This window comes from Phyllostomus discolor, chromosome 6 (genome assembly GCF_004126475.2).
Source record: "Phyllostomus discolor isolate MPI-MPIP mPhyDis1 chromosome 6, mPhyDis1.pri.v3, whole genome shotgun sequence".
Classification (NCBI taxonomy): domain Eukaryota; kingdom Metazoa; phylum Chordata; class Mammalia; order Chiroptera; family Phyllostomidae; genus Phyllostomus; species Phyllostomus discolor.
The window spans coordinates 49226807-49287754 of record NC_040908.2 but is presented as its reverse complement, the minus strand read 5'-3'; the positions used below and the strand labels follow the sequence as shown (position 1 = coordinate 49287754).

Sequence of the window (60948 nt, the reverse complement as noted above, 5' to 3'; positions counted from 1 at the left end):
AGTCAAGAGGAGGGCTCAGAAGAGCCTGGCTAGTTTGGTGAAGGAGAAAATCTTAGTGTTTTGCTTCCTAGGGATACTGCTTTTGAACAACACTCTTGAATAAATGTTTGTTACATTATCTCATTATTACCCTTGGAATATGAGGTGATATTTTTTCCCTATTATTTTTTAAAAACCTTTTTGAGTTTCTTGGCAGTAATTACTTTAAAAGGGCAAGAGTGTGGAATTAAGATGGTCTTTGATCCACCTGCCACTGCTTCCACTTTGCAACTCTTTTACGCTGTCCCTTTACTGTGTCCTTTCAGTAAACTCTCTCCCAAGGTTTCAGTAGCAGAAATGAAAATTTCCAAATATGACATTTGTGGTAAAGTGATTTACATGGTCAATTCTAAAAGAACAACAGAAAATTTATTGAGGACCTAGGAGCTTAATGCACTGAGCTGTTGTGGGCATAATGTAATTTGGAAATAGGAAAGTAAAAGACACATATAGTTTAGTTCTTTCTTTGTAATTTCTAGATGTAATGGAAAAGGGGGGTTAGTCATCCCTGGCCAGTATGGCTCAGCTGGTTGGAGCATCATCCTGTAACTGAAAGGTTACAGTTCCAATTCCCAGTCAGGGCACATACCTAGGTTGTTTGGCATATGACCCCCAGTTCGGGTGTCTCTGTTTCGCTCTTCCTCTCTCCCTTCCTCTCCCTTTAAAAGCAATGAAAAAAAAATGTCCTTGGGTGAGGATAAAATAAAAAGGCTTAATCTTCATATTTTTATGTTCTTAAATAGGAGTGTTTATTTCTTGTACAATTTGCATCTTATTCAATTAACACTCCTACTCCCTCTTTTTTACCCTGTTCCTCTGGCCGCCTTGCCTTTCCTTAAGTACACAAAGCATCTTTTTGCCTGGAAAGCTCTTTCTCCAGATATTTGCCTGGTCGACTCCCCTCACTTCCTCCAAGCTTTGTTCAAATGCCATCCTACTCAAGGAGGCCTACCCTAACCATCATATTTAAAATTGCAACCTAGCTCTGGCTGGTGTGGCTCAATTGGTTGAAGAGTGTCCCATAACCAAAAGATTGCAGGTTTAATTCCCAGGAAGGACACATACCTAGGTTATGGGCATATATGGGAAGCAACCAGTCGATGCTACTCCTTCCCATTGATGTTTCTCTTCTTACCTCTCTACATTTTTTTCTCTCTCTAAAAGCAATCCTCTGCTGAGGATAAAAATAAAATGAAATAAAATAAAATTGCAATCCATGCCCATTCCTCATACCCTGCTCTATATGTTACATAATTTACTTATTTATTCTAATTATTATGTGTCCTTTTACTACAATGTCAGCTTCATTAGAATAAATATATTTTTAAAGACTTTATTTATTTATTTTTAGAGAGGGAAGGGAGGGAGATAGAGAGAGAGAAAGAAACATCAATGTGCGGTTGCTGGGGGTTATGGCCTGCAACCCAGGCATGTACCCTGGCTGGGAATCGAACCTGGGACACTTTGGTTCCCAGCCCATGCTCAATCCACTGACCTACGCCAGCCAGGGCTTAGAATAAATATTTTTTGAAATCTGTTTTGTTCACTGATTTTTCTCATTCATGTAGAACATTGCCTGCCACTTAGAAGGAACTCAATTAATATTTGTCTAATGAATGAATGCTTTTTGCACTGAATTTTTTACTTCCTTTCTCCAAGTTTAACCTGCTTTCTTCTTTTTGTTCTGTATAATTTATGTTTCCTAGAATCTGGATACAATTAACTGTAACAATATGGTGCTTAACACTATTGAAGCCTCATTTTAGGTTCTTTAAACCACCTCAGTGTTTGTAAACATGAATTCACATTCCAATAAAACTGGAAAACTAAAATTTGACATGCCAACAAATTTACCCAGTATTGATGTAATTACAAAATTTTATATGTAACATGTGGACTTTATCAGAATTTGGCCTTTATAAACTAGCTTACACATAAACAAAGTTGCTTCTCTGTCCTAACCTATTCAGTGTTACACAACAGACCCCCTCTCATAGCTTTTACTGTGTAAACAGATTCCTCTCCTTAGGTGACAAAGACCCACCAAATTCTCCCCCAGGAAAAAACGTTAACAGAATTATCCAATTCTAAAGTATCAGCAGATATAACACCAGAAATGGGTTACTTTTACCTACATGATATAACAGAAAGTTACAGTGTTCAAGGTTGTGGGTCAGGTCACTGGTCAGGGCACATACAAGAGTCAACAAATGAATGGATAAGTAAGTGGAAAGACAAATCGATGTTTCTCTTTCTTCCTTCCTCTCTCTTTCTAAAATCAGTAAATTAAAAAAAAAACACATTAAACTTTGTTTTAATGGGTCTCAAAATTCTGTGACAGATTTTTGGTCAAGCTGTTTCCATTAAAAAGTACTGATTTTAAAAACTAATAACTTAAAAGCTGCCACACACACACACACAGAAATGAATGGTCTGCGAAATATTCTCCTTTCCTTATGAAGTTTTTATGATGCACTGTAATAATTACCCAGTCTTTTACTATTGAGACAAACAATTCTGACGAACGGTTCTCACCCACTAAGACTGTGGCAGCCTGTATTGGGGATAATATTCATTTAGCCTTTTGAGCTTTCTGGACAGACTTGGTGACTTTGCCAGCTCCAGCTGCCTTCTTTTCCACTGCTTTGATGAAATCCACAGTAACTGTCTCACATCATGAACAGCAAAACAGCAATATGCACAGGCTTGCCAGGAACCATATCAATGATGGCAGCATCACCAGATTTCAAAAACTTTGAGTCATCTTCCAGCTTTTTCCCAGAATGATGATCAACCTTCTCCTTCAGCTCAGCAAATTCAGAAGCAGTATGAGCTGTGTGATAATCCAGCACAGGTGCACGTCCAGCACTGATTTGGCCTGGATGGATCAGGAGAATCACCTGAGCTGTGAAGACTGCTGCTTCCATTGGTGGATAATTTTTGCTGTCAGTAGCCACACTGCCACGACAAGTACCTTTGTCAGACATGTTCGTGACACTGAAGCCACACTGTCCCTAGGAAGAGCTTCACTCTAAGCTTTGTGGTGCATTTCAGTAGACTTTATTTCAGTTGTAACACTGACTACAGCAAAGTTCACCACCATGTCTGGCTTGAGAACACCAGTCTCCCCTTGGCCCACAGGGACAGTATTAATACCACTAATTTTGTAGACATCCTGGAGGGGTAGACACAGGGGCTTGTCAGTTGGACAAGCTGGTGGTATGATGCAATCCACAGTGTCAAGTGATGGGGGTCCACTGGCATTGTCATCTTTATCGGTGACTTTCCATCTCTTGGCTCCAGCATGTTGTTACCATTCAAACCATAAATTGGCACAGATGCTGCTGTAGTCAGGCTGGTAGCCAATTTTCTTAATGTGGGTGCTGACTTCTTTAACAATTCCCTCGTATCTCTTCTGTTTGTAGGGCAGTTCAGTGGGATCCATTTTGTTAACACCAATAATTAATGTTTCACATCCAGTGTGGAAGCCAGAAGGGCATGCTCATGGGTCTGCCCATTCTTGGAGATCCATGCTTCAAATGTACTAACACTAGCAGCAACACTATCAGGACAGCACAGTCAGCCTGAGATGTGCTCGTAATCATGTTTTTGATAGTCTCTATGTCCTGAGGCATCAATGATGGTCACATGATAATCGCTGGTCTCAAATTTCCACAGAGAGATATCAATGGTGATACCACTGAGCTCATGTTTAGTTTTCAGTTTATCCAAGACCCAAGCATACTTGAAGGAGCCCTTCTCCATCTCGGCAGCCTCCTCAATTTTTTTTGATGATTCTTTTGTCAATCCTACCCCATTTGTAGATCAGATGGCCAGTAGTGGTAGATTTGCCAGAATCTATGTGCCCAGTGGTGACAATGTTGATATGAATCTTTTCCTTTCCCATTTTGGCTTTGATTTAGTGGTGGTTTTCACCACACCTGTGTTCTGGTGGCAAACCTGTTGCAAAAAGGTGTCAACATTTCTTTTATCCAACTTATTGTCCTTCCACCTATACTATTCTTCATGTTCATATACTAATTTTTTAGAAAAGATTTTATTTATCTTTAGAGAGAGGTGAAGGGAAAGAGAAAGAGAGGGAGAGAAACATCAATGTGCAAGAGATACATCTATTGGTTGCCTCTCACACACCCTCAACTGGGGACATGGCCCACAACCCAGGCATGTGCCCTGACTGGGAATCAAACTGGCAACCTTTTGCTTCACAGGCTGACACTTAATCCACTGAGCCAAACCAGCGAGGGCATATACTGATGTTTTAAAAAGATGTTATTTATTTATTTTTAGAGAGAGGGGAAAGGAGGAAAAAAAGAGAGGGAGAGAAACATCAATGGGTTGCCTTTTGCACAGGCCCTGAGTGGGGATGGAACCTGCAACCCAGGCATGTGTCCTGACCTGGTGTCCAACCCGGAACCTATCACTTTGCGGTAAAATGCCCAACCAACTGAGCCCCACGGGTGAGGGCCATATACTAATTTTTATTTTCTTTTTGGCTGGGTGGGTAGGGTATTTTAATTCTGGAAATGGGATCATATAATACCCATCCCTCAGCCACCCATTTTCTCACCTGACAGTACTAGGACAATAGTTGCAGGTCCTACATTCTCCTTAATGCTTGCATAATGTTCCACCATATGTACGGGTACATTACTTTCTCCACTCCCTTCACCTTGGACCAGCCCATTCTAGGTCGCCCTCATTTTTCCTTTCACATAGCGTCGTGTACCCATTCATCTCGTACCCAACAATTCCCAGAACATAGTGATCACTCAATAAGTATTTGGAGCTCCACTGGCGGAGCTCTACTGTTTTAGAGATTAGCTGGATGCATTCTTTGAGAGGGTGTGATTAAAGGGACATAACAGGATCCTAGTGAAGAAATAAGGGGTTTCATCCGAACAGTTGGGAAAGAAGAGAGCTGGATGAGCTTCCTTTGGTGCTTTTGGTGTCTTTCCGAAGCAGAGTAAGTTTGGAGGGGGCAGGCAGGGCTGGCGAATCAAGTGCGTCCAAGTTCTGCGCTTCTGGAGGGATGCGTGGACCTAAGGGGACCTAGGGTGCCTAGGGAGTTGGCAAGGGGCGGACCTAGGCGGCGCTGCGAGTTGGCGAGGCTGGCTCGGGGCTAGACCGGTAGGGGGCGGGGCGGGCGGAACACGCAGTCGTGCAGTAGCGGGCGTGCTCAGCAGTCAGGCACTCCAAGTCTCCCGAGTGCTGCGTTCTAGGAGCTATGAGCCGCGCAGTCGGGGAGCGAGTCTCTTCGCTTCTGGTCCTGTGGCTGCTGCTGGGCAGCTGGGTGTGCCCCGGGAGCACTGAACTGCGGGCCCCTCCGGATAAGATCGGTAGGTGACAGTGGAGAGGCGCGGAGGGAGGTGCTGGAGCGCGCCCTGCTCCTGGCGGCTGCTACGTTGGGCACCAGGCCCTGCAGCTCCGACGCGGGACTGGCTGCGCCGGCCGAACCCTCGGCGCAGGTTTCGATCTTCCCGGTTTGCGTCTCAGTGTGGCTTTCGGTGCCCCAGGGACCGTGCCTTCCTGGGCGTGGAGACGTGCCCACTTGAGGAATGGGCCGCGGATGGGAGACCCAAGAGGGCGGCTTCCAAGCGTCCCTGCAGCCCCTGTCTAGGAAGGCTGGTGGTAGGGGGAGACCGAGCCCCCTCTCGCAGCCTTCCTTGGGTGCATCTTTGGGAGGGCAGTCTTCTGGTTTGTCCTGAAGCGACGGGTCGCTTACACCCTGCAGATGATAGACGCACGCACGCGGGATCAGCACATCGAGCAGATGAAAACAAGCTGACCCCATTTGTTTCCCGTGATAGGGTGGAACCCACCTTCCCCTCTCCGCTTTGCTGCGGTTGGCCTGCCCTCAGAGGCCCCTGGCTTGCAGATTGCCTGCCTAAGATTACTACACAGCTGAAATAATCCACTCTCATCTAGTTTCAGTCTTTTTTAATTTCCTTACTTTTTTTTTGTTTTGTTTTGTTTTGTTTTGTTTCTTATTCCCTTTAAAACTGTTCTTTGGGATCATTAACCTGTCTACATTAATGAAACAACAAATCTAGGCAAAAATGGCGGCCACTTCATTTAAAATGCTGCTGGAAAGACTCACCTCCTCTGTTCCCAGGAGTTGGGCACAAAGGTTGTGCAGGCTCATTGATGCCTCCACAAAGAACTGTGAGAATCTTTGGGCATCTGGCAAAAACCAAAACAACTAATTAATGTCAATTTGTAAGTTAATTTACTGCCACTTTTGTCTGGGGGCAATGTTTATGTCCAGATTCACAGTTCTGTCTTCACAGTTACTGTCACTGGCCTACCCCATGGAAGCTTCCCTGAATTGTGGATAATAGCCTTAAGTAACATATGCAGTTGCTTAATGGGTTTTCAAAAACAATAAAACCCACAAAGCTGGTAAGAGGGAAAGAAACTGTTCTTTTCTTACCCCCTCCATAGCGATAATTGGAGCTGGAATTGGTGGCACTTCGGCAGCCTACTATCTGCGGCAGAAATTTGGGAAAGATGTGAAGATTGACGTTTATGAAAGAGGAGAGGTGGGGGGCCGTCTGGCCACCCTGACTGTACAGGGGCAAGAATATGAAGCAGGAGGTTCTGTCATCCATCCTTTAAATCTGCACATGAAGCGTTTTGTCAAGGACCTGGGTATGTAATTTGGTCTTAGAGCTATGCAGCTTTCTGTGTGACCATCCATAAATATTTTTACCATATAGGAACTGAAACTTTTCCACTGTGTTAATTGTCTTTTAAAGACAAGTTGGTAAAACTGGTTTCCTTACTTTCCTTTTAGAAGTTGGTACTGCCTTAGTTAGGAGGCACTCTCCTGTAATGGGACACCAGTTATCAGTATCTTCAGTTATCTGGAATTACAGCCATGGGGTTGGGGCGGGATGGGGATGGTTGCTGTTGTCAGTTCTTCAACCTGTGGGTTTCTGTTGAACCAAAGAATGGTTTGAGTTAGCAGAAACCTAGTGTGCTCATTTTTTAGTTGGGGGAATGAGGCCCAGAGGCTTGAAATATTTGGCTTAAAGTTACACAACTATGGGTACAGCATTTGTTTAGAAGCTGGGACATCTGACTACTTCCCTACCAGCAGAGGAGCTGGGTAGCTTGTGAGGGAAATCTGGCAGGCCTGTGCAGGCCCTTTTCTCAAAGAATATTGGGTAATATAGGCCTCCTTCCAGTTATCTGAAATATCCAGTTATGTAAAACACTATTTGCATAGGAGTAGGTGCCTCCTTTCCCTTAGCTGCCTTCCATATTTCCTGTGGATGCTTCCTGAGCCTCTGTTTTCTCCATGAGGGCAAATATATGCCAGGACCAGTTTATGCTGCGAAGGTTCATCTCTCACATTTCTCCTTTTAAGTTGAATTCAGTTGGTACTCTGCTTTTGCCTTTGACTTTTTAGTAACTTCAGACTAAACAGAGCCTGTCTAATTTTGATATATATGCATGATCATCTGACCCATCTTCTAGAGAATCTGCTTTTGGACAGTGTAGTGAGTGTCTAGTGTATTGTATCACTATTCTAAAAATAAAACTTCTTTAATATGTCTCTTGAGAGCTGGGGGAAGCCTGGAGTTCACTTACTTTAGAGTGTCTATGATAGCTTCAGATTACTTTCTTTCATTTGATCAGCACAGGAATCACTGACTTAGCTACCTTTCTCTGTTTTTGCAGGTCTATCTACTGTTCAGAGTTCTGGAGGCCTAGTGGGGGTCTCTAATGGAGAGGCTCTGGTGTTTGAGGAGAGCAGCTGGCTTATAATTAACATTATTAAACTAATTTGGCAGTATGGATTTCAGCCCCTTCGATTGCATATGTGGGTAGAGGATATATTTGACAAGTTTATGAGGTAATTTTCTCTCCTTCTATTTAACCTAAGACCTTTCTAGGTAGATGATCTTTAAGAATTATAGTTTCTTGGAACAGTTCTCTTCCTAACTACAAGGTGTATTTGTTAGGCAAAATGTCCTGTATAAAATATGCAGACCATTTAGCCTGTTAGAAATCGGAAGAGTAGTTTATATTTTACTTCAGAATATGTATTTTGCAAATGCTTGTTTAGTGTTCCTAGACACTCTTAAATGACCTACAAATATTAACTTCTTGAATTCTCATGGCAGCTCTCTAGGTAGGTACTATTTATTAGCTTCTTTTTACAGATGTGTAAGGTGGAGGTATGGAGAAGTTTCAAGTGTGCAAGTATGCCACCTATTAAGTGGTAGAGCCAGAGTTCCTACCCAGGCAGATTGAATCTAGAGTCCTCACTGTTAATCTCTGCACTGTGCTGGTATTGTGTATCAGAGGAGTGAGGTCATGTGCACAAGAGCTTGCAGACAGGATAAGAAAAATGAGCTTTAATCATGGCTTGATGTTTTAGTGAGCCAGTAACCTGAGGTACAATATTAGTTCTATGCCCTAAGAATTTTTTTCAAGATTTTATTTATTTATTTTTAGAGAGGGGAAGGGAGGGGAAGAGGAAGAGAAACATCAGTTGGTTGCCTCTTGCACGCCCCCAAGAGGGACCTGGCCTGCAATCCAGGCATGTGCCCTGACTGGGAATTGAACTGGTGACCTTTCAGCTCACAGGCTGGCGCCTCATCCACTGAGCTACACCTGTATTTTATTTATTTTTAATTTTTACTTACTGATTTTAGAGGAAGAGGGCAAGAGGGAGAGAGACAGATGGACAGACATCGATTTGTTACACTTATTTATGCATTCATTGGTTGCTTCTTGTATGTGCTCTGACTAGGGATGGAACTGCAACCTTGGCATATGGGGATGATGCTCTAACCAACTGAGTTACCTGGCCAGGACTAGTTTATTATTTTAGATGCTGCAGATAACTTAACTTGTAAATGCTATTATTTAATTACTACATTTTGATTGTTCCAACATAAAGGTAAAATTACACGTCATATGTGCCCGTTATGTGCTAGGCACTATTCTAGGTCCTGAGGATGTATAACCTAGAATAATAAACCAATAACTAAGAAAATATATAGAGGCGCATGGACCTGTGGCTGCAGATGGGATGTGGGAGGGTGGAAGACAGGATGGGGCAGGAGTGCCACAGTGTGTGGGGCAGGGGGAAGAGGAGGAGGAGAGAGACATCACTTAGGCGCACATGCATGGCACAAGATGGCCAGAGACACAGCGGCACACCAAGCTGTCAGGCACTCTGCAGCCATGACGAGGCCCACTGGCTGGTGGGACCTGTGCCTGGGTGGCCCACAGGCCCCTAAGCCCGCAGGGGCAAAGCCGCTACAGCCAAGCAAGATCAGCTGGCTTGCTGGGCTGAGATTCTGCAGTAGAAGCTCCTGAAGCATATCCTTGCTGCTTGACCTGACCCCTCACATACCTGCAAGTGGCGTGGAATCGTGTCAGGGTGACCTTGAGGTGCTGGCAGCTGCGTTTGGACCCGGTAACTTGTAAGCTTAAAATTAAATTTGATTGATGTTGGTTCTGAACAAATACAGCCCTTTATTTGAGATAAGCCATTTTGAAAACTGAGACTCTGGAGTTCTGTATTTAAGGATAAAGAAAGTCTTTGCGAGAATCTGTATTTTATATAGCAAAAATGTGAATCTTGAGACTGAATTTCTAAAGGGCCTGTGCAAGGTAATGGATGTTGGTGGAACCATTTACACCCAGTCAGCTTGAAGAGTCTCACATGGACCCTACCTCTGACAAATCAAGATGGCAGTCCACCACTGGGAATAGAGGAAAATGGATTAATACCAGAGTGTTGTGATAATGTACAACCAAAACAGGGTTCTTTTTTTCTTAAGATTTTATTTATTTGATGTCTAGTTACAGTGGAGGCATAGGTAGACATGCCTTGCCTCTTTGAACAACTACAGGAAAAATTACAACTACAAAATAAACATCACCCAAAATTGAGCTGTATGGAAGTCCAACAACCAAGGATTTAAAGAAGCCACATTCATCCAGATGGATAGGAGGGGTGAAGATGCAGAGATGTGCAGAGAGGTGCGGAGAGGTGCAGAGAGGTGGAGGGGCAAGGAGATGCAGAAAGGGTGGTCCTACATCCACATGTGATAGATAAAAATCAGGAAGGATGCCTTGGGAGTGAGGGATCCCAGCCCCAGGCCAGATCACCCAGTCCAGGGTTCCAGTGCCAGGAACATAAGTCCCCATAACTTCTGGCTATAAAAACCAGTGGGGGTTGGGGTGGTAGAAGAAACTGCAGGATTCTTAGGAAACTCCTCTTAAAGAACTCACCTTATGCCACTGGTGCCCTTAGGACTTTCAGTCCCTCAGGGATTCAGCACCAGGGCAGCAGCTGGAAGGGCACCAGCAGCATATGGGGAGAAATTGAAGTGACAGGCATCAGGGTGAGTGCTGGGAGACAGCTTCCTCCTGGGCAAAAGTCCAGAGGTTAGGCAGTGGCATTGTCCCCTCTCTGTGCCCTACCCCACTCAGAGTAACAGCAGTAACACGGGTTGCCCTGCTCTGATTACCTAAGGCCCCGCTCCACCCAACTTACTGGTGTGCTTTTCTACAATAGGCCATGCTACTAAGACAAGGAGTCAAAGCAGCTGTACCTAATTCCCAGAAACAAACACAGGGAGGCTGCCAAAATGAAGAGACAAAGAAATGTGGCCTAAATGAAAGAACAGAACAAAACTCCAGAAAAAGAACTAAACAAAATGGAGATAAGCACCCTATCATATGCTGAGTTCAAAACATTGGTTATTAGGATGCTCAAGGAACTAATTGGGTACTTCAACAGCATAAAAAAAAATCCAGTCAGAAATGAAGGTTACACTAAGTGAAATTAAAAAAAAAATCTACAGGGAACCAACAGTAAAGTAGATGAAGCTGAGACTCAAATCAATGATTTGGAACATAAGGAAGAAAAAAGCATTCAATCAGAACAGCAAGAAGAAAAAAAATATAAAAAATAAGGACAGAATAAGGAGCCTCTGGGACATCTTCAAATTTACCAACATTTGAATAGTAGGGATGCCAGAAGGAGAAGAGGAAGAGCAAGAAATTGAAAACTTATTTGAAAAATAAATGAAAGAAAACATCTTTAATTTGATGAAGGAAATAGACATGCAAGTCCAGGAAGCACAGAGAATCTCAAACAAGGTGGATGCAAAGAGGCCCACTTAAGACACATCATGATTAAAATGTCAAAGCTTAAAGATAAAGTGAGAATATTAAAAGCACCAAGAGAAACACAGATAGTTAGTTACCTACTGAGGAGTTCCCATAAGACTCTCAGCTGATTTCTCAAAAGAAGGTTTGCAGGCCAGAAGAGACTGGCAAGAAATATCAAAGTGATGAAAAGCAAGGACCTATAACCTAGATTATTCTATCCAGCAAAGCTATTATTTAGAATTGAAGGGCAGATAAAGTGCTTCCCAGACAAGGTAAAACTAAAGGAGTTCATCATCACCAAGCCATTATTTTATGAAATGTTAAAGGGACATCTAGGAAAAAGAAGAAGATCAAAACTATGAACATTAAAATCACAATAAATTCACAACTATCAACAATTGAATCTAAAAAACTAAACAAGCAGAATAGAAACAGAATTGTAGATGTGGAGATCATTTGGAGGGTTATTGGTTGGGGTGGGGAGAATGGGGAAAAGGTGCAGGGAATAAGTAGTACAAATTAGTAGGTATAAAATAGGCAGGGATGTTAAGAACATTATAGGAAATGAAGTAGCCAAACAACTTACATGAATGACCCATGGGTATGAACTAAGGAGTGGGTAGCTAGAGGGTATGGAGGTACTGAGTGGAGGGAGCAAAGGGGGAAAATTGGGACAACTGTAATAGTATAATCAATAACATATTGAGAGAAGGGAAGGGAAGGAGAAAGAGAGGGGGAGAAAGATCCATCAGTTGCCTCTCCTACATGCCCTCACCAGGACTGAACCTGGAACTCGGGCATATTCCCTGAACAGGAATCGAACCCTGAACCTTTTGGTCGAGGCCCAACCAACTGAGCTACACCAGTCAGGGCAAGACAGGGTTCTTTTAACATGGATTTTATGAAATGAATGAAGACAATAAGTTTCTTACCTAACAAATGGACAGTGGAAGTGACTTTCTAAAGACTTTCTGTATCATTAAAAGAAGTCAATTTTTGACATTTGGAGATGAAAGATGGCACATTAATAACAGATGGGAGTCTGTATGCCTGGAATTTTTTTTCAATTTGATTTGTATGAATATAACCTTGTGGAATGTTAATGCCAATAAAATTTCTAATACTTTTTTTTAAAAGATTTTATTTATTTATTTTTAGAGAGGGAAGGGAGGGAGATAGAGAGAGAGAGAGAAACATCAATGTGCGGTTGCTGGGGGTTATGGCCTGCAACCCAGGAATGTATCCTGGCTGGGAATCGAACCTGGGACACTTTGGTTCCCAGCCCGCGCTCAATCCACTGAGCTATGCCAGCCAGGGCAAATTTCTAATACTTTTTACAATTTCTTATTTATTAGAGAGACAGACATTGATTTGTTGTTCCATGTATTTATGCTTCACTGGTTGCTTCTTGTGTGTACTCTGACCTGGATCAAACAGCAACATTGGTGTATCCTGATAGCCCTTTAAACCAACTGAGCTACCTGCCCAGAGCAAAACTTCTAACATTTAAAGGCAAAAAAAAAAAAAAAAAAAAGGCACCCTGGCTGGATAGCTCAGTTGGTGGGAGTGTTATCCCTGTGCACCACAAGGTTGTGGGTTTGATCCCTGGTCAGGGCACATACCTAGGTTGTGGCTTTGATCCCTGGGTTTTTATATCTGGTTGAGGTAAGAACAGGAAGCAACCCATTGATGTTTCTCTCCCTCTCTCTGTCTCTCTCTTCTTCTCTCTCTTTCTGTCTCTCTCCCTCTCCCTACCTTCCTCTATCTCTAAAATCAATAAACATATCCTTAGGTGAGGATTAAAAAAGAAAAGAATATATAGAATTTGTATAGAATGGTCAGTCACTTTTAAAGGAAGGTAGGTGGCATGTTGCTGCACACTCAGCAGGAAAATCCAGTTCCAGTGGCGCCAGACACAGTGCCATCTGTATGTGTCATTTTCTTTTGCTACCTGTCCAGGGCCATGTCTCATTTTCTTATCTGTGGCTTGCTTGCCATGTAGAGAATTGCCTTTTGAAAAATTAAATCACTTTTGAAGTGAATTTAGGGTATTGCAGAACTGTCAAAAAGACCTGGTGAGGGGACATATAGATTATACTATTTTAAAAAAAGACTTTATTTGCATATTTTTAGAGAGAGGAGAAGAAAGGGAGAGAGGGATAGAACCATTGATGTGAGAAACATTGATCGGTTGCCTCTTGGACATGCCCTGACCGGGGACTGAACCTGCAACCCAGGCATGTACCCTGACCAGGAATTGAACTAGTGATCTTTTGATTTGTTTCACAATGCCCAACCATCTGAGCCACACTGTTCAGGGCTAGATTATACTATATTTATTTTAAAAAACAATTCCCAAATGTATGTCTTCCTCATGGACTAATCCTCATCATTATAAAATGTCTTGTTTTGTCTATAGTAACAATTTTTAAATTTTTAAAAATTTACTTACTGATTTGAAGAGAGAGAGGAAAGTGGGGGGAGAGAGAGAGATTGATTTTTGCTTTTCCACTTATTTTATGCCTTCATTGGTTGGTGGTTGGTTGATTTTTTTTTTTAAGATTTTATTTATTTATTTTTAGAGAGGGAAGGGAGGAAGAAAGAGAGAGAGAGAAACATCAATGTGCGGTTGCTGGGGGCCGTGGCCTGCAACCCAGGCATGTGCCCTGACTGGGAATCAAACCTGCGATGCCTTGGTTCGCAGCCCGCGCTCAATCCACTGAGCTACGCCAGCCAGGGTTGGTTGATTCTTATATGTGCCCTCTTGGTATTGAACCTGCAACCTTTTGGTGTACGGGACAGTGCTCCAACCAACGGAGCCACACTGGCCGGCTCTAAAATGTGTGATTTAAAAAAAAATGTCAGAAAAAATGTCAGGACTTTGTTTAGTAAGCAAGGGTTTTTTTTTTTTTTTTTCAGTAAAAGAGAATATTATAGGGTTTCTGAGAGATTGATTAAAAGGAACTAGAAGCTGGTAGATCAGTTACTTATTTTAGTAGTTCAAATATAAATCCTGACTTAAGATCAGGAAAATGAGAGTGAAGTCACAAGAGACACTTTAGAAAGATTGCTAAGGTTTCCTTCTTGGGTGGGAGAAGCAGAAAGGAGAAGTGAAAATATTTGTTTGAAACCGAATGAACTGAGGATGATGTATGGGATTTTAGGTGTGACTTGTTATTTTTGTTTGGGATAGAGTGGGCGAAGAGGGTCAAGCCTGATTAAAAGATAAAGTTATAGTTTTAGTCTTGGCTGGTATGGCTCAGTGGGTTGAGTGCTGGCCAGTGAACCAAAAAGTTGCTGGTAATTTCTGGTCAGGGCACATACCTGGATTGCAGGTTTGGTCTCTGATCGGGGTGCCTCTAAGAGACAAGTGATTGATGTTTGTCTCACACATTGATGTTTCTCTCCTCTTTTTCTGTCCCTTCCCTTCTCTTAAAAAAAAATCTTTTTTAAAAAGTTATAATTTCAGACATGCCCATGTTACTGGTAGATGAAAAGATAAATGTGAACAAGATGTACCCAAATCTTTAAAGGTTTCCTCATGACCATATTAATACAGAAGAGTGTATACAAAGGACAGTAAACTGCAAGTGGAAGTTTATCTGCAGAGGGAGAGAGAGGGCCAAGAGTCAGGGCCAGGTACTTTTGGGGTACCTGGGGAAAATGGTGGCTGAGGTGTCTCACATGATAAGTAGGAACTCATCAGAAAGAAACATGAAAGTCAGTTTGAGTCATACGATGCTATTTCCCTTCTTTATGCATCCGCTTATCCGTATCTTGTTTGGTTTATAATGGCCATTTCTTTTTCTCAAAAGGATCTACCGCTACCAGTCTCATGACTATGCCTTCAGTAGTGTAGAAAACTTACTACACTCTCTAGGAGGGGATGACTTCCTTGGAATATTTAATCAAACACTACTTGAAACCTTGCAGAAAGCAGGCTTCTCTGGGAAATTCCTCGATGAAATGGTTGCTCCCATCAATAGGGTCAATTACGGCCAAGGCACAGACCTCAATGGCTTTGTAGGTAAGCCAAGGCTTGGAACAGTTTTAGAATTGGTTCACAGAGGGGCTTACCTGATGTTATGGTGACTCCTGACCTAAGCTTTGGGTTGGAGAAGACTGCCTTTCTCTGTGAAACCTCAGACATTTTTGGCAAAACTGTGTAAATGTAAATGTGCATTTTTATGGGGAGAGTCCTTAGCTTTCATTGGTCGAGTGGTTCTCAACTGTGTGTGGAGACATTTGGAGCAGAACTCACCCAGTTGGGGAGGGAGAGTGGTTGGAGGGTCTCTTACAGAGTTAGAATTAAAACACTTTTTTTTTTCCCCCGCTGCTGACAGGGGCAGTGTCACTAGCTTGTACTGATTCTGGCCTTTGGGCAGTAGAAGGTGGCAATAAACTTGTTTGCTCAGGGCTCCTTCAGGCTTCCAAAAGCAACCTAATATCTGGCTCAGTAATGTCCATTGAGGAGAAAACAAGGACCAAGCAGACTGGTGAGCTTGAATTTCTATTTCATTGTTCCTGATTTCCCCTGTAGAAAATAATTGCTCAGGGGGAAAAACCTCTCTTCTTCCATTTCTCACTCCAGATGATGGAATTTTAAATTGTTTTGTGCCATGTAGAAATATTCCAAAATGTACTCTCAAGTATAGTGGCATGATTCCTTGGATTTAAAAAATTTCATTCTCAAAAGTAAAAACTCCTCATTTTGTATTTATTAACAAGCTATTATTTTAAGTAGAAAATTGGCCTTAATTTGGGATGGTTCTCTTAAAAGGTAAATTATGTTTCATTTTTTTTGAGAGAGAAACATCGATTGTTCCACTTATTTCTATATTTATTGTTTGCTTCTAGTATGTGCTGACTGGGGATCAAACTTGCTAACTTGGTGTATCAGGCTGATGCTCTGACCAACTGAGCTACCCAGCCAGGGCTTAAAGTCTTTAATTCCTTAGGATTATAAGCTATTAAAAAAGTATAGAATTATTTTTAGGTATAAAATATAGTATGTTAGAAACACTAAAGAAGTGTATGCTTCCTTATTTCCTCTAGGAAACCCCACAAAGATGTATGAAATTGTCTACCGAAGTGGATCTGGAACCCATTCAGACTTTTATGACATCATCATTGTGGCCACTCCATTGAATCAAAAAATGTCCAATATAACTTTTCTCAACTTTGATCCTCCAATTGAGGAATTCCATCAATATTACCAACATATAGTGACAACTTTAATTAAGGGAAAGTTGAATTCAACTGCTTTTACCTCTAGAGCCTTAGATAAATTTGACCTCCATACTGTCTTAATCACTGGTAATTCAGATTTGTTTATTAACAGCATTGGAATTGTGTCCTCTGTAAAAGATAATAATGATCCTCAACCATCAACAGATGGAACATATGTTTGGAAGACCTTTTCCCAGAAGACTCTTACCAAAGAGCAAATTTTAAAGCTCTTTTTGTCCCATGAGTATGCTGTAAAGCAGCAATGGCTTGCATATCCCCGCTATAAGCCTCCAGAGAAAAGCCCCCCCATCATACTCCATGATCGACTTTACTACCTGAATGGCATAGAGCGCGCAGCAAGTGCCATGGAAATGAGTGCCATTGCAGCCCACAATGCTGCTCTCCTTGCCTATCACCGCTGGAACGGGCACACACACATGATTGACCAAGAGGACTTATATGAGAAACTGAAAACTGAACTATGAGATAACACTTTCCCCCCAAACCTCCCTCCTAGTTTCAGATGGAATATCACTGGCAAAAAAGAACACAATCTGAGCAGAGACACTTTGAATCAAATATTTTGCCATTATCATTGTTTAATGAGAGTAACCCCAGTGAGTTATGAGAAAATACAAGGTCTAATTAAGTGTGAAGGTGTAACTATTGCATTTATGCCATGTCCAAGTTTTTTTTTTTTTTTTTTTTTTTTTACTTTGTACATTTATTAAAGCTGGGGACAGTGAAACAAAAGGCTTAGGGCAGAAGTACAACAGAGTAGGTGCTCTGTTTTGGCTCCCTGGGAAAGTTATAGGAAAGAAGTGAGCCCTAGTGGGGCTGCTGTTAGTTTACTGAGAAGTGACAATGACAGGAGTGAGCCACGGTGGGGCAGCTCTTAGCTCACCAAAAAGTCAGAGACAAGGGTCCTTGGAAGTGGGTTCAGTGGGTTATCCTGGGATGAGCTGCTGCTGCTGCTGCCCACTGTTCCTTTGGCTGCAAGTCTCCTGGGGACCTTTAGGCTTCAGGAGAGAAAAGTAAAGATGCATGCCTGAGAGGGAAGAAAGGCATTGGCGTGCTCCAGAGAGAGCCTGCTCCAAAATTTTACTCTTAATATCAACAGTATTTTCCAAACTTGTCTGATTGTAAGAATCATCTGGAATTTGTAAAACATACAGAATTCCCTACCTCCACTGGAGATTATGATTCAGTAGGTCTAGAGGTTAGGCCCTGGATTTTGAACAAAACTTTACAGCATTTTAAACTGAACACTTGAACTTAAAAGACACACCTTAGTCGGGGATAAGCTCATCTGTGCTTGACAGCTGGATGTGATCTTTAGTCATAGTGAAATCTACTATGGGAGCTGGTATCTCACTTTCAAAGTAAATGTGCCCATGACTGAAGCCTTGACTTTCAGAATGTTCTTTTGATTGCTTGTCTTTTCTTTAGGGGTGAAATTCCTAAGTTTTAGTAGTATAACCTTAAGATGTCATACAATAATCTCCACTAAAATGAAAAGCAAATATAGGCTATTGATGGAAGAAATTGGCATTCTGTTATCAAATCTTCACCTATGACGTTTTTACAAATACGGATGGACTCCCCCCAACTCTCCATCCGAGATTCTGATTTAATGGATTGAGGATAGGACCTTACCATCATAGCTTTTTAAAATTCCTGAGTAACCTACATTGAGAATCAGATTTGGATGTCTAAAATGTCTCCAAAGGGTTTTTAGTGCCTTAAAAGCCCCAAGAAATCCAACCCATTATCAAAGATTCATTTTGTGAAGAATCACTTCTCTCAATGAGAACTCTAGTAGTAACCTTAATAGTAAGAAGCACTGATAGTGTAACAGCGGAGGCAACCTGGATCATTCCAGAGTAGTTGACGTAAGATACTCAGAATGACACGATACTTGATCAAAACCAGTATATGCACAAACTGTTAAATACTTAAGCTACTGCACCATTTTGAGTGAGAAACTGCTGAAATTTTAAGATGGTAGTTGTCAACCTTGGCTGGACTTTGAAGTCACCTGAAGGCCTTTACCCAAATGATTCTAATATGCCACCAAACTTGAAAACCAGTTCTACATCTACTGTACAAAAATCATGAACATCCTCATACTCGTAGGGACAGAACAAGAGCTTCTGAATTCAACTAACTGCGACCAAGTTAACATGTATTGTTAAAGATATTTAGTTTGTCAAATGGTCAGTTTTCTAATTTTATTTTTAAAAAGAATGTTTTCCTTTTGTGGTTTTATTGAATATGTAGAGAATGTGTATGCCAGCTAGACTGGTAAATGCTAATGAAATAGTTTAATTCCTATCACCTGTAGACTTAGTTCGCAATGGGATATATTTTTACTTGTAAGAACACCAATTTAAAGTGTTGCCATATCAAACCTACTCTTGTTTTCCAACAGGGCATCTGAAATTGCTTCCTCAAAGAGCAAAACAGGTCATCAGTATATCAAGCACGTTAGTTTTAATGCAATTATAGTACTAAAGTTCTTTAAAAATTGGTTGAAAAAAATACCATCTGAGCTTGCTTGTTCATCTTTTTACACAGGAGTGGCAAAAACGATGCAGGGGCAGAATGCAAGGCCGCAGTTCTAACTTGTGTATGCTTTGGACTCACCTGGAGGGTCTAAAACATTGCTGGGCCTCACCCCCAGAACTTCTCAATGTTTGGAATGGTATATCAAAGTCTTCATTTCTATTAAGGCCCTAGGTGATATTGCTGGTCTAGGAACCACACTGGAGACTGTTTCTACAGTGCAGCTCTATGTGGTTGCAAAAAATCAAGCCTATCAAGTTCACTGCAAATTTAAAATGTATTGAATAAAAATGGGAGAAATGAAAGTTGGGATAATAAAAATGTACTGCATTTCACACAGACTCTTGTAAGTTGGTTTGACCCATTTTTTGCTGTACACATTTTAGGTACATACAAGCCACCTCGTGTTGTTTCATAAGTGCCTTACACACTCATGTGTACCCCATTCTCTAGTTTTAAAATGGCTCAAATCACTTTGTAGGCTTTCTACTAGATCACAAAAACTGCAGGCCTAAGCATTTGCTTGGTAGGTTTCTTAAGGTTAGGTTTATGACAACCATGTGTAAACTATATTTCATCAGTTTTTGTACCCTAAAATTTATGAACTAGTTTAAGTATTAGGGGCAGCATTATTACTACTCTCCACCTCAAAGGAATAATACACTGGAATATTTTTCTCTGGATTCTACTTCTACTCTTGTGTTCAAAATTTTTTCCCACTTATGTTCAAAATAAACAGCAACATCATTGCTTCCTGTTTCCTGTTGTACTCTACTTGGAATGCAGATGTACCTGGGAAAGCCAGATATCAAAATTACTAGAAGAGTTTTGAAAATCAGAGTTAAATGTTACAAAAGAAACCCGCTCAGGTTTGCAGACTCTTCATCTCTGTTCAAGTGTCCTACAATTAATAGATTTTTCTATATTAATGCATAAAAGCCTTAAAAAAATTAATCCTAACCAGGAATAGCTCATGTAAGAAAAAAAATGAGAGCTAATACCCTATTTTTTAAGTTTAACACATGTGAGAAAGCATTTTTTGACTAATACAAAAATTTATTTAACAAAAGTTCAATGTGAAAATGTACAAGACTCAATTTTTATACTGTAATAAAACGGGAGATGTGGAGAGGGGACGTGGAAGCAGATGGTTTCTCTGGTGGACACGGCCATTCTCTATACTCGTTCCAAGGCTTCTAACATGATGATACTATTGCCTCGTATTACCTGGGAAAGAGAAAAGTAACTTAAAAAGACCACACATCATTTAACAGATTTATAAATCGTGATTAAAGAATTTTCACCCCCCCTAAACTGGTAGTTCTGTGGGTTGGGCATTGTCCTGCAATCCTAAAGGTCGCTGGTTCGATTCCCAGTCAGGGCACATGCCTGGGTTGCCAGCCAGGTCCCTGGTTAGGGGGGTGGGCGGGGCTGAGAGGCAACTGATTGATGTTTCTCTCCCTCTCTTTCTTCCTCCCTTCCCCTCTAAGAATAAATAGGTAAAATCTTAAGAAACAAAACATGTCAGTTCAAGCCTCAAAGGCTAACTATCCCTTTGAGATACCAAGTCTCCAATGACTCATTTCACTGCCTTAACTGCAGGACTCAAATAACATGGCCATCACTACCCCTAAGGGATCCATAAATTAATGGGAAAAATAGGTAGAACAGAATATGCACATTAGTTTACAGGGGGGAGGATCATTTAGGGAACAAACCAGAATGGAAGCTGCAAAAAGTAGGCTTTATGAAGATGGCATTTTAGATGGGTTTTGAAAATTGGGTAGAATATTGACAGGGAAATTATCTGGGGATAAAAAAGAATCTAATTTGCAGTAAAAGATTATAAAGGGAAGAAGAAACAAAGATAGTTTGCACCCAATCTTAGAAGGCCTCCAACACCAACCGTAAAAGTGGAGGGGATCGTGGAACCAACAATGAGCCAGTGAAAATTTCAGAGTGGGAATGACCACTGTTCTGGCACCAGCATAGTCGACCTTTGAACAAAACAGGACTTAAGGGTGCTGCCTCCCTACCTCCACCACGCTTTTGACTCCCCAGTCATTCCTTGAGGGTCACTGGTTCCAGGACCCCCTCAGATATCAAAATCCATGGATGCTCAAGTCCCTTGTGTTGTAATGCATACAGCTGGCCCTCCACATCCATAGATTCCCAAGTACAGAGAGAAAATAGTTTTCGACCCACGGTTGAACATGTGGATGCAAAACCCAGGGATACTGGGTATTTATTGAAATAAACCCACATATAGGTGGACCTGCACAGCTTAAACCCATGCTGTTCAAGAAAAGAGACTGGTGGAGAGCTTATAGGCCCCAGGACTAGCAGTATCTGACACAGCAATTCCACAAATGAAGATAAGCCAGGATACTTCCGAGAGCACAGCCAATATGGCTGGTAACTGAGGTGAAGAGGGGCAGAAACATTAAGTCAAATTGGAAGGCCAGGGATCTGTGAATACAGGGTTTGGCAAAAGTAGGCTTACAGTTGTGAGTACACAAAACACAGACTTTATCTTTGTATTATTATTTATTATATTACTTTCCATACGAACAACTGTAAACCTACATTTGCTCCACCCTGTATAAAAAGCCCCTGGTGTACTGCAGATCATAATGCAATCATAAACCAGGCCAAAGAGAAGCTCAAGGAGAATGTACTTCAAAAGAAGGTTGATTTACATGAAACTTGGGGGAAGTTTTATAACTAGATACTCTAAGCTGTTTTTCCAGTCCTGACCACGAACTTACTTTTCAAAATGCAGTAATAAAAATGTATTTGAAATAAACAGTAACGTAAGAATTGGAACAAGTCATTGAAAACAAAATTACACCCCTCTATTACTCAAACTTAAAAAAACAAAACAGTAAGGTAAAAAATCAAGTTTAACAATTAGGACTTTTATAACCTTGTAGAAGTCTTTACGCTCTATGATTTGCTAAAGCTAAGTTGTCCTTTAAAAAGCACAAGATTTTATTCATTTATTTTTAGAGAGGGAAAGGGAGAGAAACATCAATGTTGTGTGAGAGAAACATCCACTGGCTGCCTCTTGCATACCTCCAACTGGGGACCTGGCCCTCAAAGCATGTGCCATGACTGGGACTCAAAACAGCGATCTTTCAGTTTGCAGGACGATCCCCAAACTACTGAGCCACACCAGTCAGGGCTAAGTTGTCCTTTTTGATCCACCTTTTCCAAGAAACTTGGCCTTACCACTTACTGGGTATCGGTACACTGTCCTGTGCTGGGCAAAGAGAAGGATTTAAAGTCTGGGTCTTGCTGGCAAACATCAAAAATTCTTCAGCAGTCATTCCACTATGGACTAATGAATGTAGCAACGCTTGCTCCTACAATTAAGAACTCAGTGTTTCTGTTTTCTTCTAATGTGAATGGCTATTATCATGACCATCCTTGTAACTTTTACCTGGACTACTTTTATGTTTAAATTTATTGATTTCAGAGAGGAAGCAGGGGAGGGAGGGAGAGACACCAATTTGTTGTTCCACTTACTTATATATTCAATGGTTGACTCTTTTATGTGCTCTGACCTGACCAAAAAACCAATCCCACAACCTTGGTGTATCAGGACAATGCTCTAACCAACTGAGCTACCCAGCTAGGGCTTTGCTTCATTACTTTTAAATTTGGGTGTGATAAACCAGAAAGCCATCTAATTATATACACAATTAAAAATAAAAGTGTGATTTGTGGATGGGCAGATCTGCATCAATGGACACTTGTTAGAAATGCAAAAATCTCAGGTTCCATCCCATGCCTACTGAATTAAGATCTGCGTTTTTACCAGGTCATTTGAGGAGAATTCATAAGCATATGCTTAACCTTCATATATATTACTAACTTAACAACAACAACAACAACAACACACCACTAGAGAGATTCAATTGCTTGGGGTAGAATCTAGTTTTTGTTTTTTTTTTTTTGGGTAAACAGATGATTGTAAATGCTCTATACCAGTGGTTACTCTTTGCCTTCCATTAGGATCATCTGGGGAACTTGAAAAAAACCTTTATACTACATCCCAAACGAATTTGATTTTAAGATGCAATTAAGATGGAGAACTAGTGCTCTAATAAAGCCTGTGAGATTCTATTATAGAATAAAGCGAAAAAATGATTTCCAACAGTTATTCCAAGCCCAATGACCTCAGAGGATTCTATATGAGATTCAGATCTAACTTAAAGGTAGCTGGGATATCACTGTAGAGTGTCTCAAAAATGTTAAACTCGAAAATGGAAAGTCTAATCTTGCCTGTAATTTGCCTAACTTCAGTTTAACTCAAGACTTTGACAGAAGGGAAGTTAATACCTATTCCAAGTGAAAAATGAAATCTCACATCTTCACTTACCACCATTCCAATGTTGTTCTGCTGCCCACTAGTTGCCATCTCCACACATTCGTCTATCACAAGATTCATAAAGGGGTCAAATCCCCGCAAGATTCCTTGGACATGTCTGCCACCATTTAATTTCACTATGGAAAAGGGAAAAATAAGTTTAAATAAAACTGGCCATTAACTATCAAGTATTCACTAAAAATTACATGGAGTAAAACCTAGGTATATGAGATGTATAATCCGTTATCCTTACTATATGCCAAACACAGGGCTAAATACTTTATATTTACATTTAAACTTATAAGAATCCTATAATGTAGAATTATCCTTTTTATGAGGGAACTAGAATGTATAAAAGGCTTTTGAATAACTGGTTCAAGGTTATACAGCTACTGTGTGGCATGGCAGGGATTCAAACTGAAGGTTGCTTACCTATCTCTAAAGCCATGATCGTAACCCATACAAACTTCAAGAACTGTGGGTCAGATTTTTAGTTCTGTCTGTCCTTTGTTTTTAAAAAAGGATAAATTTTCAATTATCACAAAATAGGAAAATCCTGTTAATTTTGTGACAATGAGGGTAGGCTTATATGGAATTATGAAGTGTCTGAAATACTGTGAAACCTATTAAATTTTAAAAATTATGTAAATAAAACTGTCTAGTTAGGATTTTGCTAAATCTGCTTAATGAATGAATGTGAATTAGAGGCTTTGTGTGCTCTGAATCTTTATAGAGTTGCTCCAAACACTGTATACTAAGATATATGTAAAAAGCAACTGAATTAAATAAAACTTACATGATAACTTCTTGTCCATAAATCTGAAAAAGCAAAGGGACAAAGATTATATAACTGACAAAAAATTTAAGCATAAACACGCATAAAACTAGGTATATACTCAATATATAATAATTTGCTACTCAATATAATTTGCTAAAATTGTATTTACACAATAGGAATAATGAAATTTAAAGCAGTAAAAACCTTGCACTGTTGTAAAGGAAGAGGGAGTGGTACACCACCTCAGTTTGTACTTGTACAAAGCAAAGTATTTTGGGAAGGGACAAGATAATCAGTAAAAGTGGAATGGGTTTATAATATATTAATGAACAATACTGAGTTTTTTCCCAGGTAAATTATAAAAACATTCTTGTTCAATACTGACCTAATTTTCAATGACTGGATTTTAACAGAAAAACAAAGATTTGATTATTATTTTGGTTATTTTCAAACCAAACAAAATTGTGAAGAAATCAGAAGCTGTAACCAAAGCACATCCAATCCAACAGCTATTTTATTTTATATTTGAGACAATAGTTTTATTTAATATTAAGCTTTATTTTTCAACACATAAGTATATTTTAGCAACATAAATGCCTATTTTTGAAGCTTTAAACAATTTAAACAAGAAAGTCCCATCTCAGCAGAGCACTATGAAAATATATTGTGTAGTCAAATCAAGTTTTTACCTCTTCCAGTTACAGGGTGGAAAATAAGAAATTTCATTCAATTTTAATGTATAAGATAGTATGGGAGAATTCAGAGATTAATTAAGACTTGGGGTCTGACAGAAGGTATGGCAAGACACATTTAGAAATAAAATATGTGTCAAGTATAAAGTAAGCTACTTTAGTAGGATGTTACTACAGAAACTTTGCAAATGTAACACACATGAGCTTATTTAATCCTTATGACAACTTTGTAAGTTATTACTAGTGTTACCCCAATTTTATAAATGGGGAACTGAGGCTCAGAAGGGTCAAGTAACTTGCCCAAAGTTACACAGCAGGTGAAAAAGTTTGAGCAAACACAAATGGTTCCATTTGGCCAGAGGACAGAGCACTCAAATATCAGTGTGTGTAATTTGGTGCTTGGATTTGATATGGATGAGCCTGAATGCTGGGTCAAGTCCAGACTATATTATGCAGACAGCAATAAGTTACTAAAGAAATCAGTCATTGGCAAGACTACCATGGCAACAATTTTTCAATGCTGGGAGGGAGAATTTGGTTAAGCCAGGGAATCTCAACCTCAGCATACTGACATTTAGGGCCAGATAATTCTTTGCTGTTGAGGGATGTCCAGGGCATTGGAGAATATTTAGCAGCATCCCTGGCTTTTACCCACTAGAAGCTGGTAGAGCCAGACTCCCTATCCCCTCAGGTAAGAATCACTGAGTTATGCTAAACCAGGAGGTGGGTATAAACGTGTAAAAGAAGATGGAATTTGTGAGAAAGTAAAGGAAGGAAAAATTCGAAAGTCATTTTGGCGGCAGGAATGAAAGGATTTCACAATTCATGAATTCTAAAGATGAAAAGAGAAAGGTGTTAAAATTAGTTTGATCTTTTGAAATTCTCAAATAATCTGTTAAGAATCAAAAAGGAAATATAAGAATACAAGTAATGAATGGTGGTCCTTTTGTTAGATTTATTACCATTTCATAAGTTTCTGACGAATCCAGAGGATATTTACAAGATTATACTGGCTCACCAACAAAAGAATAACTTCCAGATAAACATTTTCACGATAATAATTTCTACTTTTATTGTGAAGCTTATGATTTAATAATTAAGTCTTTAACAGATCCAACTAAAATATAGTTTTTGCACAAAAGGTGGCTTTGATACTAATGTGCACTTCAGTGCAAAATGATTAAATGTGAACTTTTAAGTCCAACTTCTTTATGGAGTGGTGATAAATTATCCACAGGCAAAGTAGACCTGATGGCTGCCTCACAAATTGATCTCCGAATGAATTCTGCATCCTTTGTTCCATTGAACTACTACACGCAGAATTCTGGCATTACATGATATAAACAAGACGGAGAAGTACGTACTTAAGAGGCATGGAAATACTGGGCCTTATCTAAAGTAGGAATATCTTACTTTGCATTGACGAGGGAAAGTAGTTCTCACACAACATTGTTAACAGAGCAAGACATAACATGACATTCAAGTATAACAATAAGTACAAGAATACAAGAAAAAGGAATGGAATTTCCAACTTAAAGTTCAAAGAAACTGCTAAAAACACTCTTAAGATTAAGGTGGCTTTTAATTTCTACCTCATATACTATCAAACACTTCCATTTCACCCACATTATTAGTTCATTATGGAGTTAGTCTCCAGCCACCTGATGTAGAACAGGATGCTATGTAAGATGGTCAGCAAAGAGGGGCACTCGAGATCTTCGGGTAACGGGAGAGAAGAGGACCGGGAGCTTCGGCTAGGTTAAGTGGCCTGAATACAGGAGCCATCGCGGCCTCGAGTAACCACGCCAACCAAGGAGAATAGCTACGCCTGCATGGGTTTCAGGCCCGAAAGCGCGGGACCCAAGCTGGGACCTCCGCGGCCTCGTAGTGGAACACGCACGCCAGGCGCACTGACCAGAAATGGAGGAGAATCTAAGGAACTTTAAGCATACAAAAAAGCTCCCACGGCCTTCCCACATACTTACTTTTTTAGCTCGGGGGGGTGAGCTTTGCTCATGATGTCTATTCAGCGAGCTCAAAGATACCTCCAAAAGGAATTCTTCGCCGCTTACGCTCCCGTGGTAAGCCCGGAGTTTTGCGTCTGACGTCACTGACCTCGTCAGCCAATTGATTGTCAGCAGCTTTCACCTTTCATCTCGCGATACTTAGGGAAGCCTGAGCGTGCCAGCCAGAAGCCCTGAACTTCCGGTTGCGTCGCCAGCGATTGGCCAGGATGGAAGGGTTGGATTCCCCGGCGTTCCTAATTCCATTTCCTTTTCTGCAACGTTGAGTTGCCGGTAAATGCTCCGACTCTACCTTTTAAAGGACACCCGTCAAACCCTAACCTTAGTGGATCGTGTCGTGTCTTATTCATATATAGTAAATGAAAATAAGCTCTAGGGAAGTGGGACCCTGATAGTTCTTTGGAATATATTCCCATAGCACATTATGCTAAATTTAAGGTTTCAGTAACAACTCAATTAGTCACCACTGCACCGAAGAGTGGGGTAACAGGGCCTCAGTTTACAAGAATGTGAATCCAGAGCCCGAAAGTACATTTCCAGCTGACGGTCTTGCTATTCTTGTTAGCACTGCCTCCAGATCCCCACTTAAATGTAAAGTGTACCTTGATCCCATACATAAAACATTATGTGCAGCACACAAACTCTGTAATATGAGGTACTGATTTTGAAGTCAAGAGCGTTAAGTGTAAAAAGTGGTTTCTGACTTGTTCCCAGTTAAGTTATCCAAAACAGGGGAATCCACATTTATGAATCAAATACAATAGGGATTACAGAAGGCTTGGGCTAGAATAGAAAAGCCTTGGTGACTCTTTAGTACTAAATGGTTCTCCAAAATTGCATTCATTCCGGATGTTCAGAAATGGCTCTCGGGGTGGGCAAAATTAGATTTACAGTTGTATGCAAAATAAGTTTTATTCTTGTATTGTATTTTCCTCATGAGCAACTGTAAACTACTTTGGCCCACCCCTGTATTGAAATACCAATGATAGTTAAGACTTAATATATTTTGTATTTCCGTGTTCCTCAAAATCCTAGACATTGCATATTCTCTAGAGGGGTCATAGCTCTATCTTTTCTACCTCTTGCTGTTAGTGTTTAGCTGAAGCTAAAAACCTGACATAGATATTGAATTTTTAAAAGATATATATAGTTTCCATCTTTTACATTAATGGACTTCAAGTAATTGTGCCCCAGTTTGCCCTTGAAATTTTTCCCATTTACAATGAACAAGTCCTGCATTCAAACCATTTCCTATAACTAATTTTCATTCTTTTGGACCTCTTAAACTGATTTCACACATTACAAAGAAAATCATCCTTAGAAAGTTATATATTCACTGCCCAAATACAAGAAACACAATAGTGGAGGAAAATTAAACTTTATTTATTTTTTAAAACCAGACCACTAAGAAAATGTGTCATAGTCCTGAAACAGCAAACAGAATGGCTATATTACTATTTCAAGTAATAAGTTGGTAAAAAGATAACAAGGTCCTTATCAAAATGGTAAGGTGCCAGAGCTGGGGTTGGAACACTACACATTGCAAAGCCCCCAGGCAAAAGTGGTATTTGGTAGTGGAGGGGTGGGGGTGGGAAGGGGCAGCTCCTCTTTTGCTCTAAAGGAGCCATAGCTCACCTGAGTTGCTTACTTTTTCTACCTTGACTTTCCTGTTGCCAAAGGATTGTCTCAGTAGGGCTCTGTTACTTCAGGGTGCTAAATAAGCAATACTGGGTTTAGGTTTCATTCCTGAAAACCAGGTTTTTTCCAAACCCAGTGCTTTATAACTCTCTTAATTAAGTAGTCAACAGTTCTCTTTCACTGTTCATTCCTGGATATTGGTATACAGCACAATCAAAAACCCCTCTCCCTTCAAAGTAGAGTACCACTGCAAGATTGTCCTGTCACTCTGCTGCAGACAGACTTAGGGCCCATCACTGCAGCCATTGAGAAGGAAGGTCTGCTTCCCATACTCAGCATGACATTGCCTCTTACGTTTCTGGAGGATCTCCAAGCTGAAAGATGTCATGTGTGAGAATTTAAGAAGTTCACATCTACATCTTGATGGATAGAAACAGCTATCCAAAGGAAGCTTTCAAAGATCTTATCCAAACTACCTCTTCCAACTCCACATCTCAATCAACTTCAGCCCTTGTATATACAACAAAACCAAGGAAAACAAATACCCAGGAACTGTTTTTCCCTTTCTAAATTAGTGACCTCATGGATTTTGTTTTACAGCTTATCAAAAATGGTGTGATGATGCTTATGGTAAACAAGAGGTCAACAACAAAGAGAAATACCTCTCTTCACGTTCCAGCAGATCACTGGCAGGTGAGAGGAGCCTGTCAGCTTGTTGGTACCTCAGAGGGCTCTGTCTTGGTTTGAGGGAAATACCTGCTGCCAGAGTAAGCATTTGCCACATAAAATTTAGGCTCTCAAAAACTCTCTGACCCAAATTTTAGCACCAGTTTTTTCCATTGCACTTTCTAGGATTAAAATATAAAAGAATCAGTGTCCAGAGGCAAGTGATTCATGCCTTAACCTTGCTGCCATCCTCAATTTCTTCATTCACAAACTTTGCTTGAAAGACCAACATTCTCATTCTTCATTTTAAATAGATTCCTGCCCTCAGTCACAATGGCCAATGGCAAGGCTTCTATATCTGAATGGATGAGAGAGACTCCTTCATCTTCTTAGTCATGGTTGGAATGAGGCTCATATGGTCATCCACACACTTTGTCACACAACTCTCCAGCTGCCGCTTTACCTGAAGCTCTTTACTCCCTGCATCTATTGAATCTTTGGCTTTGTCGTTGCAATGCATGGTGCATCGGGCCAGGCGGTCCTATGGCAAGAAGGAAGAGGGTAGAGAGGGTTGAGAAGCTGGCCTTCATTTACCAAGTGCCTAACATGTACCAGGTTCTGTGCTACATACAGTTAAGTTTTACTTAATGTGTTTATTTAATGTGTTCACTTAATGTGAGAGTATTATGAAGCTGTCATAGAACTGCGGCAAAAAGATGTATTCTGAAATCAAATTTACCATAAGCTAATTGATATAAAAAAGTTCCTATGGTATCTTGTCAATGTTGTAACAAAATGACATTATTTGAGGATCTGCTGTGTTTTGGCTTGACATGTATTATCTTGATGAATTAAAGAGACTAGAAAAGTTAACCAGGATTATCCTGATTGAAACAGAGGATGGCACCAGGAGGGCCCAGACAAAGCATTACTGGAAAGCAGGTGAATGATAGAATTGTACACAAGCCCCTCCCAGGAAGTGAGAAGTAACTAAAGGCCAGTTGCTCAATTACAGAGACTTATAAACATCTTGATTATTATTTAACATCTGTCCTAGCTATAGAAAAACACTCAGCTTAATTACTTGACTATCTACTATGTGCCAGGTGCTCTTCTTCAGCTTCTTTTAAAGATTTTATTTATTTATTTTTAGAGAGAGGGGGAGGGAGAAAGAGAGTGAGAGAAATACCAATAAGTGAAACATTGATTGGTTGCCTCTTGTAGTTGTTGCAACTAGGGACCGAACCTGCAATCCAGGCATGTGTCCTGATCGGGAATTGAACCTGTGACCTTTCACTTTGTGGTATGATGCCCAACCAACTGAGCCACACAGGTCAGAGTTATGTGCCAGGTACTCTTCTAATGGGGGATATAGCAATGAGTGAAACAGAAAAAGTTCTTCCCTTACAGAACTTATATTCCAGTAAGGGAAGAGAGACCAACAGAGTAAGTAAGTGCAAATGTTGAGGAAACAGTTGGCTATATGAATTTGGAGGTCAGGAGTGAAGTTGGTCTAGAGCTATGAATGTAGGAGTTATATAGATGATAATGATAACTGAGACTAGAGAACTAGATAGAAAAGAGAAAAGTTTCAAGGAGTCCTGGGCATTCCAGTGTTCAGAGGTTGGAAAGCAAAAAGCCAGCAAAGGAAGCCATAAAAGGATGGCTAGGGAGAGAGGTAGAAAACCAGGAAAGTGGGGTGTCCTGGTAGCCAACTGAATAGTGTTTCAAGGAGGGGGAGAGTGATCCCACTCTGTGAATAATGCGGATAGCTTGAGTAAGATGAGGAATGAGAAATGACCACTGGATTTAGGCCTGTGGAGGGGAGTGGCATGAGCAGTTCTGGCATGGTATAAGAGTCAGTCTGATTGGAGAGGACTGAAAAGCGAATGGAAGGAGACAAGTTTTATAGCAATTCAAGAATGAAAACTTCAAAGGCCCTATTTATAAAATCAGGTGTCAAAATAAACACAAAGAAACCTTTGGGAGTTCAATGATTTTAGAGAAGTTATTCCTGTCAGTAGTCTTAAAGAATTTTGTATAACAGGATATAAAAATGTATCACATTAGGTACAATTTTTCCATGTGAACAGAATCCCAGGCTATGAAAAACTGCTCTAGAAGTAGGCCCTGCTTCCTCCAAGTTCAGAAAAGTAACTCACAGGAAGAGTAAAATGAAGTTGTGATTACTCTTTGCTCCAGATAGGGATAAGAGTGGAGATGGGGGCTCTTAGTGACCTCAAAAGGGCTAAGGAGGCAACAATAATAATGCTTCATATAAATGACTGCTCTTTAGTGACATGGGGGCTGCCCTCTGGGTATAGCAAGTAGGGGCAGTCCTGGTGGGTAAGTTCACAAAATGATGAAAGGATCTTGCTCTACTCTGTACCTTTTTAAGACCTATCTATTCCACTTTCTTGGGGATTCTGCTATTGTAAGAATGAATATGTGTTTTAGAAAGCTTTGTACTATATAGTAATATATATATGTATATATAAATATATATTCTATCTGTTAACTACAGAAAAAAAGTATAAGGTTTTTGGTCATAAACTCCCTTGGTAACTCATTGTTTTTATGGGAAATACTTGCAGTATTCAGTCTCCAGGACTTTCCCAAAATTTCAAACTCTGAAGACTGGTTGATCACAGCACTGTCACCAATGTTAACAGAATCAAGACACTGAAGCCCACAGTTTTGTAACAAATGTTTGTTATGTACAAAAGAGCAACATCAAGGACCAGAGTGCTCTGTCTGGGATATTCCTCACCTGAAACTTCTCCAACTCCCTGGTAACCAGGGCCTGGGCTTGAGCCAGAGGCGCGTGGCAGCGCTCGATGCACTGGTGCACCTGCTGCATGGACGCCTTGCTGTCCTCACAACAGCCAGCGCTGCACCGGAACATGAAGGCCTGGGGAGGGGGCAGAGGGAGGTCAGGTAGGGAGAGCCCCAACAAGATGACCATGGAGTGCTACAGGGGTTGGGAGGAGCGTCTCGATATTTGTATCTCTCCCTAGACTAGGCATCAGGACCTTAAGACGACGAATGGGAAAATTATCCTCAGTGCCTCGCAGAGTGTTTCATGACTTTCTTGCTTCTAGCTCTGATGCAATTGTTACCTACAGGGCTATGTGCATGGGGATGGTGGCGGTGGGTCAGATGAAGCCAAAATCTTAAAACCAGGCGCCTATACCACATGGTTCACAGGTCAGCAATCTAGCAGTCTATATATTCCACAAGGGAGTAGCCCATCAATGACAAGGAGCACTATAAGAGGAATCCACAATCCTTTTAGGGAGACAAGACTAAAAGACACAAAACATTTAGGGTATAAAAGCAGTTGGTATACCCTACGCTCTGTACCACGAAGAACTGGGCACTAATGACCTGGACATTGAGGAGGCAGAGCACTTTCACCTTTCCGGTCCTTTAGCTTGGCCGTGCTCTTTCAGCCTCTGGCTACCCACCTGCAGAAGGGGCCAGGCAAAAAGGGAAGGTGGGGGAGACCAAAGCCTCGCACCAGGGGCTCTCTAACCCTGGCTCGGGACACCCCTCACCCCAGTGATGGTCTGGGTGATAACGGCCTTGAGCATTTCGAGGACGCACAGATTTCATCCGCTCAGCCAAAGTTCCAGAGTTTCTGCCTGAGGGCAAGGCCTGCTTCCGAGGGTGCCGCGCGCGGGTACCCCAAGGACGCCCAGACCAGGTTTTGCAGGGAGGGGGCGGCTGCGCAGGACATCGCGGGGCTGCTGCAGGAAGGAGTTAGGAATCATGGCAAGCGACCGAGAATGTGGGGCCGCCGGGTTGCCGCACAATCGACTCCCGCCTGGCTACCTGCATCTTCCGGATATTCTCTTTCTCCAGAGTCTTCACCATGGAGTCCACGGCCTCCTGTACCCGAAGCTGCTGCAAGTCCGCCATGGCGACCCCGCGGTGCACCGCGCCGAAAGGGAGCCCACATGGACTCGGCGCCCGGGCCCGCCCCCTCGCCGCAACTTCCCGGGTCACCACGGCCAGTTCTTCCCTTGCTCACACCGCTGCCGCCTGGCGTCAGAGAGGAGCAACTGCACAGCCCGTGCCTTTGTCCTGCCTTTCGCTCTCTCCGCCTACCGGAGTCCCCTCCCCTCCTTCCAGTGTGGGTGGTGAGTAACCCACCTTCCTCGCAGGGGAAGGCTTCTACGCCTGATCATTGCACAGATACCACGCGCACAATGGGACTGCCTCTCTTCCTCACCTCCCTCCTTTCCTCCCTGCCTTCTCTTCCTTCTAGCTCTTAACACGTATTTTTAATACGTATAATTAACGTATAGAAAAATGCTCAGACCTCAGGAGTACAGCTTGATGCATTTTAATAAACCTGCTCTTTCCCAGTCTCTCTGTCCCATCTCCGCCTACACCTTCACCCTTATCCCAGGTTTTCTGCTTTCTGTCACTAAGGTTACATTTTCCCTTTCTAGAAGTTTATATACAGGGTGGGCAAAAGTAGGTTTACATTTGTTTGTATGGAAAATAATACAATAATTAATAAATAATAATACAAGAATAAACTGTGTTTCACATATTTACAAATGTAAATCTTTTGTTCACCCGTATATGTAATTCAGTATATACCCTTTTTGTGTCTGACTGCATCACCTAGAGTAAGCTATTGAGATCCAGCCGTGTTGTTGAGTGCTGTTTGTTGTGAAATGGTAGTTCCTTACATGGACACAGCACAATTTGTTTTTACATTCCCCTGTTGACCTTTGGGTCCTTCCCAGTTATTAGCTATTATGGATAAAATGGTGACTGTGAACATTCTTAAACAAATCTTTTGTAGCCATACATTTACCCAACAGTAATTTCTATAGTTGAATTGTTGGCTTGTTGTAGATGTATGCTTATGCATTTATTTCTAATAAAATATTATTAGCATCAAAGGCAATGCAGAAGCTACAGATATTCGATCGACCATAGAGCATTTATGTGCCAGCAACAGAGTGCTGTTTCTGAGCTCCTGGATCAGTTCTATCTGGAATGCCTTACCTTCTACCCTCAACTTTACTATCTAGCACATTCACATATTAACACGTACTGGGCCTTGGCTGGGTAGCTCAGTTGGTTAGAGCATGGTCCCACACACCAAGGTTGCACATTTGATCCCCGGTCAGGGCACATACAAGAAGCAGCCAAATAATGCATAAATATGTGGAACAACAAAATTGATGTTTCTCTTTCTCTCTTTAAAAAAAAATCAATAAATTGAAACCCCCCCCACACATTGGGTTGTTGTGAGACATGAGCTAGGTAGTGGTAAGGGTCCGTAGGGGAGCATCAGTGAACTTGAAAGGGGCGGACACAGGCAATGTTGGAAGAGATGTGCTGTAGGGGGTGGTCCAGGGCAAGCAAGGAGGTGAGAGGTTTAGGTGCCTCAAGAAAGCTTTCTTAGAGGAAATGAGTAGGTGTTTGCCTAGCACACGAGAAGTGAAGAGAATACCATGCCAAGCACAGGACACTGCTGTGAATAAAATGTTGTGAAAAAGCTTGAAGCTTTGGGGAAGCCAAGTGATTCTGCTGACTTGGATCCTGGAGTAGAAAAGGAGTCGGGGGACACAAAGACAGGGACCCTGACATTGGAAATTAGGTGTTTGCTGCCATTGGGCACTAGATGGAAGGAGAACCCTGGTTTGAGGACAGGGGGAGGTTTTACTCAACATACAGTCCTTTGAAGAAAGCTGCTTTCTGGATGGACCTGGAGGGTATTATGCTGAGTGAAATAAGTCAGTCAGAGAAAGACAAGTACTGTATGATTTCACTTATCTGTGGAATCTAACAACAATATAAATAAACAAACAAAACAGAAACAGACTCATAGATACAGAAAACAGAAAGTACAGCATAGGAAATGTACTCAATATTATTGTAATAACTATTACAGGTGGGCACTAGAAATATCAGGGGAACACTTTGTTTAACCACTATGCAGCACACCTGAAACTAATGCAAAATATTGAATGCCAACTGTAATTGAAGAAAATAAAAATTAAAAAAGAAAAAGAAAGCTGCTTTCTTCAAGCATCAGGCTTTCTCTAGCCCAAGTCCTGGTAAAACTCCCTGGATACCACCGTTCAGGGTTTGAGACATCCTTTCCACTATGAGCCAGGCCAGAGGAGGCTCCAGCAGCCACTGGAATCAGGTTGACACCAGCTATAATTACAATGTGTCAGGCACTGTTTTAAGAGCTTTACATGGATTATCTCCCACAATTCCCACAATAATTCTATGAGGTAGATAAGTACTTTGTTATCCACATTTCTTCCCCTCAGGAAGAAAACTGAGGCCTAGGGAGGCGAAGACACCTGCCAAACATTGCACAGTTAGAAGCATGAATTGGTGTGGCTAGACTTCCAACCTGAGTAAGCTGACTCCAGACTTTTGAAGCAGAAAACTCTATCATGACTTAATTAATGTTTATACTATATCTCCATGTTTCACTGAGAGTTTTCTTTCTTCTTTATAACACAATCAGAAACTCTTCATTTCCCCTCTTATTCCTAATGTCAGACCGAATCTATCTCTTCAACAAGTCCTACTGGTAGGAGCCCAGTTAAAATGAATTTAAACTTCCTTGAGTAATGCAGCCTTGCTAATTTGTGCATATGCAATGAATGATTCTTTAGCATTAATGGTAAATGAGTCCAACTGCAGTTGACTTTGGAAACCAAATGGGAATTATGATAGAATCATATTTTAATATCATTTTAGGAAGTTTAGATACCTGTTTGTATACCTGTATCCTGGTGCTTTGGCAATAGGAAATGAAGTTTCAGGGTCTGAGATCTTGTTTGTTCTTTTCTCTCTCTCTCAAATCAAGAAATAAAAAATACATTTGAAGCTTTGGTTGGTTATTGTATGTATATTTATTTTATTAAATATTAAGCACAGCAAATACTTTATGATTATAAACATCCTACTATTATGTAAATATCTCTTGAGTCTATTCACATCTCTCCAGCCTACTATTATTACCCTAGATAAGACCACCATTATAATAATAATTATTATTTGCCTGGGCTATTGTAATCGACACTGTTTAAATTTTTTGCAAACTTCCCTATTAGTGGTCTTTTTAAAATTGGTTTTTAGAATATATTTTATAGCCTTGTAATGAGTTCTATGTCAGTTATAGTTACAAATATTTTCTCCTATAGGTGACTTGCCTTTTCACTTTTAAAATAGTACCGTACCTATGTGTGCAGAGTGATGGGAACTCTGTTAGGCTAAATGTGGGGTCGTGCTGGACATGGATCTTCCAACCCCCATAACAGAAGGTTGGCTGGAGGGGCCCTGGCCGAAAGGAATGTGTACTGCTTTGGAAGTGGATTGTAATTTCCTCCTTATCTCCTTTTGGGAGTGGCTTCTTGTCCTGTGACTACTTTTTTTTTTATGTATTTTATTGATTTTGCTATTACAGTTGTCCCATTTTCCCCTTTCACTCTCCTCCTCTCTGCACACTCCTCCCACCCACATTCCCCCCCTTTAGTTCATGTCCGTATGTCATAAGTTCTTTAGCTTGTACATTTCCCATACTATTCTTGCCCTCCCCTGTCTATTTTCTCCCTACCATCTATGCTATTTATTTTCTGTAACTTTTCCCCTTCTCTCCTCCTCCCACTCTCCTGTTGCTATCCCTCCAGGTGATCTCCATTTCTGTGGTTTTGTTCCTGTTCTAGTTGTTTGCTTAGTTTGTTTTTGTTTTAGGTGTGGTTGTTGATAGTTGTGAGTTTGTTCTCATTTTACTGTTCTTATTTTTGATCATCTTCTTTTTCTTAGATAAATCCCTTTAACATTTCATATAGTAAGGGCTTGGTGATGATGAACTCCTTTAACTTGATCTTATCTGAGAAGCACTTTATCTGTCCTTCCATTCTAAATGAAAGCTTTGCTGGATAGAGCAGACTTGGATGTAGGTCCTTGCCTTTCATGACTTGGAATACTTCTTTCCAGTCCCTTCTTGCCTGCAAGATCTCTTTTGAGAAATCAGCTGACAGTCTGATGGGAATTCCTTTGTAGGTGACTGTCTCCTTAGCTCTTGCTGCTTCTAGAATTCTCTCCTTCATTTTAATCTTGGGTAACGTAATTATGGTATGCCTTGGTGTGTTCCTCCTTGGGTCCAACTTCTTTGGGACTCTCTGAGCTTCCTGGACTTCCTGGAAGTCTATTTCCTTTGCCAGATTGGGGAAGTTCTCCTTCATTATTTGTTCAAATAACTTTTCCACTTGTTGCTCTTCCTCTTCTCCTTCTGGCACCTCTATAATTCGGATGTTGGAACATTTAAAGATGTCCTGGAGGTTCCTAAGCCTCTCCTCATTTTTTTGAATTCTTGTTTCTTCATTCTTTTCTGTTTGGTTGTTTCTTTCCTCCTTCTGGTCCACTCCATTGATTTGAGTACCAGTTTTCTTCTCATCACTACTGGTTCCGTGTGCATTTTCCTTTATTTCACTTAGCGTAGCCTTCATTTTTTCATCTAGTTTGCGACCAAATTCAACCAATTCTGTGAGCATCTTGTTCACCAGTGCTTTGATCTGTGCATCTGATAGGTTTGCTATCTCTTCATCGCTTAGTTGTATTTGCTCTGTGGCTTTTATATGTTCTTCTGTTTGGGCCATTTTTTAAAAAATCTTGTTGTGCTTGTTACATATGAGGGACAGAATCTTAGGTGTTCACTAGGGCGGGGCAACCCAGTTGCTGGGTTGTGGGGGCGAGGTCTGAGAGGGAACAATGGCGCTTGCTCTGCTCTCTGTTGGATTTCAGTCCCTTCTGCTGCTTCCCTCGAGCAAACTGGGCTTTTCTGGTGCTGATTCCCTTGTGGATGGGCTTGTGTATGTTCTAGGACCCTGTGGGTCTCTCCAATGAACTCTCCTGTGAGGCTGGGAGTCTCTCCCTGCACCTCAACTCCCACAGGTGTTTTCAATTGGTGTTTTGAGGCATTATTTCCCAGCACTGGGACCCTGGGTTGAGCAGCCTGTCTCACTTCCCAGTTTCACCTGGTTTATCTGTGCTTGAATGTGGGACTGCTCGGTCAGTCAGCTGCCTTGTGCGTAGTGCCTCCCAGGGTCTTCCCGTTGCCACCCTGAGCCCAGGGTCTGCCAGCTGCCGCCTGTGCATCCAGGGTCTGCCTGCTGGTGTCTTGCGTGCCCGGGGTTTGTCAGCTGCTGCCTTGTGTGCCTGGTGCCGCCACTTTTTGTGCCACAACCCCTCTCTACCTGGCTGCCTGACTCTGCCCAGCCTGCCAGTCTGGATGAATATGCCTGTTTTAACTCCTTGGTTGCTGGACTTCCATACAATTCAATTTTCTGTCAGTTCTGGTTGTTATTTTGTTTCTAAATTGTTGTCCTTATTTTGGTTGTGGGAGGAGGCACAGTGTGTCTACCTACACCTCCATCTTGGCCGGAAGCCTTTTTACATTTTTTAAATTGCATTGTTGTTCAAGCACAGTTGTCTGCCTTTTGCCCCCACCACTCCCCCCTACCCCAGTCATCCCTCCCTCCCTCCCCTGATTCCAGCCCCCGCCTTGGTTTTGTCCATGTGTCTTTTATAGTTGTTCCTGAAAACCCTTCACCCTTCCCCCTGCCATTATCCCCTCCTACCTCCCCTCTGGTTACGGTCCGTTTGTTCTTAATTTTAATGTCTCTGGTTATATTTTGCTTGCTTGTTTGTTTTATCGATTAGGTTCCACTTAAAGGTGAGATCATATGGTATTTGTCTTTCACTGCCTGGTTTATTTCACTTAGCATAACGCTCTCCAGTTCCATCCCTGCTGTCGCAAAGGGTAGGAGCTCTTTTTTTCTTTCTGTTGTGTAGTACTCCATTGTGTAAATGTACCATAGTTTTTTGATCTGTTCATTTACTGATGGGCACTTAGGTTGCTTCCAGCACTTGGCTATTGTAAATTGTGCTGCTGTGAACTTTGGGGAGCATAGGTTCTTTTGGATTGGTGTTTTGGGATTCTTAGGATATAATCCTAGCAGTGGAATTGCTGGGTCAAAAGGCAGATCCATTTTTAGTTTTCTGAGAAAATTCCATGCTCTTTTCCATAGTGGTTGTATCAGTTTGCAATCCCACCAACAGTGTGTGGAGGATACCGGCCTGCAGTATCCATCTCGGCTGCGGATGCTCATCGAAACATGCTAAAAACATACACAGTGACAACCAGGTCCTGTGGGGGAATAGGAACAGAAGGGCCACTCCTCACATGGGGAGCACCTTGGCCACCTTCTCTCCTGGAGGGTGCCATGGCCACTCCTCATGTGGGGAGTGCCTCGTGTCCATACCCAAGCAGATTTTTATTGAGAAAACAGATTTAGTTTGTGGATTCACAGTCTGGCAGAAAAGATCAAAAGATGTAAACAACTTACAAAAGCGGGGACAGTACTCCTGCTGAGATTCTGGGCAAGGTTTGGGGTTTTTAACATATGAAAGAGATACAGGTTTCAAAAGTTTCCTGCCTGTACTTTTAAATTCCAAGATAATAACATTGTCTAGCAAACAGATCTCACAGGATCTTGCATATTCTATGTCCCAGGCCTGATTACCCTGGGGGTCCACTGTTTCTGGTCTGGGCCACCCCTGCTATCCTGAGTTAACAGAGAAGACAAAGGCAGCCAGGAGACTTGGATTTCTCACATTTAAGAACAAAGACTCAGGCTTTGACAAAGCCAAGTGGGCAGGGGTTGATGTCTGATCACCCCTTCATTTCCACAGCCCTGTGAGTCTCGTCCCTGTCATTCCTTTGTGAACGTGTCTGTCTTAGATTCATTGTCTATCCAAGAGAATTGTTACCCATCGTTGACTGCCGTTCAAGCCGGGGAAATAAGTTTCGTCTCCTTTAGTGGCTCCTGGTCTGGAGGTCTTTCACTCAGCCTAACTCATGGGGGGTTACAGCTTCCTGAGACCAGGCAGGGCAGCCCACAACAGCAGTGCACTAGGGTTCCCTTTTCTCCGCATCCTCTCCAACACTTGTTTGTTGATTTGTTTATGATGGCCATTCTGACTGGTGTGAAGTGATATCTCATTGTGGTTTTAATTTGTATCTCTCTGATGGCTAGTGATGCTGAGCATCTTTTCATATGTCTCTGGACCCTGTCTGGCCTCTTTGGAGAAGTGTCTGTTCAAGTCTTTTGCCCATTTTTCAATTGGGTTTTTTTGTCTTTCTAGAGTGGAGTCATATGAGTTCTTTATATATTTTGGAGATCAAATCTTTGTCTGAGGTATCATTGGCAAATATGTTTTCCTATACAGTTGGTTCTTTTTTAATTCTAATGCTATTTTCTTTAGCTGTGCAGAAACTTTTTATTTTAATGAGATCCCATTTGTTTATTCTTTCCTTTACGTCCTTTGCTCTAGGGGACATTTTGGTGAAAATATTGCTGCATGGGATACTTGAGATTTTCCTGCCTATGTTCTCCTGTAGGATTTTATGGTGTCACAACTTATATTTAAGTCTTTTATTCATCTTGAATTTATTTTTGTGTATGGTGTAAGCTGGTGATCAAGTTTCATTTTTTTTTTCATGTAGATCTCCAGATCACCCAAAACTATTTGCTGAAGAAGCTATTTTTACTCCATTTTATGCTTCTGTCCCCTTTGTGAAATATTAATTGGCCATAAAGACTTGGGTTTATTTCTGGGCTTTCTATTCTGTTCCATTGATCTATGTGTCTGTTCTTATGCCAGTACCAGACTGTTTTGATTACAGCGGGCTTGTAATACAGTTTGATATCAGGTATTGTGATTGCTCCTACTTTGTTCTTCATTCTCAAAATTGCTGTAGCTATTTGGGATCATTTATGGCTCCATATAAATTTTTGAAGTGTTTGTTCTATGTCTGTAAAATATTCCACTGGTACTTTAATAGGTATTGCATTGAATCTATAAAATACTTTGGGTAGTATGGACATTTTTTAAAAACTTTATTTTAATTGTTGTACATATGGATATTTTGATGATGTTAATTCTTCCAATCCATGAACATAGAATATGCTTCCATTTGTTTGTGTCTTCCTTAATTTCTTTCTTCAGTGTTGTGTAGTTTTCTGAGTACAGGTCTTTTACCTCCTTAGTTAGGTTTATTCCTAGATATTTTATTTTTCTTGCTGCTATATCAAATGGGATTTATTTTTCTTGATTTCTGTTTCTGGTATTTCATTGTTGGTGTACAAAAATGCCTTTGATTTGTGAATATTGACTTTGTATCCCCCTGTTTTGCCAAATTCATTTATTAGGTCAAGCAGCTTTTTGGTGGAGTCTATAGAATTTTCTGTGTACACTATCATGTCATCTGCAAACAATGACAGTTTTGCTTCCTCCTTTCCAATTTGGATGCCTTTTGGTTCTTTTTCTTGTCTGATCACTGTGGCTAGGACTTCCAATACTGTATTGAATAGAATGGTGAAAGTGGACAACCTTGTCTTGCTCCTGATCTTAGTGGGAAAGCTTTTAGTTTTTGTCCATTGAGTATGATGTTGGCTGTAGGTCTCTCATATATGGCCTTTATTAGGTTGAGGGATGCTCCCTCTATTCCCACTTTGCTGAGTGTTTTTATCATAAATGGGTGCTGTACCTTATCAAATGCTTTTTTTGCATCTATTGATATGATCATGTGATTTGTGTCTTTGCTTTTGTTTATGTGATGTAGTACATTTACTGATTTGTGAATATTGTACCATTGTTGTATCCCTGGGATGAATCCCACTTGGTCATGGTGTATGATCTTTTTCATGCATTGTTGGATGCAGTTTGCCAATATTTTGTTGAGGATTTTAGCATCTCTGTTCATCAGTGATATTGGCCCGAAGTTTTCTTTCTTTGCTGTGTCTTTATCTGGTTTTGGGATTAGGATGATTCTGGCTTCATAAAAAGAGTTTGGGAGTCTTCAATCCTTTTGGATTTTTTGGAATAGTTTGTGAAGGATAGGGGTTAGCTCTTCCTTAAATGCTTTGTAGAATTCTCCTGTGAAACCATCCAGTCCAGGGCTTTTGTGTGTCGGGAGTATTTTGATTACTGCTTCAATTTCTTCAGCTGTTATTGGTCTGTTCAGGCTTTCTGCTGCTTCTTCATTGAGTTTTGGAAGATTATATTTTTCTAGAAATTTGTCCATTTCACCTAGGTTTTCAAATTTCTTGGCATATAGTTCTTGGTGGTAATTTCTTACAATCCTTTGTATTCCTCTGGTATCAGTTGTAATGTCTCTTCTTTCATTTCTTACTGTGTTTATTTGGGTTCTCTCTTTTTTTTTCTTGATGAGTCTGCTTAAAGGCTTGTTGATTTTGTTTATCTTTTCAAAGAACTAGCTCCTGGATTTATTGATCCCTAGGATTGTGCTTTTAGTCTCTATGTTGTTTAATTCTACTCTGATCTTGGTTATTTCCTCCCTTCTACTTGCTCTGGGCTGTCTTTGTTGTTGTTCCTCCAGTCCTTGTACATGTAGGGTTAAGTTGTTTGTTTGAAATGTTTTTATCTGTTTTTAGGTAGGCCTGTATTGCTATGAACTTCCCTCTCAGGACTGCCTTTGCTGTGTTGCAGAAGTTTTGGACTGTTGTGAGTTCATTTTCATTTGTTTCCAGAAAGTTTTTGATTTTTTCCTTGATCCCATTCTTGACCCATTCATTATTTAATAGCATGCTATTCAATCTCCATGAATTTGAATGTTTTTGAGTTTTTTCCTTGAGGATGGTTTCTGGTTTCAGTCCCTTATGGTCAGAGAAAATGCTTGATATGATTTCAATTTTCTTGAATTTGTTGAGGCTTGTTTTGTGTCCTATCATGTGGTCTATCTTTGAAAATGTTCCATGTGCTTTTGAAAAGAATGTGTATTTTGCTTCTTTGGGATGAAAGGTTCTATGTATATCAGTTAAGTTCATTTGATCTAGGACATTGTTCAATGCTGCAATATCTTTGTTGATATTTTATTTGGAAGATCTATCCATTTTTGACAGTGGGGTGTTAAAATCCCCTACTATAATAGTGTTGCTGTCTATATCTTTCTTGCAGTCCTCCAAGATTTTCCTTATGTATTTGGGTGCCCCTATGTTGGTGCATATATGTTTATAATGTTTATGTTGGTGGATTCTTCCCTTGAGTATTATGAAGTGTCTTTCTGGGTCTCTTTTTTATGGCCCTTATTTGGAAGTCTATTTTTCCTGATATGAGTATTGCTACCTTGGCTCTTCTTTCCTGTCCATTTGCTTAGAATACTTTTTTCCAACCTTTCATTTTCAGTCTGTGTAGGTCCTTTGTTCTGAGGTGGGTCTCTTGTAGGCAGCATATGTGTGGGTCATGTTTTCTTATCCATTCAGCTACTCTATGTCTTGAGATTGGAACATTTACTCCATTAACATTTAAGGTTATTATTGATAGGTATTTGTTCATTCCACCCCCCCCTTTGTACCTGTGTTCCTCTGTCTTTCACTCTTTTCCTTTCTATTCTTATAGTAGTCCCTTTAGTAAATCTTACTGTGATGGTTTGGTGGAAATGTATTCTTTCAGCCTTCTTTTGTCTGGGAAAATCCTTATTTTGCCTTCCATTTTAATTGAGAGCCTCACTGGCTAGAGTAATCTTGGGCACGGGGCTTTGTTTTTCATTACTTGGACTATCTCTTGCCATTCTCTCCTGGATTGGAGTGTTTCTGTTGAGAAGTCAGCTGCTAGCCTTATCCGAGACCCTTTGTATGTTACTTCTTGTTTCTCCCTTGCTGCTTTTAAGATTCTCTCCTTGTCTTTAATACTTGGCATTTTAATTATGATATGTCTTGGAGTTGGCTTCTTTGGGTTCATCTTGACTGGGACTCTCTATACTTCCTGAACTTGCATGGGTTTTTCCCAGTCTAGGTTTGGAAAGTTTTCTGTCATTATTTTTTTCAAACAGTCTTTCTATGCCTTGTTCCTTTTCTTCTCCTTCTGATATTTCTATGATTTGAATGTTGTGTTTTATGTTATCTTGAAGTTCCCTTCAGTCTTTTTTCATGCAGCTGCTCTACCTGGCTGTTTCTTTCCACCTTGTCTTCCAGCTCACTAATTCGGTCCTCTGCTTCATCCAGCCTGCTTATAATTCCTTCTAGTATGTTTTTTATTTCTGAAATTTTATTGTTCATTTCTTCCTGGTTTTGGTTTATAGTTTCTATTCCATTTTTCATACTGTTGTAGTCCTCACTCAGTTCCTTGTAGTTGTGTGTGAGTTCCTTGAGCATCCTTATAAACATTATTTTGAATTCTATATCTGATGGTTCACTTACCTCCATTTCATTTAGCTCTTTTAGTGGACAGTCTTCCATTCCTTTTGAATGCAGGTTCTTTTTTTTTTTTTTGTCTCCCCATTTTAGGTGACTCTTTTTGTTTGTTTCTGTGCATCCTGATATTTCACTTTGCTAGCTGTCTTTGAAGGTGAACTTCTGTGGTAGGAATTCTGTGGGTTTCAGTGGTGTGGTCTTTTTGATCTCCTTTTCTGGATGCTCTAGGGTTGTCCTTTCATTTGTTTGTGTGGGCTTTCTTGTTGTACTTGGATTTTTACCTTTTGGTGGTTCCTTTGTTGGTGGATTCCCTCCTCCAGTGGGTATACTGATGTTCACAGCTTCTACCTCATCTTGTATGTGATCAGTGGCAGGGAGTAGGCAAAATGGATTAAGACAGTGGGAGAGTATTCTGTGGGATTTAAAGTACCAACAAGTAGAGAAGAGATAGGAGATCCTTTGGATAAGTATAGCTTTAACAGTGATATTTCACCCAACTAGCCACCTTTTATAAAAGGTGAAAAAGGGGTAAGACTCTTGTTAGAGAGGAGGATGATTGTAAGCTGAATCCAGAAAACAGAGTGGTTGTGCACTCTGGTTAGAGGTTAGATAATGAGATATAGTGAGAGTAAAGGATAGGAAGTAGGCGTAGTGTGCAGGAGAGTAGAGTTAACCACAACAATAATAAAGCTCAGGAATATAGTGAAATGGGCTAGGATCAGGGAGGGGTGTTGTGTAGTATTTATAATTGTACAGTACAGCAATTATTTATAATAGTACTGGAACAACAATAATATAACAAGAAATATATGGTTTGGATAACAAAAATAGACAGTACAATCAAGAGTAGTGTGTCATCAGAACATGAGTGAAATGAAAGAAGGGAATTTAAAATACAATATGAAAAAGAATAAGAAAAACCAATCAAACAATGCAATTAAACAGAGAAATAAAATGAAGAAATCTAAACAGAAAGAAGAGAAATAAAAAATTACTAATGAAATAAAAGAAGTAAAAATAATGAAAAAATAATAATACAAATAAACAATAAAATGCCAGTTCTATGGGATAGCAAAGTGAAATTTGTCTCAGTTTTTCAGTTGTTGGGGTTAGCCTTGTGCTCCCTCTTTGGATCTGTCTCTGGACCTTTCACAACTCCAGGTCTACTTGTCTCACTGGGGGAAGAGGAAAAAAAAGAGAGAGAGGAGAGAAAAAAATAAGCCTCTGGCTGACTTTAAACCCATTGAGTGAGTTCTGCTGGTCTTCCTGGATGCCACAGGAAGAGTGGGGCTGGGCTTTGGTTTTCTCCCTTCCTATGGTTTTATGAGGATGGGAGCTAGGTCTGGGATGCAATATTCACAGTTGTCTAGCCACCAGCCCAGGTCCTCCATGAGTTTCCAGGCCCACATTGTCCATCTGTGCCAAGCCTGCTTCTTTAATCCCCTAGTTGTGCTGAGGTCTGTGCAGTGCACCTTCTGTTTGCTCTTTGTAAGCCCACTGTGGCTGGAGTCCACCACTGGGCAAGTGGCACCAGTCAGCCACAGGGTATGCACACCAGTCAGCCTCTGGGCTAGCAGCTGGAATCAGCCTCCAGGAGAGTGGTGAGTGGCTCAATTCAGTTGCTGGGCAAGCAGTGTGAGCCAGTTGCTGCTTGAGAGTTCCTTAAAAAGCAGCTCAGAGCATTTTTTTTTTTTTTTGAGTAAAAGCCTCTTGTTTAAGCACGCCATTCTTAACAAGCTCCTGGCTTTTCACACAGCCCAACTTTCTAAACAGACTGGAGACTCTGGATCAGGGTCCAACATGACCCAACTCTTCTCTCTTCTCCAGGTGTTGCCTGGCTCCCCAGTTTCTGTGGTAATGACCTAGCTGACGTCCACAGTCCCAGTGGGTGTACATCGCCTCTGTGTGTCTCCTACTTCATTTCTATTCCCCCCAGCGACTTCAAGCATCCAGGTCTCCCCTGGTGCTGGGCTGCCCTCACTGCTCTGGTAGGGGAGGGAGCTGGTGATCTAACTCTCTCCTTCAAATATCCTGTGGTAGGTGCTGGGTCAAGGGCCACAGCAACCTAGGTGCCTGCGCAGATCCCAGGGACCTTAGCATCCCAACGCAATCTCCTCACCATCTGTTTTTCAGTGTCCTCTACAATTTTTGGCCTCCAAACTTCATATAAGCTGGGATTCCATTGGCTGTTCACTTCTGTTCAGGAGCACCTAGCAGATGTTCCATTTGGGCAAAGGGAGGACTGGGCTCTGCTCCCACCTACCTCGCCACTATCTTCCTATTCCCAGGAGAGAATCTTAAAAGCAGCAAGAGGAAAGGAGACAGTTACCTACAAAGGAGTTCCATAAGACTGTCAGCTGATTTCTCAAAAGAAAACTTACAGGCAAGAGGGGGCTGGAAAGAAGTATTCAAAGTCATGAAAGGCAAGGACCTATACCCAAGATTACTCTATCCAGCAAAGCTATCATTTAGAATGGAAGGGCAGATAAAGTGCTTCTCAGATAAGGTCAACTTAAAGGAGTTCATCATCACCAAGCCCTTATTATATGAAATGTTAAAGGGATTTATCTAAGAAAAAGAAGATGATCAAAAATATGAACAGTAAAATGACAACAAACTCACAATTAAAAACTGAACCTAAAAGAAAACAAAAACAAAAACAAGCTACGCAAACAACTAGAACAGGAAGAGAATCACAGAAATGGAGATGACACAAAGGGTTGTATGTGGGGAGGGGGAGAGGGGAGAATGGGGGAAAAGGTACAGGGAATGAGTAGCATAAATTGTAGGTAGAAAATAGACAGGGGGAGGTTAAGAATAGTATGGGAAATGGAGAAGTCAAAGAACTTATATGTATGACCCATGGACATGAACTAAGTGGCGAGGTGGAATGTGGGTGGGAGTGTGCATGGCTTAGGGGAATTAAGGTGGGGAATGGGACAACTGTAATAGCATAGTCAATAAAACATATTTTTTAAAAAGAATCATAGAATTTAAAAGGTCCCTGGAGAATCAGTTTATTCTTACAAAATTTTTAGAAGAATCATTCTTTGTATGCTTTCAAACAAAAACTGGGGAAGACTCCAATATAAAGAACAGATGAAGAAGGCACTTTAAGTCTAATTAATTTTCCAAGTTAAAATTTCAAAGATTTATTAATTCTTAGTAGACAATCAGATAGCCACTAGCCACATGTGATTATTTGAATTTAAATTAAAACTAAATAAAATAAAAAGTTCAGCTCCTTAGTCACACTAACCACATTTCAGGTGCTCACTAGTGAACTGTGGCTCATGGCTACCATATGAGATAAAGAATATTTCATCATTGCAGAAAGTTCTATTGGTTGGCACTGCTCTGGAACAACGAGGCTGTTTTGAACATTCCAATACTATGAAAATCTCAACTTCCAATGTACATCTTGGTTTTGCTTTAGTTACACAGAATCAAGACAACCTCTATTCTACTAGATAAGAAGTTATACATGGCAGCCCTTTTTTATCTCAGGATATTCTTGCATTAAGAAGAAATGGCAGGAGAAGCTCTGGTTTCAGCCTGGACTAAAGCAAATTAACCTGGCAGTACAAGATAATGCCCTAGTGATGTCTTGTGGGCTAAAATGGGACATATCCAGGCACACCTCAGAGATATTGCAGGTTTGGTTCCAAACCGGCACAATAAAGTGAATATTGCAATGAAGTGAATTGTAACCTTTTTGCTGGTAGAGGATCTTGCCTTTAGTTTGTGAAAAAATGCTATGCCTGTAATAGACAATACTTGAGCAGGTATTTTTTGAAGGATAGCTGAGAAGTTATTTAAAAATATTTTATAAATTAGAATTTTTAGACATTTTCTGGAATCCAGAAAGCCTCTCTATGGAGCCCTAGGGTGCTGTGGGACACAATTTGAAATCTCCTGAATTACGCTGACTGAGTGGCTCAGTTGGTTGGAACATTGTCCTATACACCTAAAGGTTGTGGGTTCCATCTCCAGTCAGGACACATACCTAGGTTGCGGGTTCAATCCCCAGTTGGGGTATGTATGGGAGGTAACAAATTGATGTTTCTTTACACATTGATGTTTCTCTCTCTTTCTCTCCCTCCCACCTTACTTCCTTTCCTCTCTCTCTAAAATCAATAAAAACATATCTTCAGGTGAGATTAGAAAAAAAAAGAAAACTGAACCAAATCAACCTGTTTATGAAACTGGATCCTAAAAAGACAAAGGGGTTTCATATGGTCACACAGTAGGTGAATGTCAGAAAAGAGGGTAGAAATAGATATTCCTGACTCTTTGCCCAGTGTTTTCCAGACACCTCTGAAACAACATGATCCAAATGCCTCTCCTTCCCATCCTCTAAGCCATGCTCTCCTTAAGCCTTGTGGTGAGAAGGGCAGGTCTTAGAGCTGTACCCAGCTGGGAGCTGAATTGGGCTTCACCTTTCTCATCTGGGATGTTACTTTCAATGATAATAACAGTAGCTTCTGTCTATTGAGCACTCACTGTGCGTCAGACATACCAGGTGCTTTAAGGATAGGACCTTTAATCCTCTCCATAATGTTGAGGGTATTATTGTAATCCTCCTTCAACATAGAAGCATCAAATAGAAAACAAATTCAGACTTAATAAGGAGAAACTTTAATAGAAAATGATTATTGCAATAGGTGGAGGAGGACTAATTTAAAGGGGGAGGAAACTACCACAACCAAAAGATCAGCAGACCTCTGGAGAGTTAGGCAAGAAGTTTTGTTGTCATTGTTTTATTAGAGCGGTTAACACAGTTAGAAAAAATCATGTGTGTGGAATTGGGGTGAAAAGATGGTGAATCAGGTGTATGTCAGAGATTGTTTTATCCTGAGGCCAACCTATTTTCTTTGAGGGCTGCTTTTGGGGTGGTGGGCAGTGGGGGTGTGGGTAGCACTGTGTGCTGGCTCAGGGACCTGGAGAAAGGAGAAAATCTTTACAAAAAGTTTGATTAACAAACATGTTGTTCAACTGATTGATCAAGCGGGAGAAGCAGTTTAGCTAATCACTTATAAGGCAAAGATGGGAATTTGGAGCCTCTGTATCTGGCTTTGTCATAAGGAATAAGGAAAGCATCTATGAATCCTATAAAAGTCTTAGGGGAAGGGTGGTTCCTTGTCGTAGGCCTTCTGCAACACAAAGTGTTGGGGGCTTTTCTTACTCTTCACTGTTTTTAGGATCTCTGGGCTCAGGTTAAATATTGTACTTGGAAGCAGTACTTGTTCAGGAAGCGGTTTTAGAAATCAAATAAATTGTCTAAAGGTGATACAGTTAAAATGCAGTGGAAATGGTACTCAAATGAGATCTGATAGACTCCAAAACCCACACTTTTACTGGTGACACGAGTCTGAAATTATATAAATAGCTTTTGTCAGTGGGAGCATTTCTCACATCACCTAGTGGTGCACTGGGCAGGTGTACCTGGTAAATACTTATTGAACTGAATTGTCCCATTTTGCCAGGGTTGTGTGTGTGTGTGGGGGGGTAGGGGTTAAGCAGGTGGATTTTCTGCTATTGTATCTTTAAAATTTTAAAAAAAGATTTACTTATTTATTCCTAGAGAGAGGGGAAGGGAGGGAGAAAAAGAGGGTTACCTTAGTGTGAGAGAGAAACATTGATCAGTTTCTTCTTGTAAGTGGCCAGACTAGGGACCAAATCTGAAACCTAGGCATGTACCCTAGGCATGTACCCTGAGAATCAAAACAGCAACATTTTACTTTGCAGAAAGATGCCCAACCAACTGAGCCACACTGGTTAGGGCTCACTGCTATTATATTTTTAAAGAAATGTTTACAAAACACCATTTTAATGTTTACTACAACATTAGAGTTTAAATACAGTAAATTCTTATATTAAAATATATTATTTTTTCACTGCCCACTAACATTTTATTTTGAAAAATTTCAAACTTACAAATAAGTTGAAGGAGTAGAACAATGAACATCTACCTATATAATTTTCTCCTAGATTTACTAAAATTTTAATTTTCCTTTACAGTGTCTTTCTCTTTCTATATTCTCTTTTCTGAACCATTTGAAATAAGTTTAAAACATTGTTACTCTTCCCACCTAAATATTTCACTATGTACCTTCTAGAACAAGGGCCTTCTTTTATATAATATAATACCATGATCACACCCAAGACACTTAATTAGTAACATGACCCAGTAGTATCATCTAACATGAGCTCATATTTAAATCTCCATCATTGTTTTTACACTGCACTCCATGGTTATTTCATTTTTCTTTCTCCAGCCAGAATGCAATTAAAGATCACATGTTATATATAGTCATATCTCTTTGATATCCCTTAGTCTAGAAAAATTTCTCATCTTTTCTTGTCTTTTATGACAATAAAATTTTTGAAAACTTCCACGTTTTGTAGAATGTTCCACAACTGGGGTTCGTTGATTGTGCCTGCATGCTTAGATTCAGGTTAGACATTTTGGGCAAAAATTCTATATAGGTGAGATGCTATTGCAGGTATATTTCTGCTATTATATACATATGTATGTGAATATATATATACACATACATATACACAGAGGTATATGTAATATATATATAACATACACATATATTGTATACATATATTAGATGATATATAAATTATATCTAATATTAGATTTTGTTTACTTATTTCTAGAAAGAGGAGAAGGGAAGAAGAGAAGTATCACTGTGCAAGAGAAACATTGAGCAACTGGCTCTTGCACACCCCCATCTGGGAAACTGGCCTGAAACCCAGGCATGTGCCCTGACTGGGAACTGAACCGGCAACATTTTGGTTAGGCCAGTGCTCAATCCACCAAGCCTCACCAGCCAGGGTTGCTATTATATCTTTATCTCATGAATTCTCTTCTACCTTTATCTGTAACAGAATTTCTTCTTGCTTTTTTGGTGAAGAATCTCATGCAGCCCTTCTCCTTTAAAACTGCTCTTTCATCTTCCCTCCAAAGATATATTTTTTCAAGTGTGGGTCAGAAGGATCACAACTCATTAGTGTACAGTGAAATACATTTAGGAGATTGCAATTAGCACTTTAAAGAACAAAATAGAATAGGCTAGAATGAAAGAGGAAATGTCAATATCAGAATGCATGGTGCATCGTAATAGTTAAGGACTTTTTTGTGAATTTTTTCCCATTCTCTCTATGTGGATATATGTAAAATCATATTTTTTACTGTTGGTTGGTAATGGTCAGGAGTTTAGAAAGTCCTGTGCTGAAGTATTACATAGGTCACAGATCTAGGTTCTGATAAACACAGGTCTACAGATTCAACCTTAGGCTGAATCTGTAGCACCAAGCCCTTCATTCTCCACCTACCTCTGGCAATCTGTCTTTGGTCTAATTCACCAACAGAGCCAGTTCTCCTGTCTCTCCCTTCCTTCTCCCTCATGTAAATACTATTAACTCTCAGGGGTGTGGTGACAGGCCATGAGTTAGTGTCTCTGAGGTATGAGGTAAATAGTTATTATTGTTGTTGGGAATCCTGTATTTCCCTCTCTCCCACTCTTGTTACTTTGGTTGTTATAGTGAAAACAACAGTGATAATGATAATAATGATAATAATGATAATAATAATAATAATTTGTGGAGCCTGCTGTGGGTCAGGCTTTGGGAGCAGTACTGAGGAACCCCCATAAAGAAGACCTTTTGGTCAGGTAGTGTTCAGTTCAGTCTAGAGGAAGAGAGGCCTATCATACATACATGTTCTTAACCCAGAAGGCTTTGTTTCTCACACAGTGAAGGCCCATTTGGGGAATTTTGGTTGAAGTTTTTGCATCTGTGCTCATCTTAGGCCTTTTTTCTCTAGAACTCAGTTTCTTTATCTGTAAAATTAGCAGGATTGATTAGACCATCTCTATGGTTCTCATCAACTTTACTCTGTATGTTGCCCTTTACCAAGGAGACTGAGAGTCTTTTAGCAATTGGAAAATATACTTGACCACCAAATTTTTAAGGATTAGCATGGGGGGGAGATCCATCCTGAAGGGTTTTTTTTTTGAGATTAAGTAGAGGTGGTAGGGGTTGAGAGGATGAGTTGTGAAAATAGTGGGTATTAGAGGACTGGATGAGGACACTGGGCTCCTGAGAAAACCAGAAATGGGGAGAAGTCTTGAGAGTCACAAAGGGAGTCACAGAGACTGACTTCATCTACTGTAAATGCTGAATACTTTATCCATTGAGAATACCATGCAGGACAAACATTAAAAATATCCCTGGGTTCAATAAGAAGAGTGATGCCAGCAGGCTCGATGTGGTTTCTCTTGGTAATATTAGAATGTTGGGGGAATCTCACATAAAGTTTAGACATCTCAGACCTGACAGGCAAGTATAAGCAGTTCATTTCTCATCTGACCATCATCACTGTGAGTCATTTAATCCTAGAGAAAGGAAAAGGTTGCCTTCAACTTTCAAAAATAAGATTTGTATGTTTATTCCTGTCGTGAAATCAACCAAATTTAGTGGGTAATATGGGGAGGGAAGGGGGAGTTGCCATTTAGGAAATCAGTGCTGAAAGAAGGGAGTGTGGTGCTGTCACCCTACCAGCAGCCCCACTGGACTTTAGGGCCCTCTGGTCAAGAACCCAAGGCCAAGAGGCAGGACCATCAGGTTCCAGCTAAGCTCTTAGCAGACTTGCAGGGTGGCTCCATCTGAATACCACAGGGGTGGGATACATTTCTTCTCCTGACTTGAAGCAACATTGGTAATAATGGGAAAAATACTCAGTGTGACTTTCTCTCCTCTCTGATGGAAGCATGGAGCATTGCTTAGCAGGGGCCAGGTGAGCACATTCTTAATCAAGGGGCAAAAAATGGAAAGCTAATACCTTTGGCTCACCTGTGCTTGCCTGAAAGGACCTCAAGCTACCCAGAACAGAACTGTGCATACCACAAAGGAGTGAGGCATGGGGTGTGGCCAAGGCTAAATTTTTCCATCATTTGTATACAAGAATAATAAAGCTAAGATGTATTTGACACGCAGACATGAAAGCGATAAGGTATTACATAGAAGGACAGCCATAAAAGGATGGGCTGTGTATGGGAGGTATGTGATGGGTAAGAGAAAAGGAAGGGGCTAGCCAGTAGGTATACAAAGAGTTCCCTGGAGTACAGACATGCTGTGTGTACATGAGTCTTAAGTGTATTTCAGCACTGGATTTCCCATGCCTTTTTGTTCCCCATCACTATTCCACTGGAACTGCCATATCCTAATGGCACTTTGGGTTCCCTATAACCCAGGGGGCATCATATGGAGTGGTCACGCTTAGGACTGTGGAAATAAATGAAGACAAGTTGAATGAAAAAGCAAAGGCTATTTTTTCTGAACTTGATATAGTAAGGTGGTCAGGCACCATCACTTGCATTTGGGCAGAGACTCAAAGGCAGCAGGAGGAGTGGGGAAGATCTATAGTGGCAGAAATGGAAGGCTTCAGGTCTGTCCTCTTTGGAGGCTGTTGGCATGGGGAAACTGTAGGCAAGCTAACTAAAAGCTGGCCATCCTATGTGATTAGGGGTGCATACTTACAGATTTGGGGTCCTAATTTGGACCTAAACTGGTTGGTCCTAAGTTTGAAATAGGAACAAGAACTAGGGAAGTTGTAAGTTGTTAATCAAATCTTGGCCATTTTGGGCTGATTGTTACAGAAGTTATTGTTTAGCTTCCTGGATTGTTGTTAGAGACAGCAGTTTGGCTTCCTGTAAGTCTGACTTGAAGCAGGCTGGCTTCCTGAATCTATTGTAGATAAGTGGGTTGGTTTCCTGGACAGTTGTGGGTCAAAGTTCTGTTTTTACATATGGTCTGGCCATTGCCCATTTGTATATGCAGTCTCTTAGAACTAATCTGATAGAAGGGAGGTAAGGCTGGCCTCCTTCCTCTAGTTGGTCATTCCTTTTGGAGAACAGAGTGGTTCAATTTTCTGGGACTGCGGCAACATTCTCCTTTTCTCAGCTTGTGTGGTGTAAAGAAGGAGTCTGGGAGGGTTGCTTGGAAGAGGAGAGCATGGTAAAATAGAGCCCAATTGGCCCTATTCAAACTTTTTAGAGGAGAAGGAGTTTTATTTATGCTTTCATGATCAACATTGGTAAGAAGTTTCTTGTTCTGCTAAACATTTGGTGACCTCAAATGAGATTCCTGGACTGTTGCTACTGGAAGTGAGAGTCTTAGGCAAATGGATAGCTGTGCCAAGGGTTCAGTGGCATGAGTCAACATGGAGCACCTTTCTTCCTGCTCAAGCCCACCTGTCGTCTAAGGTCCAGACCCAGACCCAACTCTCCATAGAGAGGCATTCCTGGAATACTCCCACTCACGATGACCTATCCCACTTCTTTGAATTTTTGTAACATGTATGAAAGTGAGTTTTTCTTGCTCTTCATCCACTCAGCTTTACATGGCCATCCAACTGTGAACCCGGGGAGCAGAAATCACATCTTACTTTTGCTCTAAATTCCTTTACAGCCAAGGCATGTCCTGTACATAGTAGGTGTATCTAAAAGCATGAGAGAAGTAGTAGTCTTATTGTAGGACAAAGATGGTTTAGTTAGTGTATGAAGGATTCAGAGCATAATAAATGTGTTGCATTGACAGTTTCCAGACTCTGTTGCCTGAACTGAGATGATCAGATTCATTAGGCAAAGACTGAGGAGGAACCATAAACGTATCTTTCATTGTCTAATGAAGGAATCTGTATTGGTGTAATTTCTTATCACTTTGGTACAGGCACACAGACATGTGTAATGCCACTGTTGACCACTGAGTGTCTGTAAAACCCTCCTCGCTTGGGCCATCTGTCCTTTAAGATTTAAATAAAATTATCTTGAACCCTCATCCACATCTGCTGGGACACTGAACATCCTCCCAGTTTCTCTGAGAATTGTAAGGGGCTTCCATTGTTTTCATTTAATCCTGGTTGGAATTCCCTGCTCTGTGGCATTCTCTCCTTGTGTCACATCTCATCTCCTGTGTATGCTACACCATTTCTGAACCCTGTCATCTTGCACTAGGATCTGCCCTGATTCCTATACTCCCTCTCAGTACCATGGACACAGTGGAGCATGTATGAATGTCACTTGTTGACCAAAAGTCTGAAATCACAGGAGAAGTTGTACTACATTACAGTGCAGTAAACAACTTGAACTTGAACATAGAATAATATAGCTCATACGTTTTCAGCCATTCCTGTCTTCTCTGGAGAAGTAGGACATCCCACCTGCCGTGAGATTTGACTCCTGTTTCTTCCAGCCTTTTCCTGTGTGCTTGTAATAGTTTAAGTGAAAAAAACTAAAAAGAAAATAAATGGAGAAGACTATGGGCTCCATGATCAACCTGGGACATAGAGGAAATAAGCCTGGTGGTGGGAAAAGTTTAATTTATTCATTCACAAACACCTACTACATGCCAGACATCATTTAGGTACTTTGCAAATATCTGTTTATTTAACCCTTATTCTAATCCTATGGGGTAAGCATTATTTTTATTTCTATTTTACAGATGAGGAAGCAGGGAAGTTAAATATCTTGTGCAAGATCATGTGTTTGCAAATAGCAATGCCAGGATTTATATACAGGTTAACTGGCTCTGAAGGCCACAACATTTAACCTTCATACTTCTTGAGAAGGGTACCTATAGTCCCTGTGGATCAGTGTGGTTCAAGGCAGTGGTTGCAGTGGGACATGGAAAACTCAGGAGACTGTAACAAGGCAGCAAGCCTTTAGTGGTTTTTGAGGAGTGAGCTATGCAGAATGTCAGCAAAGTTCTTCATGGGTACAAGAAGTATTGACCTGGCAAAACTGGGCTGAATGTGAGAGGAGAAGGGGAAGGAAAGACCTGATGGGCTGTCAGGGAGCTGTCTGTCTATAGTCTGGCTGTAGCAGCAGCCCCTGTGGTATTTGCAAGATTTGTTTTAGATGGTGAGTAGGGCTGAGAGCTACCAGGTGTCATATAATACAGCAACCTCACTAAAACTGTAGAAAACAGTTGCAAAGAAAGAAATCCTCTCTCATGATTCCCCATCATCTTGGTTCCCTTGGACATCTGGATCAATGAACCGGCACTGCATCCTTCAGTCTGAGGTGCAAGAGATTATGCTTACCAGTGGAGAGTGGGGGAGCTACAAAGAACCCATGCACCCAGTTTTTAGGAAAAATATCAAAGTTGGATAAAACCCTTACAGTTTAGTAATGAGTAAACTGATGAACTGACCCCCACCCCCCAGGAGACCTATAAAAAATTCAGTGCCCTGCAAGAAAGAGGCTAGAACACAGAATAAGTAGAGGAAAAATACCTTCGAAAGAGATTTATGGCAGGAAACAAAAGAAGATTTCAAATAAGATCTTCATTGTTCTTTAGATAAATTCAAGTAAATGTGGTTTATAGGAAATGGAAAAATAAGATGAGACAAAAATGAAGCTGACTGATGAGTACATAAATAAAAATGAAAGCAGAAGAAATAAGTGAAAAAGCTCTGAAATGAAATGGGGGTCATAGAATTTTAAAGTATTTTGGAAGAGAAGACCCAAAAGGAGAAATCTAGATTTCAGTTAAGACAAGAAAATGAAGGAAACATTTAGTAGAGAGGTTGACAGTATGGGGGATTTACTATACACAGAACAAGTTCTGGTGGGCACAGAGGAAAAGTTTGGGAAAGAGGAACAGAAAGAAGCAGAGTCAGGGTGAGAAAATCCTGAGTGGTGTGGTAATGAAAACACCAGAGAAGATAGATGGCCAGAGGAGCTAATACATCCCCTAGAACGTTCAGAGGGAGTGTGCATGGTTCATGGCCCTACTAAAACGTTGACTTTGGACTTCTGGCCTCCAGAATTGTGAGACAATACATTTCTGTTGTTCTAAGCTGCCCAGTTTGTTGTACTTTTTCATAACAGCTCTAGGAAATGAATACATATGTGAAATAATATTTAGCTTCACTAAAAATTTAATGTATAAAAAATAAAATCATTGCTTCTTGTATCACTGTTCAAGTTCTTAGTGAGATAAAAGGCAATTGCAGATGGAAGTGAGAGAAGAAAGGAACATTTATACAGTGGTGGTGGAGCTCTAAGGGTATGACTTATTATCAGTAGGACAAGGCCATTTGGCAATATATATCAAAAGCCATAAATATATGAAAACTCCTCAGCCCAACAACTTCTTTCTTTTTTTCCCCCCCAACAATTTCTTTTAAAGGAGGATCCTAGGGGGATAATCAGACATGTTTGGTGAAGTACATGAACAGGATGTTTAGTAGAGCATTTATAATAGTCCATATTTGGACACGACTAAATGTGTAACAATAGAAAACTAATTAAATAACGACTACAAGCACCATACATATTAATGGTATACCCTGCAGACATAAAGAGTGATGCTATAGCAGTATTTTTTAATTTAAATTTTAAATTATTTTAAACCTCACCTAAGGATATTTTTTCATTGCTTTCAGAGAGAGAGAGAGGAAGTGAGGGGGTGGGAAAGAGAAAGAAAGACAGAGAGGGGGCCCTGGAGGGAGAGACACTATTGGTTGCCTTCCATACATGGCTGGACTGGGGATCAAACCTGCAACAACATAGGTATGTGTCCTGACCAGGAATTGAACCCACAACCTTTTGGTTATGGGATGACACTCCAACCCACTGAGCCACACCAGCTATGGCAGGAGTATTTTTTTATTGACATGGAAAAATGTATGCTACATTTGAATGAGTGAAGAAGTCAAGTAACAAGTGTTCTATACCTTATGATTTTTTCTTTTTTCTTTAGGAAACAAAAACATATATGCATAGAAAAAAGTTTGGAGAGTTACACAATGAAATGTTAAGGTTTGTTACATATGTGTGATGGGATTATACATGATTGTGATTTTCTTCTGAATGTTTACATGGAATTTCTAAGTTTTCTCCAGTAAATATGTCTCCCTTGGGTATATAAATGTTCTCTTACATCAGAACAATCTATCGTAATTGATGAGCAAGAGAGTGAGGATACACCAGCTCATGTAAGACAGCAGCTCATGCAACAATAGCACTTTTAAATTATTATTATTTTTGCTGTCAGGTGCTTTCCCCACAAAGCCTTAAGGCCATGTCACTGCCCAGATATACTAGTTGGAGTAGCACAGGCAGCATGGGAAATGCTTGGCCACATATCAGGGAGCCGGCTGTGTGGATTTTGGATTTCATCCTGACAGGTTGGTCCATCTGTAATCATGGCTGTGCCCAGATTGTCTTAATGACAGCCTTACCTCACCTGTGTTCCTGAGTGGATGCATTCCTCCCACTTGGGTCACAGAATGCCATTCTGATTCTGTAAAGGGTGGGCCTCTCCTAGCTCAATGCCTGCTTGCCAAAGCTCTGCCCCGAGTCACTCTATCTTTGGGACCAACAATCTGATTGTTACAATGGGATTTTTTTCTTACCTTCTTCAGCTTGAAGAAATCACCCTTCTACTCACTTCTTCTGCTGGACTTCCCATGTAAATAAATCACTAAGATTTAACAGAATTATTTTTCCTCTGTAACTTTGGGAAAGCAGGTGAGCTGGCTGGAGTACACAGGGCAGATGGGGACACACTAGATCTTTGACTTCAGAATTGCTGGAGTATGCAAAGTACTTGTGTTAGAAGAGACACCTAGTGACTAGTTTACAGTTGTTAATCACAAGGATTTGCTGTTAACCTCTCTGGTGGCCAGGTATATGTACATACACACACACCAGTATGCTAAGAACTATAAAATGCTCTACAATAGTTAGTTATTTTATTATTAGTGATGCTTTTGGCAGACTTTTCAACTAGATTCTTCTGAGCACATCATTGAAGTGGAAACTGAAAAGATCAAGGATAGACACTGAAATAGCTTTTCCTCTGAAAGAGAAATTTGTGACCAGAGCTTAAGCCTCTCAGTTGGGGCCAGGTTCTGTATTCTTTATTCCTTAGAGACTATTGACACATGGAGGAGAGAGGTGACATTTACTGAACACCTGGTATGTGCCTGGCATCCTAATAGGCAAAGTAGTTCCAAATGAGCACGTCCAAAGGCTTAATAACTATGTTAGTTCCCAGTGAACAAGTTCAAAAACTTTGGGCCACTTGTTTTATTTCTCCAAAAATGGTACCTTTCTGGGTTGTTCTGAAGAATAAATCAAACAACTGTGTTATTGGGACTGGCACAACATATTAAGTGTCAGTAAATAGTTCATTTATTCACCAAAGTTTGTGTTGATCATTTGATAAAAATGTTGTGACCAGAGGCTAACAGGAACCTAATTCCATGTTTTCCCCTAGGAACAACAGTTCAATATTGCTAATTCAGTGTGGTGGCAAATTTATAGAACATAATTGTGTGAACAGCAGATTGATTATACTTTGCCTTAACTAAGATAGTTGACCTCTGCCTATGAATCTTCATAAGATCCTAAGAAGATTTGAGTGGTGAGCTAGGCAACTAGAGAACATCTCAAGTAAGCCGTTAGTTTTCCAAGATACTGTAGAGTGGGTCTTGGGGGCAGGCCCTGCCTTGGCCTCAAGCACTTGGTTTGTGAGGCTCAGAGTGCAGCCCTCCTCTGAGTTCTGATGTTCAGGCACCAGCATAAAGGTGCTGCTTGCTTCTCCAGGCAGCCCAGCGGTGCCTCTGGAACCTTATGGCTTAAGCTTGATGCCATTGGACATGCCTGAGTCTGGGGGCAGGATGAATTCTTTAGGTTCTTCAAAAGCTATGTAGAGATAGCTATTTTGGGGTCAGGCTGGGTGGGAGTAGGGAGGACTATTCACAGCTGAAACAGAATGGCAGGACGGAGACAGCACTAAGTAGAGGAGAGAAATGGAGGCCGTGGCTGGAGACACTATGTGGGAAAGCAAAGACAGGCTGTAAATTGGATTTGAACCATGAAGTTAGGAGCTGAATGGCTGGGGAGCAAGTTATGATGGAGCAGATTAAACAGAAAGACATTCAATAAAAGAACACTAACAGAGGTGAGCAAAACAGACTGCATGAAAGGTTATAACCAGGTGGCACCTTTTCACCAGATTCTGGGTGTGAATGCAAGGGAAATCAGGGCAACTTGGAGCCAGTTGTTTATCCCATGAGGTATGTATAATTATGCCAATGTGCATAGCAGAGCTGAATGGATCTGACTTCGTTGTGGCTTTTGCCAGTATTGTCACAGTGAGTGGGAATGTGTCCTCTCCCGGAGTTTTGCTGGGACTAAGAACAGATAAATTGGACCCACCCAATTAGACTGTAATTTATTTATAAGTTCTCTAGATGGTTATGTATGTTAAGAAAATAAGAGTGTCATTTAATTTTTTGTCCTCCTGACAAATATGCTAGAAGCTAATGTTGGATCATAGGTAGAGCGAGACTGTATGATGTTGTTTTGGGGGTTAAAGGAGAGAAACTGAAAGTGTTTTACCCTTTTTCTAAAGTGTCAAAGTCTTTCTAATGTAGCTATTTTTCTTGTTGCCTCTTTTGTACTTCAGTACACTCAGTGTGCTGGGTCAATGT

The 60948-nt window shown here is 40.7% G+C and overlaps 3 protein-coding genes and 1 pseudogene across 3 annotated transcripts; 1 reads left to right on the top strand and 3 right to left on the bottom strand.

The window, feature by feature from the left end:
* Positions 1-2339: 2339 nt before the first annotated feature.
* Positions 2340-4127, bottom strand: LOC114500446 (annotated as a pseudogene).
* Positions 4128-5200: 1073 nt separating this feature from the next.
* PCYOX1 (prenylcysteine oxidase 1) lies at positions 5201-19578 on the top strand. Its single transcript, XM_028515291.2, has 6 exons — positions 5201-5396; positions 6502-6708; positions 7744-7918; positions 15015-15226; positions 15543-15695; positions 16255-19578. The coding sequence occupies exons 1-6, from the start codon at positions 5285-5287 to the stop codon at positions 16911-16913; spliced, it is 1518 nt and encodes a 505-aa protein (XP_028371092.1). The 5' UTR covers positions 5201-5284; the 3' UTR covers positions 16914-19578.
* A 450-nt stretch (positions 19579-20028) lies between these two features.
* SNRPG (small nuclear ribonucleoprotein polypeptide G) lies at positions 20029-26956 on the bottom strand. Its single transcript, XM_028515292.2, has 4 exons — positions 26821-26956; positions 24162-24184; positions 23378-23502; positions 20029-20220 (listed from the first exon to the last, which is right to left on the bottom strand). The coding sequence occupies exons 1-4, from the start codon at positions 26850-26852 to the stop codon at positions 20170-20172; spliced, it is 231 nt and encodes a 76-aa protein (XP_028371093.1). The 5' UTR covers positions 26853-26956; the 3' UTR covers positions 20029-20169.
* A 1217-nt stretch (positions 26957-28173) lies between these two features.
* On the bottom strand, positions 28174-33179 carry FAM136A (family with sequence similarity 136 member A). Its single transcript, XM_028515803.2, has 3 exons — positions 32998-33179; positions 31934-32074; positions 28174-29704 (listed from the first exon to the last, which is right to left on the bottom strand). Exons 1-3 carry the CDS (start codon positions 33082-33084, stop codon positions 29516-29518), a joined length of 417 nt encoding a protein of 138 aa, XP_028371604.1. The 5' UTR covers positions 33085-33179; the 3' UTR covers positions 28174-29515.
* Positions 33180-60948: the final 27769 nt, after the last annotated feature.

Coding starts and splice junctions, on each gene's coding strand:
- PCYOX1 (XM_028515291.2), top strand. CDS start 5,285: ATGAGCCGCGCAGTCGGGGAGCGAGTCTCTTCGCTTCTGGTCCTGTGG. Junction 5,397..6,501: donor GGCCCCTCCGGATAAGATCG/GTAGGTGACAGT, acceptor CCCCCTCCATAG/CGATAATTGGAGCTGGAATT. Junction 15,696..16,254: donor AACAAGGACCAAGCAGACTG/GTGAGCTTGAAT, acceptor TATTTCCTCTAG/GAAACCCCACAAAGATGTAT.
- SNRPG (XM_028515292.2), bottom strand. CDS start 26,852: ATGAGCAAAGCTCACCCCCCCGAGCTAAAAAA. Junction 24,185..26,820: donor CACCCCCCCGAGCTAAAAAA/GTAAGTATGTGG, acceptor TTGCTTTTTCAG/ATTTATGGACAAGAAGTTAT. Junction 20,221..23,377: donor AGAACAACATTGGAATGGTG/GTAAGTGAAGAT, acceptor TCTCTTTCCCAG/GTAATACGAGGCAATAGTAT.
- FAM136A (XM_028515803.2), bottom strand. CDS start 33,084: ATGGCGGACTTGCAGCAGCTTCGGGTACAGGAGGCCGTGGACTCCATG. Junction 32,075..32,997: donor AGAATATCCGGAAGATGCAG/GTAGCCAGGCGG, acceptor CCCCCTCCCCAG/GCCTTCATGTTCCGGTGCAG. Junction 29,705..31,933: donor GGGAGTTGGAGAAGTTTCAG/GTGAGGAATATC, acceptor TTCTTGCCATAG/GACCGCCTGGCCCGATGCAC.